This window comes from Salmo salar, chromosome 08 (assembly GCF_965601325.2).
Source record: "Salmo salar chromosome 08, fSalSal1, whole genome shotgun sequence".
Lineage (NCBI taxonomy): Eukaryota > Metazoa > Chordata > Actinopteri > Salmoniformes > Salmonidae > Salmo > Salmo salar.
In genome coordinates, this window is record NC_138298.1 from 29,326,180 (window position 1) to 29,383,380 (window position 57,201).

The 57,201-nt window shown below is 43.5% G+C and overlaps 4 protein-coding genes across 4 annotated transcripts; 2 read left to right on the forward strand and 2 right to left on the reverse strand.

Annotated features, from left to right (window-relative positions):
* Window positions 1–1,151: 1,151 nt before the first annotated feature.
* On the forward strand, window positions 1,152–12,442 carry LOC106610500 (uncharacterized). The gene is made up of 4 exons (XM_014209880.3): window positions 1,152–1,645; window positions 8,414–8,556; window positions 8,919–9,030; window positions 9,229–12,442. Exons 1-4 carry the CDS (start codon window positions 1,369–1,371, stop codon window positions 11,799–11,801), a joined length of 3,105 nt encoding a protein of 1,034 aa, XP_014065355.2. The 5' UTR covers window positions 1,152–1,368; the 3' UTR covers window positions 11,802–12,442.
* A 244-nt stretch (window positions 12,443–12,686) lies between these two features.
* LOC106610498 (uncharacterized) lies at window positions 12,687–30,393 on the reverse strand. Its single transcript, XM_014209878.3, has 4 exons — window positions 29,735–30,393; window positions 16,421–16,557; window positions 16,145–16,241; window positions 12,687–15,953 (listed from the first exon to the last, which is right to left on the reverse strand). Exons 1-4 carry the CDS (start codon window positions 30,015–30,017, stop codon window positions 14,785–14,787), a joined length of 1,686 nt encoding a protein of 561 aa, XP_014065353.1. The 5' UTR covers window positions 30,018–30,393; the 3' UTR covers window positions 12,687–14,784.
* Window positions 30,394–34,520: 4,127 nt separating this feature from the next.
* LOC106610499 (uncharacterized) lies at window positions 34,521–46,936 on the reverse strand. Its single transcript, XM_014209879.3, has 4 exons — window positions 45,847–46,936; window positions 36,568–36,704; window positions 36,130–36,226; window positions 34,521–35,882 (listed from the first exon to the last, which is right to left on the reverse strand). Exons 1-4 carry the CDS (start codon window positions 46,118–46,120, stop codon window positions 34,669–34,671), a joined length of 1,722 nt encoding a protein of 573 aa, XP_014065354.2. The 5' UTR covers window positions 46,121–46,936; the 3' UTR covers window positions 34,521–34,668.
* LOC106610501 (uncharacterized) lies at window positions 46,931–52,788 on the forward strand. The gene is made up of 4 exons (XM_014209881.3): window positions 46,931–47,502; window positions 47,986–48,128; window positions 48,371–48,482; window positions 48,674–52,788. Exons 1-4 carry the CDS (start codon window positions 47,211–47,213, stop codon window positions 51,289–51,291), a joined length of 3,165 nt encoding a protein of 1,054 aa, XP_014065356.3. The 5' UTR covers window positions 46,931–47,210; the 3' UTR covers window positions 51,292–52,788.
* The last annotated feature ends 4,413 nt before the right edge of the window (window positions 52,789–57,201 follow it).

Sequence of the window (57,201 nt, forward strand, 5' to 3'; positions counted from 1 at the left end):
TCTATGTAATATCGACCCATTGTTCCATATAAAACATTTATGAGGTGAAAAGTTGTGTTTATACAACAAAGCCCAGCACATTAAAGCCTGCTTGTGAAAACCCGCCAGTTTCACAGGAAGTTTACCCACAATATATGGACATTGTAGTAAAAAATGAAGCCCTCCGAACTTCTGAAAAACAAAATGAGGTATAATATTCCAGAAACTATGAGGATTTTTTATGTACCTTTTAGTCCAGTTAACCTTTGATATCTGATTAAAGAGAGTGAAATCTAAGACATTTAGACCGCCATCACAAACCCTGTTGGTGATAACATCTCTTTTTATCTTATGTGGCTTGTTTTTCCATATGAAGTTGTACAAAAGCCTATCTAAGGTACAGCAAGTGGATTTGGGAATGTCAATAGATGAAAAAAGATAGGATGCACGAGATAGCCCCTCAGCTTTGGATAAAAGCACCCTTCCTTGAAGACTTAAATCCCTCCCTAACCATGAGGATAATTTTTTGGGGACAGATTCAGTTACAGGGTTCAAATTAAGATCATTCATAGCCTTACGTTTTTTTTGTGATCTTTACACCAAGGTAGGTTACAGTATCTTTTTCAGAGATGTTACAATCTGCTGGATTGACAGCTCCTTTCAAAACAAACATCTCACATTTGGAAAGATTTAAAACCAAACCTGAGATTTTGGAGAATTTCTTCACGATATCCAATGCTAATCTAGCTTGAGACACATTTTTTTTTAAAGTGAGGTGTCATGCGCCAGTTGGGATATTTCATACACAAATCAAAATTTATAAAGAAAAAGCACTTTTTCTTATTTTTTTTTAATCTGATGTGGAAAACTATTTAGAGTCTTTAAAACGTATACAAAACAAAATGTCAAAAAAATGTATTCGCTATATGTCTGTATTTGATATTGGCCGTGTTCGAGAGGATCAAAACTGTAAAGTATCATGGATACATTTCTTGACTAATCTACAAATCATAATTAGTCGTTATTTAAGATGCAAGGTGATTTGTAGATCAGTCAGCCTGCAGTTACTTTGTGGCTCTCGAACACGGCTATCGTAGCTGCTCCCCCTGAGTGCTAGCGCGCATGTGACGTTGGCCCTTATAAACCGGATGCAAACGGCCAACCCGGATATGGACCGTCCATGAGTCGGCGTATGCGAACGTGGGTAGATTACCTAAAACAACGGTCGGCCATCTTGCACTCAGTCTCCATTTAATATCACACCTCAGTGGTCCACAGAGGAAAGACAAACCATGGTGTCACGGACGTAGGCCGCCAATTCTGATCAATCCTGTACATTACATTGGAAATAATAATCGAAAGTGTGGGGTGAAGCTGGTTGCCGCCAACATGTCGAAAGAATGTTTTCAAACCCAGTTCGCCTTTGTTATGGAGAGTGTATTGAAGACCGCAGTCACTGAGACAACGAAACTTTTTGAAACAACTATTGAGGAACTGCGAGCCGAAATATCCAGAATAAAAGAAGAGAACGAGGACCTCAAATCGAGGCTTCGATCCCTAGAAAATGTGAAGATATCGACGGGTGAAAGTGAACGCCAAACCGCAGAGCCTGGAACGAGTCAAAGAACATCACGTATCGGCAAACGTGACATCGGCGTTCAATGCGGTGAGTAGAACACGGGTGTATTCATCCCCCCCACACAATTTATAATGGTTTTACATCAAATTCGTTTTTATTGAACAAATTCAGGTAGTTCCCGCCCCGTTTGTTTCCGAAACATTTTGGAACAGAATCGGCGGAATGAATACGCTCCTGGACCAGTTAGCAAATCTACTTTCAAATGATCAAACATCCTAATAGCCTAGATATTTAGCTGAGCATGAAGGCTCAACGCTGAGAATATTTTCCCAAGCTGCTTAATATATACGTTTAATTTGTATACACCTTTTTTTGGAATTTAACCAGTAAACTCTACATCAGGCTAATGGCTTCCCTGGAGAACTCAACATGTCAGGTGTATGTTACAAGCAGAAATGAAGCCTAGTCAGTGTATGGAGAAGTTGGAGGCGAAAGTCGATAATCACGTAATAATAAGGAATTCCCCTCGACCGCAAATGGGTGGAACCCAACATTCGTCCCTACTGATCACTGCTGTGTTGTTCGATGTACATGTAGCCAGGTCAAAAATCCCGACCTACAGTTCACAAGGGGCGGCAGGTAGCCTAGCGGCTAAGAGCGTTGGACCAGGAACCGAAATGTCGCTGTACAGTTCACAGGGGGCTGCTAAGAGCGTTGGACCAGGGACCGAAATGTCGCTGATTAGAATCCCCAACCCTGCAATGTGTTACAAATCTACCGTTTTTATTTTCTTCTGCCCGTGAGCATGGCGCCGTTGATGTCAATTTAATCTTGCACCTCTGATTCAGAGGGGTTGGGTTAAATGCGGAAGACACATTTCAGTTGAATGCATAAAGTTGCGCAACAGACTCCCTTTTGCTTCCCTTTCATTTTCCCAATGCTCTCACATAGGGAAATAGAGTTTGCGAGAAAGCCCTGTGGCTTCAGGCTAGTCGTTGTGGGGGATGCGGTGTCCAAGCAGGCTACACATAGCTGTGTGTGTGGAAAACATTGAATCACAGGTCAGACGTTTAACTTGTTTAGTACTGTCCGTTTGGAACTCTACTTGCAGCTGTATAGTCCGTTTTGGTGTTGTTGGTCTTGGCTAGCATTATACTTTAAAAAAAATTGACCAGAGCCTGTCATTTCCAATGGGAGCAAATTAATCAGAGTGGGCAGAACAAGCAAGGAGGAGTGCAGAGCCTTGCACCAGCTAGTGAGATCCTATAGAGTCCCACAGTGGAGGTGTCAATGATGGACTGGCCATCTGGAGCACCAGGAGTTTTCCCAGTGGGTCTGCTTGACAATTGGGGCCGATGCAACGTAAAATATAAATAACCCCAGCCCCTGCTTAAATAAAGATAACTAAGTGCTGTGTGTCTGACTGGCCCAGGCGAGTGGGCTGCTGGCCCACTGCCACTGCGGTTGGGTATTACATCTGTCAGCCTCTCTCTCCCAGCCAATTACTCTTGGTCCAGTCCATTGTAACTTTACCTGGGCCCCGCCCCTTTCCCATCTCTGTTAACTGGTGACATTTGGATAAATAGTGCAGTGGAGCAAGATGGCCAAACAGAGAAAAAAACATAAAGGTGGTGCTGAAAAGCAGAGAGAGAAGAGGTTGAAGTCCCTTGAGGCTGATGAAGCCAAATGTTTTAAAGTAACAAATTATTCATTTGGCGCTGTTACCAGTCAATCATCTCAGCCTAGTTAGCCTGAAGGCACTGGCAGCAGAGATGAGAGAGCAGCCCATTGAGCCCAGCGATACCAGTTCAACTGTTAGTCAAGGGTTTGCAGCTGAATCGGTAAGACCGAAGACAATGGGGATAAGAAAAGCAATGTTTGGCTAGCTGGCTATTTAGCTATATCGGGTGCCTTTTGTTGAAACAAGCGCTCGTCAATGTCACTTTTTGTGAACCGACCAATCACAGCCTGGATGGGGCGGGACATTAAAAAAAGGTTGTTGAACTCATTGTTATGCATGAATGGTTATGATTTTTGTCAAGTTAGTACTTAGCATTAACAAATTAGAGACTAACCACCAATGTAGACCATTTTTCTTGCACAAGGATTTAATGACGGAACAAAACCTACAAAAAGTATAAATGTTGGTTGTGTATTTTTTTCAAGCTGCTGTATTGTTCAATTGGAATTAATATTATACTAGTGGTATATAGTATACGATTATATGAAATGATGAATATACTAACATTATGCATTTAATATATTAATATTATACTAACATTGTACTATTATATTAACATTCTACTTTTTAATGTTTTTATATTGTACTAATTACTCATCCAGGTAGAGGATGGTGCATCTGCAGAGGACAGATGTAGATTGAGCCAGGATGCCACTGCCACCCTAATTTGTGATTTATTTTAAGAGGGTGAAGTCAGGGGACCTAAATGTTTTTTAGCTTCCACCCCCAACCAACAAAAGTGTCAAAAGTCTGTGGTGCAGAAGGTTTTCTTTTGTAAAGATGGGACCAACAGGAAGTGGCTGTCATACAGTGAAGAGAACCATGCTTTATTCTGCTTCATTTGTTTGGCATTTGCACAGCCCCACAGAGTACAGCCCTTTCATGAATGGAATGGCTGACTGGGAGCAAATCCATCAGAGAGTGGAAGAGCATTATGCATAGAAGTTATGCTGAGGCCTACTTTCTAAGGTCCTCCAAAGGTAACATTGAGAGCCTGTTCCTCGGCAGTCAGATGTTTGCTCATCGAGAGCAAGTGCGCAGAAGAAGGCTAGAGCGCATTATAGATGTTGTTAAAGGCAAGAGGGATCTGAGCTACAGAGGCATGCAGTCTGAAGCAGGTTATACGCTGGATGACAGCAGCATTGACCATGGCAACTTTTTAGAGATGATCATTCTGCTGGGAAAGTATGACGTGTATGAAAGAGCATCTCACTGCCTGCATAGAGAAAAGCAAAAAACTGCATGAGTCTGGGTCAAGAGGCGGCAGAGGCTCTCTAATCACTATCAAAGACTACCATCGATAACGTCATTACCACCATCCAACACACAATGCAGGCCACCATAGCAAGTGAAACCCAGGAAGCTGGTATGTTTTCAGTCCAGATTGACATTAGGCAGGATATTACAACACAAGATCAATGCTCTGTCATAGTCAGATATGTGACAAACGTCATCCATGGGAGGCTTGTGGCTGTGGTGAAATGCGAGGCATCCCCTGGACAATAATTTGTCCAGGTACTGAGTGAAGTACTGGAAAACATGAAGCTTGACATCAGCAAGTGCATTGGCAATTCCACTGATGGGAGCCTCCAGTATGCAAGGCCAGTATAAAAGCTTCTCTGCCCAGCTCTCTGCAGGTCGACCAATCAAGTGCATGTGTGGTGCTATGCACACATTTTGAACATTGTTTTGGCAGACACAACAAAGTGTCTTGGCAAGTGTGTCAGGTTTCTCTCATTAACAACATAGCTGTGTTCTTCCGTGAATCCTACCAGAGGATGAACATTTGGGAGAAGGAGAGCAAGGACCCAAGACAGAGACGTCTTGCTCCAATTTGAGAGACACGCTGGTGGGCTAAATACAGTGCCTTAAAGAAGGTCTCTGGAGCTTTTGGAAATCCAGATGAGTCTGTACGTTGATGTCCTTCTCACTCTTTCAACCATTCAAGATCAGAAAAACATCAACACTACTGCACGGGTCAAGGCACAAGGATACTTTGAGGGGTTGCGGAAGTATGAAACAATACTTACAGCTCAGATATTCCTCAGAATATTTCAGGTCACCTCACCAGTCTCAAAATATCTTCAAACAAGTGGAATTGACATTCTGTCTGCACATCGTATGATTGTGTCTACAGAGGAGCAGCTGAAAGAAATGGCAAGAGATTTTGAAAAAGTCAAGGCAGCTGCAGACACATTTGTTCAGTGGGCCAACAGGAAGTTGCAGGAACGGGTTGAGAAAACAGAGCTGGAGTTAGAGACCACTCTGCCAACAAAGTGCTCAAAAGAAAACCATGCCTGGAGAGATTGCACAAGATGAGACTTTTACTGGGACAGAGAGTGCATACATACAGGATTGGTGTACATAATGAAATACTGGCTACAGTTATAGATGGCATCCATCGACTATTTCTGAGTAATGGCACTTTGTATGCCGACATGGCTCTTCTGGACCTTAACTTTAGTCAGCTAACATCCAGTGCCAGTGGCCTTCCACAGACAGCCCTTCAAGAACTAAGCAAATGTTTGATCAAATTTGACAGCAGAGCAACGGTGGCCAATTTACAGAGTGCGCTCCATGAGTCTGGCAGAACAGTGGACTAGGTTAAAACAATTGAGATATGAAGAATGCACAACCAGGACTATGGAGGATCATGGACCTGAATGAAATGAAGGCAAGGTGGAGGTGGTGAACAAGAGCTGTTCATCTTGCAAGGACTGTCCAGTGTGTTGCTACTGTATTCTTAGTCTGTACACCCTATTGACTGACGCATACCACATCCTGGGCCTTGCTTACAAATTCTTAGTTACCCTGTCAGTAACCCAGGTAGCTTGTGAGTGGAGCTTCTCTACTCTGAAATTCATCAAGAGTAGGCCCCGGAGCACTCTCTCAACAGCACCTGGAGGCTTTTATGCTCATGGCTACTGAGTGAGATGTTTTAATGACCCTGGACAGTGACCTGGTTGTAGATGGCATTGCTGAGAGAAGTGAGCTGCTGCAGAAATTGATAATTTAAGGCGGTAGGAAATGTTTTATTTTAATTGTATTCTATGACTTGCCTACTCACCAGATGTTTCACCAACAAATGTCTTCCTGTGTTATTTATTTTAATGGTCAGATGGTTCTTGCCACCTTGCTGGCAGTTTCATTATGCCAATATGTGCTCCTTCCAGCCAGCCTCCTCATAAGAGCAACACGTTGCCCTTGTTCTATTTTACATCTATTTTACTGAAGTTATTGTTATAAATATTGTTCAGTAATCTTGTTTACATAACGTTTTGTTCCGGTGGTGGTGTATTGTTGGTGGGATTTTGGTGGGCCGGTCTGAGTCAAAGTCCAGGGCCATTTTTCATTCCCAGTCCATCCCTGGGAGGTGTCATCATACCCATTAAAACCTAGCGGTCAAATACAGAAATGTTTTCAATCATTTTCCACCATTCATTTTTCCCATAGAAGTTTTAATAAAAACTTAAAATAAGGCCTGTGTTTTGTCAGTCTTCGCTTGCTATTATGACATATCGAATTCAACAACCCAAATAATGTTTTGAAATCGACTTTTGCTTTCAACAGCATTTCAAACAAAACGTGTAACTATTAACTATAACAATTGAATTCTACTATGTCAATATACCGTGCATTAGAGGGAAATATACACGCTTTCTAACGCCCTTCAAACCAATCATAAAAGAGTATTCAATAATGCCATGGAGAAATAAGAATTTGTCAAGCAGACAGCGGAACAACTTTTCTGGTAGAAAAAAATACACTTTAGCTTAATTTCTATTTATCTGCTTATAACTTCTGAAATGTGATAGGCCCATGTTTTCATGAGCTGAAATAAAATATCCCAGAAATGTTCCTATACACACAAAAAGCATATTCTAAGCATATTCTTCTCAAATGTTGTGTACAAACTGGTTTACATCCCTGTTAGTGAGCATTTCTCATTCGCCAAGATAATCCATCCACCTGACAGGTGTGGCATATCAAGAAACTGATTAAACAGCATGATCATTACACAGGTGCACCTTGTGCTGGGGACAATAAAGGCCACTCTAAAATGTGCAGTTTTGTCACAATGCCACAGATGTCTCAGGTTTTATGGGAGCTTGCAATTGGCATGCTCACTGCAGGAATGTCCACCAGAGCTGTTGCCAGAGAATTGAATGTTAATTTCTCTACCATAAGCCGCCGCCAACATTGTTTTAGAAAGTTTGGCAGTACGTCCAACCGAAGACCACGTGTACCCATGTTAGCCCAGGACCTCCACATCCGGCTTCTTAACCTGTGGGATTGTCTGAGACCAGCTACCTGGACAGCTGATGAAACAGGAGTATTTCTGTCTGTAATAAAGCTCTTTTATGGGGGGAAAACAAATTCTGATTTGCTGGGCCTGGCTCCCAAGTGGGTGGGCCTACACCCTACCAGGCCCACCCATGGCTGCGACCCTGTCAAGTCGTGTGAAATCCATAGATAAGGGCCTAATGAATTTATTTAAACTGACTGATTTCCTTATGAACTGTAACTCAGTAAGATTGTTGCATGTTGTTTATGTTCAGTGTGTGTGTGTGTGTGTGTGTGTGTATAGATATTCATATACATTTAAATTCAATTTGTCCTTGACCATGTGAGCTAGTCACCTCAAACCTAATTTTGATTGTTCAGAGGGTAGGGACAAACAAAAAAATTCATATATATTTTACCTTCATTTCGTAGTAATTTTTTTTTTCGACTTCTAGTTTCAATGGCTCCTTGAAAACACCCACAGGTGAATTTGTCTCAAGTCAAAACATCCTTTAAGTTTCTCATTCTCATCAATATATATTTATAAACTACTGGACAGATGTGCATGCCACTTTCACGTAGCAGCGCAGTAGTATTGATAGTAGTAGCAGTAGACACATTAGGCTTATGATTATGGGCTTGGATTTCGAGCTAACAGTTGTAGGATTTATTTAATTTTTTATTATTTTTTTTCAAAGGTCTATAGACTACAATATTACACAGAAGAAAATTTGGTTTTGAGGTGTGGTCTATAGGTACGGTGTGTTGCAACACAATGTTCTGTCAGGCTTATGTCCTAACCACTCTCTCCCCTGATCTGGTATTTCCAGTTCTGACAGCGCATGCTTTGCCTCGGGCTGTGGAGCAGCACCTGCAGGAGGAGAACCAGGGGACGGAGCTGCACCGTGGGGCCTACGACGAGGAGGGCAACACACAGACGGCCTTAGTGCTGATCAAACAGGAGGTGGACTGGGTAAGACAGTCCCCACCTAGCCTGAGTCCCCGATCTGTTTGGGTCAGTGCTATCAAGGATCGTTGGGACGTCCGTATCCTAAACCCCTACCGAACCGTTTTACATTTCAACTTCAATGGGGTAGGGAAGTCCTAAAGATCCCGGATAGCACGGACCGATCTGTTTTCTGTCTTGTCAATTCATCCACCTCTCTACTCAACCTATTGTTGTTGACCCCAGAGAAAAGGAAACACCTGTACACTGCACTTGCTGGAATCTTCTTATTTTTATTTAAATGTACGTACATTGGTCTAACAGCCTTTATCAGAGTTTTTGTTGACACTAATATAGCCTGTTGTTGTTGACATTGCCCCCCCCCCCAGGAGGCAGACTATTCTGATGACTACTCCCCCGGGTACATACTGCTGAAGAAGGAGGGGGGAGATCCCCCGACTTTGGTCCGCAGACAACCTCTCAGAGAGTTACCAGGCAGAGGTAGGAACTAGGGAGACCTGCTTCTGAATCACACATCTTATTACAATGTATTAAACAGTATTGGGATGAGAACCAGGCTCTATTAATATCTATAATAATCTCTCCACTGTTATTCTCTCTGTCCTTTGTTCTTTCTGGCTCTCCCTTTCAACTTCCCCTCTACCTTTCTCCGTCCTGTCAATCTCCCTCCCTCTGTAGCCCTGGTCCCACCTGGAGCCGCAAGGGCCCTGGTCAACCGTTACAGCCAGGAAAGGCCTCCCACCACCCAGCCTACCTCAGGAGCTGCAGCGGCCGTCCTCCAGGGAGATCCAGACACACAGGAGCCCCCCCAAGCTCTCAGCCCATCCCAGCCCAGGACCAGAGAGGTTATCAGTGGCAGTGCAGGCCAGGACCAGGCCCCTGGAGCAGAACAGCAGTCACTGGTAATACCAGCAGCAGAGTCTCCATCAACATTACACCTGACAGCATCTCCTCAATCAGCAGCCACTATCCATTCTACATCTGCTGTAATGGCCCAGTCCACGGTAACTACTCTGTCAATAGAAACTGTCCAGTCGACCGTAACGGTGAAGTCTACAGCAGCAGCGTCAGAGCGCCTGCCACCTGTCCTCTCCGGGTTACCCAGAACCCCTCTTCAGGATACACAGCCCAGCCCCGTACCCCCTCGTCCACCCCAATCATCACAGTCCCACACAGACATTCTACCTGTAGCTCGTCCAATAGCAGTGCCCTCAACACAACCAGCTAGGCCTACAGCTGTACCTGATGGACCACCGGCCGCACCACCAACACAACCGCAACCGCCTACAGTTTTGGAGCATTTGGGTATTGTCACGGCAACTCCGCCTGTCCAGTCCGCTCCATCTCCTACTGAGTTGACAGAACCTGCCGGCCCCCCTGAGAAGCAGGCGTTGTTGGTCACTGAGCATGTGCAACCCTCCCCCACTGTGCCACGACCGAAGTCACCTGCTGTCCCAGAGAGGACGTCTGATGAAGCCCCTGTACAGCTGTCAGCCCCTGCTGTAACCACACCCTCTGGCTGCTGTCAGTTGTCTAAGACACAGTTTTTAGCTCAGTTGTCAGTAGTACCCCGAGTATGTGCCCCACCGAGGCTGGAGAAAGACAAGGAGGAGGAAAAAGAGGAGCAGGAAGATGAGGGGGAGAGGCTTTCCCCCCTCCCTGCCACTTCTACGGAAGCTGTGATGACAAGGTCTGTCGCTACGGAGACGACCCCCGCCAGCGAGAATAAGGAGGAGATTGTTGTCCAGGTAGGCGGCAAGCGAAGGTCAAGTCGACGTGAAGCGCTCCTCTCCGGTCTCCGCCTCCGCTTAAGGCCCCGCCCCCAGGACAGCACGCCATCTCCAGTGGTTGCTAAGAAACGCAGAGGAGAGAGAACCGCCCCTCTAGACCATGACTACTCAAAGGTGATGTGGAACAGAGGAGAAAAGTCCAGGGAATCTCACGTTGACCAGGATGTAGAAGAGGACACCGCTAACGGTGAGACGGCTGACGACAAGTCTAGTGGACAAGGAAGTAGTAACCACATCAGTAAGGAAGAGGGAGGAGCTAACACTGATGTGACCTCTCCGACCAGACAGTCACCTATTGTTGGAGGTGTGTCCAAATCCAAGAAGAGAAGCATGACCTGGGTGCAGGCTCAGAGACTATTGGCCCTAGCCCAAGCTAAGAGGAGTAGGTCAAAGGTCACCAAGGCCTCACAGAGAGGTCTGAGGTCAGAGCTTAGAGGTTTGGTCACACAGACACAGTTTCTGCCTTCCAACCCACAGCGGCGCCGGTCATACAGACCCAGCCCTCAAGCTGCCTCCAGCCCACGCCGCACCAGCCCTCGCCAGGCTACAGGGGACAACACAAACCCTCCTCCTGCCACCCCTCCTCACCCAAAGCCTCACCCCTTCAAGGTCACTTCCACCACCCCTCGTCGCGGAAGACCGCGTTCTGCGGCCGTGGAGGCTTTAAATTTGAAACGGTCTCCCTCCACCCCTCAACCTATCCCCTTCATTGTCACCGTCAGCCCTCGCTCCAACTTCAAAAAGTCCCCCCAATGCCCACTGACTTTCCAGCAGGCGCGCCGATACCGCCAATCACAACCGATGTGGTCACCACCGGGACCGTTCCAGCTCCAACAGTCTCCCCAGGCTCCACGGAAACGTCTTGCCAAGAACCAGTGTGCAGACTGCGGTCGTGTCCTGAGCAGCGCCGCTGCTTTAGAGAGTCACGCCTCCCTCCACTCAGGGAAGCGACCGTTTGCCTGCTCTGCCTGCGGCAAGGACTTCCCCGACCTCAAGGGCCTCAACCGCCACGCCCGCGTCCATGGCGACCAGCGGGGCCACCAGTGTCCGCAGTGCAGCAAGACCTTCGTCTACCGCTTTGGCCTGACTAAGCATGAGCAGGTGGTCCACTGTGGCGTGCGTCCGTTCGTCTGCCCAATCTGTGACAAACGCTTAATTACACAGCGTGACCTGGAGGCTCATATCCGCGTTCACACCGGAGAGAAACCATTTGCCTGCTCCCTCTGTGTGAAGCGGTTCAAGAGGCGTGTGGAGCTGAATGTTCACCTGATGTGGCATAACGGGGAGAAGAGACACTGGTGCTCGTACTGCGGGAAGGGATTTCTGGATTACAATAATCTGAAGAACCACAAACTGGTCCACACTGGGGAGAAACCCTACACCTGCTCCGAGTGTGGCAAGCGCTTCAAACAGACTGGCCATCTGAAGAAACACCTGAGGACTGTACACAAAGACCGATAGAGGGCAGGGGACAAATATTCAATGACACCCTATTCCCTATATAGTGCAACTCTTTGGACCAGAAACAGTGGCAGGCCCTTGTAAAGTAGTGCATTAGATAGGGTGTCATAGGAGCTATTGAGGGGGAATAGTTATCTCCATTTGTTGTGAATTCAAAACCCAGCCGTGTTAGTATTAATGAAGCAGGGATCCCAATCTATTCTCACAGTGATTGGGAAGGACTTGTTATTTTATGTATTGATTAATTACAAGTATCAAAGCTTTTGTTTTATAAACATTTTGGCCCGCTTTTGTTGTTTAGAAGAATCATGCTATGAGAGAATGATGTAGCTAAGTGTAAAAAATGTTTTTACAAATGGTTATTTTAGTTGAGACGGAGTTGGTTATTTGTATTTAAAACAGGTTTTCTGGTTATTTGCTATAATTCGTTATTCATTAGAAAAGTTTGAAGCCTAAAAATCAAGTTTAAATGTAGGTGGACTGTGTTCACATCATGGTGTTTATGTTCTGCGGTTTTGAACTACAATGAACAAAAATAAAGGCAACATGTAAAATGTTGGTCCCATGTTTCATGAGCTGAAATAAAAGAACCCACAGAAAGCGTATTTCTCTCAAATATTAAACACACATTTGTTTCCATCCATGTTAGTGAGCATTTCTCCTTTGCCAAGATAATCCATCCACCTGACAGGTGTGGCATATCAAGAGGCATGATCATTACACAAATGCACCTTGTGCTGGGGACAATATGGCCACTCTAAAATGTGCAGTTTTGTCAGACAGAGTGTCCCATGGTGGGGTTACGGTATGGGCAGGCATAAGCTACGGACACAACTGCATTCTATCAATGGCTATTTCAATGCACAGAAAGACCATGACAAGATCCTGAGGCCCATTTTATTTATTTTTTTATCTGTGATGAACACATGCATATCTGTCTTGCCAGTCGTGAAATCCATAGATTAGGGCCCAATGAACTTAAATCAATGAAACTGTTACTTTATAATTTTGTTCAGTATCGTTGCTTGTGTTTTTATACAAAAATCTGGGCTGGACTTGTAACCCTCCAGGTCGTAATTACAAGTGGGAAAGTGACAAAACATTGTTCCCTGAGTTGTGACATTTTACTACTGACCTTTCACCCAAAACGTAACATAAATTTAACCATATTGTCAATGGTAAGCAAGCTTTTTATTGGGCTGACAGAAGCACTTGAACACAATCATGGCACACTTACACCCATAAGCACATGAATGCCTTATATTCAAATGTTTGTTAGGTTGACATGGTCACTATCATTTAAGGCATACAGTGAGGGGAAAAAAGTATTTGATCCCCTGCTTATTTTGTACGTTTGCCCACTGACAAAGAAATGATCAGTCTATAATTTTAATGGTAGGTTTATTTGAACAGTGAGAGACAATAACAAAAAATCCAGAAAAACACATGTCAAAAATGTTATTAAAATGTAAATCTATTTATGAGGGAAATAAGTATTTAACCCCTCTGCAAAACATGACTTATGGCAATCACAGAGGTCAGACGTTTCTTGTAGTTGGCCACCAGGTTTGCACACATCTCAGGAGGGATTTTGTCCCACTCCTCTTTGCAGATCTTCTCCAAGTCATTAAGGTTTCGAGGCTGACATTTGGCAACTCGAACCTTAAACTCCCTCCACAGATTTTCTATGGGATTAAGGTCTGGAGACTGGCAAGGCCACTGCAGGACCTTAATGTGCTTCTTCTTGAGCCACTCCTTTGTTGCCTTGGCCGTGTGTTTTGGGTCATTGTCATGCTGGAATACCCATCCATGACCCATTTTCAATGCCCTGGCTGAGGGAAGGAGGTTCTCACCCAAGATTTGACGGTACATGGCCCCGTCCATCGTCCCTTTGATGCGGTGAAGTTGTCCTGTCCCCTTAGCAGAAAAACACCCCCAAAGCATGTTTCCACCTCCATGTTTGACGGTGGGGATGGTGTTCTTGGGGTCATAGGCAGCATTCCTCCTCCTCCAAACACGTTGAGTTGATGTCAAAGAGCTCCATTTTGGTCTCATCTGACCACAACACTTTCACCCAGTTGTCCTCTGAATCATTCAGATGTTCATTGGCAAACTTCAGACGGGCATGTATATGTGCTTTCTTGAGCAGGGGGAATGATTTCAGTCCTTCACGGTGTAGTGTGTTACCAATTGTTTTCTTGGTGACTATGGTCCCAGCTGCCTTGAGATCATTGACAAGATCCTCCCGTGTAGTTCTGGGCTGATTCCTCACCGTTCTCGTGATCATTGCAACTCCACGAGGTGATATCTTGCATGGAGCACCAGGCTGAGGGAGATTGACAGTTCTTTTGTGTTTCTTCCATTTGCGAATAATTGCATCAACTGTTGTCACCTTCTCACCAAGCTGCTTGGCGATGGTCTTGTAGCCCATTCCAGCCTTATGTCGGTCTACAATCTTGTCCCTGACATCCTTGGAGAGCTCTTTAGTCTTGGCCATGGTGGAGAGTTTGGAATCTGATTGATTGCTTCTGTGGACAGGTGTCTTTTATATAGGTAACAAACTGAGATTAGGAGCACTCCCTTTAAGAGTGTGCTCCTAATCTCAGCTCGTTACCTGTATAAAAGACACCTGGGAGCCAGAAATCTTTCTGATTGAGAGGGGGTCAAATACTTATTTCCCTCATTAAAATGCAAATCAACTCATAACATTTTTGACATGCGTTTTTCTGGATTTTTTTGTTATTCTGTCTCTCACTGTTCAAATAAACCAACCATTAAAATTATAGACTGATCATTTCTTTGTCAGTGGGCAAATGTACAAAATCAGCAGGGGATCAAATACTTTTTTTCCCTCACTGTACATTCTTATTTAACACGGTTAGATTTCCAACAGATCATATTTTCAATGTCCTTATCAAAAAACAATTGATCACCCAAAAAATTGTTCTCAATGTCAAATTAAAACTAAACAAAAAACAGTTTTCTAGACCACCACTCTGCTCAGGAGATCCGGCCTGTGTTTTTGCTGGTGTGACTTCAGATGGTTCAGTTGTTTGAAGCGGAGTCCACACACAGCGCAGCAGTACGGTCTCTCCCCAGTGTGGGTGCGCTTGTGCACTTTCAAAATGTCCGCCCGTGTGAAGCTCTTGTCACACATGGTGCAGCGGTGGGGTTTCTCCTGTGTGTGAATGCGCCGGTGCAGCTTGAGGTTCCAGAGCCGACTGAACTTGTTCCCGCAGAGGGAGCAGCAGTAGGGCTTGTCTGTCGTCTGGCTGCATGTGTGCCTCTTCAGGTCGGAGAAGGAGTTGAAGCCCTTGCCACACTGGCTGCAGACGTGGGGTCCCTCGGCTTGGTGGACCTTGAGGTTGCAGGCCTGGGTGCGGGAGTACGGAGTCCCTGGCCCTGAATTCGAACATCTCCCAGTTTTGTGTTTCTGCTTGTGGGCCTTGAGGGAACCAGAGTCTGGGAAGGTCATTGTACATTGATTGCAGGCATGACGCCTCCCCCCTACTCCTGTTACCTGCTCTTGTGAACGATCTCTGAGGTTTAAAGAGTGTCCAAAGTCGTCAGCAGCACCATACAGGCTCTCTGTGTTGTTGTGGGCTGAGCTTCCAGAGTGGATGGAGGTTAGCCCCCTGTGGCCAGCTCTACTACCCAAGTCCGGAACACCGTGTTCAGGGTACCCCTCCTCGTTGATCAACATGCAGTTCAGGTCTCCCACCTCCGGGTGGGGGGATGGCGTTGGCGACCCCACCTGCTCCCTCTGGCTCCGATGGGGGCCAGGCATGTGGGAACGATGGTGATGGTCTCCCCCCTCAGACCCCCCCAGGTTCACCTGGTAGTGACCCGCAGCTCCATAGCTCAGCGCCCCCAGACGAGACGGAGAACCAGGAAGCCTATCCAGCCCTTCCATGTCTAGAAGATGGTCGCCACTACCACCACTGCCGTAACCAGACTTCTCAAAACCAACCCCAAGTTCCTCCATGCCGTAACGGGAGCGGTAAAGAGGTTGGCTGGGGTCCCCTGAGTCTCCCTCGGGATCCGATGGTTCAGGATCCTGGTCTAGACCAGACCCCCAGTCATCCTGGCACTGCTGCAGCTCCTGCTCACTGAAACTCTTACTGGGCCCCGAGACGTCTGAACCGTCGGCCCCTGAAGAACACAGGAGACATTAGGTATTAGAGGCATTGGCAATAGTAGAAACTGGTAGAATAACTAATGCTAAATTTGAACTTAGTTTCAAGGCGATTTATTATAATACCAATGACAACATATTAGAAGCTACTCCTTTTCATTCTCATCATGAAGATGGCCTGTTGTGTTTGTTGTAAAGTCCAACTCACCGTCCAGGCAGATGCCCCATCTCTCCCGTAACTCAGTGTTGTGGAGAGGCTCCTCTTTCAGCAGACTGTCCAGCTTCTGACCTCCGACGTCTGCGGGCTGCAAAAGGAAATTAATAAGTTGATTCTAACTAAACGATGGATAAACTGGCAGTGAATGAATAAAGCTGGAATGATGGTCCCCTATTCCTCCTGAAAGACAAGTTCTAATCTGTTCTGCACAGTACATTTTTATCTGAAGGTTCTGTAACACTGGTGTTTAGTCAGTCCCCTACTTACCTCAGAGATTCTCCTAGGGCTGGTGGCATCGGCCTCCTCCAGGTCATGCGAGGCTGTTTCCCCAGCCACGCTCCCACAGCTGCTCCACTCCTCCCCTGGTACCTTCTCCTGCTTCAGGCCACGCCCCCTCTCCACACCTGGCCACAGGTAAACAAAGAGAACATTTATCTCAACTAAAAGGAAAGCTGAATTGTGAATAATGGAGTCTCCTCACATCAGTGCAGAGGAAGGAAATAAAGCATCTTACCACCAACTCAACTGTCTGGTCAGTGATCACCAAAGTATGGAAGGTACACATTACAGCAGCCAAACTTCAGAGTGATTCCTCCATACATGAAGGGAACTCTCGTGCGCCAGCTGTGTGGTTAGTGAGAAAGTGCATGTTGCAAATGTACGCTCCCTTACTAGACGTCCGACTACGTCCGAAAAATCCGCGGACGGCGTCGGGCCGCTCACGGGGGCCGGATCTTCCAGGAAGTCATCGAACGTAGTCTCTCGGACCTTCCGTTTCCGTTTAATAAAATGTTCAAAATTTGGTCATTTTTTTGCAGTCCCGGATTATTCCACGAGAGGGCGAACGGAATCATATTGCAAATGTAACATATATCACCAATCACGACACGGCTTTTTCTCCTAAACGGAAAAGAATTCGAAGACGAAACCCGGTCTGCGTGGGTTTGGCATTATGGGCAGTTGGCCCCGAACAGGATGGAGTCGAGGCCTCGACGCTTTTCGAGTTAAGGCTATTTTTCTGGGATTAAAAGTCAAACAGGAAAATAGAGTGCTGATTTGACCGCTTCACATCAAACTACATGAGCCTACGGTGTCAGGAAAAAAGGAACCATGCATTTACCAATGTTCATTTCAGAGAAATTGTACAATGACACATTGGTGATATTCAACAATAGGAGGGTTTTTTTTCTAAAAAGTTACATATCCAGTTGCAGTGTGTTCAGATGAGTCCGTTAAGGCGGGTTTCGGAGCTGTGCGAGATTTCTGTGATTTTCTGAAACAACACACACTTGTTCAACCCTCTGTAAATAAGTCAGTTCTTAACATAAAGACCTAAAACTCAATATTCTATAAGAGCCTAACGTTCAGATTCCTGTGTCAACCAGAAGTGCCTTAAAATGGTGTCATAGGGGCTGTTTTGAAGGGTTAAAAAGGTCAGATCTTTCCACAACTTCATATGTGTGACTAGGCAACCCTCATGAACTGTAATTCAGTCATATATCCCATCAGATGTCAAAGAAAAGCTCTCTTACACACACACACAGCAAGGACGGAGTGACACAGTGCGGTGCTTAAAGACACAAAGAGCCTGCAATGGCATTACCATTATCTCTAGGCTGAGACGAGTTCAACGAGATGCCCCGCTTGACCGTAGGTCGTTCGGTTAGAGCGCAGCGACCGTGAGAAAACTAGGCCCAAAATGATGCCTGCACCAATATGTCAAGTGCTTTTGGGTGACAGTGAGAGAACCGTTAGGGTTAGAAGCACAGTTCAACCTCAGGAGCGTTCCTGAGGTCCTCCCGATCTGTGCAAGACTAACCTTGACCCTGTGGCATTAACCCTTCACAGTAAAAAGAAGGTATTTAGATCAAAAAGTGTGCAATGACTTCTCTCCCGATAGGAATACATTGACAATCCTATGTGGGTTATGAATGCCTTATGAACCTGTCTTCTATAACAATCCATCAGGCTACTGTGAGGTCTACCTGTGTCGATTCTAAGGTTCCTGGAGCAACCGGAAGTTGTTAAAACCACCCTAGAGCTATTGTCATATAAGCAACCTGCACATAGTGAAAATCACGCAACTCAACCATCTGTCATTCAGTCAATTCTTAAGGTAGAGACTTCTTATTCAGGATTCTGTTTATGTCTACCCCAAAGACAACGTGTGTTGAGTAAGAACTTCCTGTGACAACCGGAAGTGGTTAAAAACAGCCAAGAGCTATTGTCATTTAACCTGCACATAGTGAAAATCACGCAACTCAACCATCTGTCATTCAGTCAATTCTTAAGGTAGAGACTTCTTATTCAGGATTCTGTTTATGTCTACCCCAAAGACAACGTGTGTTGAGTAAGAACTTCCTGTGACAACCAGAAGTGGTTAAAAAAAACCAAGAGCTATTGTCATATGGCCAACCAGCAGATAGTGAAAATCACGCAAAAAACTAAAACACACACACACAATTTGTCCATAGGGATATAGTGTGGGGCTTAGAGGCTTATACCGCCTTCAATAGTTATTTTCGTTCAAACGATTCAAGAACCGTCAGACCTAGAACTCCGAAATTTTAGAAACCTGTTCTAGAGCTCAAGTCGATAGTGCACGGTGATTTATGTGGCTCTAGAAGGTTCTCAGACCGAGAAACGGCCTCGTGCATTTGCAATATTTTCAATTCATTTGAAATATCACGGACATGGCGACATGTAGAAATGTCCCAGAGTCGCAAGACTAGGTGCATTGAAACCGCCTCGGCCCATAGAGACGGACCCCAATGTCTCTGTCCGATAGCTCATTCAGGGACCCCGTAGTAACGCCCTGAAAAAGTGGATTTTCAGCACCAATTAAGGCCATTGCTCGGGCACCGAATGACCTATCGAGCCGAAACTTGGGATTCGGGGTCGCCTCACATAGGCCTACACATATTGTCAGAGCTGGACCCGCAGCTATAACGTAACTATGTGTTTTATGTTTTTTTAATGGTTAAAATTGAAAGCACTGTGAATTATGGGCCTTCTCTGACATATGTGATAGTTGGCTTCTATACGAGTTGGAAAAAGTGGATTTAGTGTCAGATGGTATCAGTTTGGTGTCAGAATGACATCTAATTGACTGATGGACGCTGACTGCTGGGTGACGAGCAATGGAGAGGAACCACATTCACTGCCCGGCCATCCCGAGTTCATCGGGCCAGTCAATTATGCATTTCTGCAGTATTTTTGAGCATGCATAAATTCGTGATGCTAAATGCCCATTGAATCATATTGCAAACGTAACGCGCAATATTGCAAATGTAACGTGTATTTGCAATATGATTCAACAGCAAAAAATATCACCAAAGTTGACATGATGAATCATATTGCAAACGTAACGCGCAATATTGCAAACGTAACGCGCGTTTGCAATATGATTCAACAGCAATAAATATCACCAAAGTTGACATGATGAAATCAACACAATGAGCGATAGAGAGGAACCACAGTCACTGCACGGCCATCCCCAGTTCATCGGGACAGTCAATTTTGCATTTCTGCAGTGTTTTTGAGCATGCCAAATTCGTGATGTTGAGATCCATTGAAACATATTGCAAATGCGCATCAGTGCACATGGTGACCCGAAATGGGTTACCAGGATTATTTTTTTAGAATGGTTTTAAAATGCCTTTAGGGTGGTGCAAGGGGTCCACGGTTGGGTAGGGAGCACCTTCCATCAGTGCCCATCCAGTATGGGGCGCCCCTAGTCATTTTGGACATTTTTCAAAAAATTGCTAAAAAACAACAGTCCCACTTCTCTCATGTCACCATCAAGCCATGGAGAGGAACCACAGTCACTGCACGGCCATCCCCAGTTCATCGGGACAGTCGATTATGCATTTCTGCAGTGTTTTTGAGCATGCCAAATACGTGATGTTGAGGCCCATTGAAACATATTGCAAATGCGCATCCGTGCACATGGTGACCCGAAATGGGTTACCAGGATACATTTTTTACAAGGGTTTTAAATGCCTTTAGGGGGGTGCAAGGGGTCCACGGTTGGGTAGGGAGCACCTTCCATCAGTGCCCATCACGGAAGGGGCGCCCCTAGTCATTTTGGACATTTTTCCAAAAAATCATATTGCAAATGCGCATCCGCGTATTTGCAATATGATTCAACAGCAAAAAATATCACCAAAGTTGACATGATGAAATCAACACAACGAGCGATGGAGAGGAACCAGGAGCATTCCTGAGGTCCTCCCGATCTGTGCAAACCTTGACCCTGTGGCATTAACCCTTCACAGTGAAAAGAAGGTTTTTAGATCAAACTGTGTGCAATGACTTCTCTCCCCATAGGAACACATAGACTATTCTCCAAAATTCAACCTGAAGCCTATGTGGGTTATGAATGCCTTATGAACCTGTCTTCTATAACAATCCATCAGGCTACTGTGAGGTCTACCTGTGTCGATTCTAAGGTTCCTGGAGCCACCGGAAGTTGTTAAAAACACCCTAGAGCTATTGTCATATAACCTGCACATAGTGAAAATCACCAACTCAACCATGTGTCATTCAGTCAATTTTTAAGTTAGAGACTTCCTATTCAGGATTCTGTTTATGTCTACCCCAAGGACAACGTGTGTGGAGCAAGAGCTTCCTGTGATAACCGGAAGTTGTTAAAAACAGCCTAGAGCTATTGTCATATAAAACGCACATAGTGAAAATCACGCAACTCAACCATCTGTCATTAAGTCAATTCTTAAGGTAGAGACTTCTTATTCAGGATTCTGTTTATGTCTACCCCAAAGACAACGTGTGTTGAGTAAGAACTTCCTGTGACAACCGGAAGTTGTTAAAAACACCCAAGAGCTATTGTAAAATGGCCAACCAGCAGATAGTGAAAATCACGCAACTCAACCATCTGTCATTCAGTCAATTCTTAAGGTAGAGACTTCTTATTCAGGATTCTGTTTATGTCTACCCCAAAGACAACGTGTGTTGAGTAAGAACTTCCTGTGACAACCGGAAGTGGTTAAAAACAGCCAAGAGCTATTGTCATTTAACCTGCACATAGTGAAAATCACGTAACTCAACCATCTGTCATTCAGTCAATTCTTAAGGTAGAGACTTCTTATTCATGATTCTGTTTATGTCTACCCCAAAGACAACGTGTGTTGAGTAAGAACTTCCTGTGACAACCGGAAGTTGTTAAAAACACCCAAGAGCTATTGTAAAATGGCCAACCAGCAGATAGTGAAAATCACGCAACTCAACCATCTGTCATTCAGTCAATTCTTAAGGTAGAGACTTCTTATTCAGGATTCTGTTTATGTCTACCCCAAAGACAACGTGTGTTGAGTAAGAACTTCCTGTGACAACCGGAAGTGGTTAAAAACAGCCAAGAGCTATTGTCATTTAACCTGCACATAGTGAAAATCACGTAACTCAACCATCTGTCATTCAGTCAATTCTTAAGGTAGAGACTTCTTATTCAGGATTCTGTTTATGTCTACCCCAAAGACAACGTGTGTCTATTCTTTTTGCAAAAAAAACAAAAACACACACACACAATTTGTCCATACGGACATAGTGTGGGGCTTAGAGGCTTATACCGCCTTCAATAGTTATTTTCGTTCAAACAATTCAAGAACCGTCAGACCTAGAGCTCCGAAATTTTAGAAACCTGTTCTAGAGCTCAAGTCGATAGTGCACGGTGATTTATGTAGCTCTAGACGGTTCTCAGACCGAGAAACCGCCTCGTGCATTTGCAATATGTTCAATTCATTTTGAATACCACGGACATGGCGTCATGTAGAAATGTCCCAGAGTCGCAAGACTAGGTGCATTGAAACCGCCTCGGCCCATAGAGACGGACCCCAATGTCTCTGTCCGATAGTTCATTCAGGGACCCCGTAGTAACGCCCTGAAAAAGTGGATTTTCAGCACCAATTAAGGCCATTGCTCGGGCACCGAATGACCTATCGAGCCGAAACTTGGGATTCGGGGTCGCCTCACATAGGCCTACACATATTGTCAGAGCTGGACCCGCAGCTATAACGTAACTATGTGTTTTATGTTTTTTTTATGGTTAAAATTGAAAGCACTGTGAATTATGGGCCTTCTCTGACATATGTGATAGTTGGCTTCTATACGAGTTGGAAAAAGTGGATTTGGTGTCAGATGGTATCAGTTTGGTGTCAGAATGACATCTAATTGACTGAAGGACGCTGACTGCTGGGTGACGAGCAATGGAGAGGAACCACATTCACTGCCCGGCCATCCCGAGTTCATCGGGCCAGTCAATTATGCATTTCTGCAGTATTTTTGAGCATGCATAAATTCGTGATGCTAAATGCCCATTGAATCATATTGCAAACGTAACGCACAATATTGCAAATGTAACGTGCATTTGCAATATGATTCAACAGCAAAAAATATCACCAAAGTTGACATGATGAATCATATTGCAAACGTAACGCGCAATATTGCAAACGTAACGCGCGTTTGCAATATGATTCAACAGCAATAAATATCACCAAAGTTGACATGATGAATCATATTGCAAACGTAACGCACAATATTGCAAACGTAACGTGCATTTGCAACATGATTCAACATCAAAAAACATCACCAAAGTTGACATGATGAAATCAACACAATGAGCGATAGAGAGGAACCACAGTCACTGCACGGCCATCCCCAGTTCATTGGGACAGTCAATTATGCATTTCTGCAGGGTTTTTGAGCATGCCAAATTCGTGATGTTGAGGCCCATTGAAACATATCGGTAATGCGCATCCGTGCACATGGTGACCCGAAATGGGTTACCAGGATACATTTTTTAGAAGGGTTTTAAATGCCTTTAGGCGGGTGCAAGGGGTCCATGGTTGGGTAGGGAGTACCTTCCATCAGTGCCCATCCAATATGGGGGGCCCCTAGTCATTTTGGACATTTTTCAACAAAAAAAAATAAAAGCGGTAAAAAACGAGAGTTCCACTTCTCACATGTCACCATCAAGCCATGGACAGGAACCACAGTCACTGTCCGGCCATACCGAGATCATCGGGACAGTCAATTATGCATTTCTGCAGTATTTTTGAGCATGCCTAAATTCGTGATGCTAAATGCCCATTGAATCATATTGCAAACGTAACGCGCTATATTGCAAATGTAACGCGCATTTGCAATATGATTCAACAGCAAAAAATATCACCAAAGTTTACATGATGAAATCAACACAACGAGCGATGGAGAGGAACCACAGTCACTGCACGGCCATCCCGAGATCATCGGGCCAGTCAATTATGCATTCTGAGCATGTGAAATTCGTTAAAAATGTTTAAAGCAGCAGAGTCCCTCTTCTCCCTCATCATACATGACAAGTAGACTGCATTGATTCATGGCTTAACATAGGGCTATATATCATTTGGGCAGTATAAATGCCATTTGGACTATGGTTCACTGACTTTTGGGTTTGGAAACCGACTTCCTATGATCGTACATGGCAAACGGACAAACATCCTGATTTGGCACCTTCAATACTTTCATACACGTATAATTGACAAATAAAGATTTGGACATTTCATTTGCACATTTCTAATGGCATTTGGCAAAAAAAAGAAAAAAATATGTCACTTTTGACTTCCTATGAAATCATATTCCAAATGCACAAATCATTTGCCTTATGCACAAGCAAATATGTCACTTTTGACTTCCTATGAAATCATATTGCAAATGCACAAAACATATGCCTTATGCACAAGCAAAAACAACCCAAAAAATTATGTCAATAAAATATGTCAAATGTATGTCCATACAGCTCTTATACATGTGTAATTGACATAAAAATTGAAAAAAAAAATTGAAAAACGGTCCAGAAACCACTCTTTAAGGGGTTGAAAAGTTTTCCAAAAATATGTCATTTTTTCAAAATTTGACTCTTGGGTCTTGAATTGTGTTACATTTGCAATATGAAAATTCACAGCGGAGAGCTCTAGCCATCTATTGAAAATTTGCTGTGATTTGGCACATTCAATACTTTCATAATTGACAAAAAAAAAGCATTGGACATGTCATTTTGCAAAAAAAAAGAAAAAAAAGTCACTTTTTTCCTATGAAATCATATTCCAAATGCACAAAACATATGCCTTGTGCACAAGCAAAAGCAACCCAAAAAACGACGTCAATAAAAAACGTCATTAGCATGTTCATACAGCTCTTATACATGTGTAATTGACATAACAATCGAAAAAAAATTGAAAAACGGTCCAGAAACCACTTTTTAAGAGTTGATAAGTTTTCAAAAAAAATATCATATTATCAAAATCTGAACCTTGGGTGTAGACTTGGGTATCATTTGCTGTATGAAAAACCACGGTGGAGCGCGCTCGCCATCTAAAGGAAATTTGGGGTGTTACAATTGGCAATTGCCATCGGAAAATTGCCATATGATTGGCCCGGAGATGGACTGCTTTCGGTGGTATTTACAATCGTGTGTATGATTCGTGCTATGCCAATATGTTCCCATGTTATTTTGTCCAAATTAGGGGGGTTTTCCCTTACATATATACAGTGCATTCGGAAAGTATTCAGACCCCTTGACTTTTTCCACAATTTGTTATACTACAGCCTTATTTTAAAATTGATTGAATTGTTTTTTCCCCCTCATCAATCTACACACAATACCCCACAATGACAAAGCAAAACAAGGTTTTTAGAAAAGTTTGCAAATGTATTAAAAATAAACTGATATCACATTTACATAAGTATTCAGACCCTTTACTCTGTACTTTGTTGAAGCAGCGATTACAGCCTCAAGTCTTCTTGGGTATGACGCTACAAGCTTGGTACACCTGGATTTGGGGAGTTTCCCCCATTCTTCTCTGCAGATCCTCTCAAGTTCTGTAAGGTGTGACGGGGAGAGTCGCAGCACAGCTATTTTCAGGTCTCTCCAGAGATGTTCGATCGAGTTCAAGTCCGGGCTCTGGCTGGGCCACTCAAGGACATTCAGGGACTTGTCCCAAAGCAACTGCATTGTCTTGGCTGTGTGCTTAGGGTTGTTGTCCTGTTGGAAGGTGAACCTTCGCCCCCAGTCTGAGGTCCTGAGCGCTCTGGAGCAGGTTTTCATCAAGGATCTCTCTGTACTTTGCTCCGTTCATCTTTCCCTTGAACCTGGCTAGTCTCCCAGATACTGCCGCTGAAAAACATCTCCACAGCATGATGCTGCCACCACCATGGTTCACCGTAGGGATGGTGCCGAGTTTCCTCCAAACGTGACACTTGGCATTCGGGCCAAAGAGTTCAATCTTGGTTTCATCAGACCAAAGAATCTTGGTTTTTAGGTGCCTTTTGGCAAACGCCAAGTGGGCTGTCATGTGCCTTTTACTGAGAAGTTACTTCCGTCTGGCCACTCTACGATTGGTGGAGTGCTGCAGAGACGGTTGTCCTTCTGGAAGGTTCTCCCATCTCCACAGAGGAACTGTCAGAGTGACCATCGGGTTCTTGGTCACTTCCCTGACCAAGACCCTTCTCCCACGATTGCTCAGTTTGGCCAGGCGGCCAGCTCTAGGAAGAGTATTGGTGCTTCCAAACTTATTCCATTTAAGATGGAGGCCACTGTGTTCTTGGGGACCTTCAATGCAGCAGAAATGTTTTGGTACCCTTCCCCAGATCTGTGCCTCGACACAATCCTGTCTCGGAGCTCTACAAACAATTCTTTCAACCTCATGGCTAGTTTTTGCTATGACATGCACTGTCAACTGTGAGAGCTTATATAGACAGGTGTCTTTCCAAATCATGTCCAATCAATTGAATTTACCACAGGTGGAATCCAATGAAGTTGTAGAAACATCTCAAGGATGATCAATGGAAACAGGATGCACCTGAGCTCAACTTCAAACCTCACAGCAAAGGGTCAGAATACTTATGTAAATAAGGTATTGCTGTTTGTTTTAATAAATTTGCAAACATTTCTAGAAACTTGTTTTTGTCATTATGGGATATTGTGTGTAGATTGTTGAGGAAAAAATGTATTTAATCAATTTTAGAATACGGCTGTAACATAGCAAAATGTGGAAAAAGTCAAGGGGTCTGAATACTTTCCGAATGCACTGTACAGTTGTGGCCAAAAGTTTTGAGAATGACACAAATATTAATTTCCACAAAGTTTGCTGCTTCAGTGTCTTTAGATATTTTTGTCAGATGTTACTATGGAATACTGAAGTATAATTACAAGCATTTCATAAGTGTCAAAGGCTTTTATTGACAATTACATGAAGTTGATGCAAAGAGTCAATATTTGCCGTGTTGACCCTTTTTTTTCAAGACCTCTGCAATCCGCCCTGGCATGCTGTCAATTAACTTCTGGGCCACATCCTGACTGATGGCAGCCCATTCTTACATAATCAATGCTTGGAGTTTGTCAGAATTTGTGGGGTTTTGTTTGTCCACCCACCTTTTGAGGATTGACCACAAATTCTCAATGGGATTAAGGTCCTGGCCATGGACCCAAAATATTGATGTTTTGTTCCCCGAGCCACTTAGTTAAAAAAAAAAAAATCTTCCCCCCACAGTCCCCCCCCCCCCCCCCAGAATAAAAAAAGTACAATTAATTCCATTCCCCCAAGAACCCACCAACAACCAAGAGAATGAACTAAAGACAAAAAAGAAAAAGGCATTAGAAAACAGCAAACAACAATGCAAAAAAATAAAACAAAATAATACATTTAAAACAAAGGACATCAAAGACAACTGAAATCATAACAGCAATGCCTACTTTATATGTTTGTGTGCATGTCTGGCACTATTGCATGTATGTGTGTGTTCTTGTATGTGTTTATTTGAATGAGAGTGTGTGTGTATATGCATGTGTACAAACACCTGCATGGCATTAGCCTCAGGCAAACCGGAAATAGTTGTAAAAACAAAAAAAATACAAAATTGTGAGTGAGCCCACTCCCTTGGCTGAGAAGCAACCCCACACATGAATGGTCTCAGGATGCTTTACTGTTGGCATGACACATGACTGATGGTAGCGCTTACCTTGTCTTCTCCGGACAAGCTTTTTTCCGAATGCCCCAAACAATCGGAAAGGGGATTCATCAGAGAAAATGACTTTACCCCAGTCCTCAGCAGTCCAATCCCTGTACCTTTTGCAGAATATCAGCCATCCTCCAAATGTCTTTGCCTCACTGTGCGTGCAGATGCACTCACACCTGCCTGCTGCCATTCCTGAGCAAGCTTTGTACTGGTGGTGCCCCGATCCCGCAGCTGAATCAACTTTAGGAGAGGGTCCTGGCGCTTGCTGGACTTTCTTGGGCGCCCTGAAGCCTTCTTCACAACAATTGAACCGCTCTCCTTGAAGTTCTTGATGATCCGATAATGTTCGATTTAGGTGCAATCTTACTGGCAGTAACATCCTTGCCTGTCTGTGCCCTTTTTGTGCAAAGCAATGATGATGGCACGTGTTTCCTTGCAGGTAACCATGGTTGACAGAGGAAGAACAATGATTCCAAGCACCACCCTCCCTTTGAAGCTTCCAGTCTATTATTCAAACTCAATCAGCATGACAGAGTGATCTCCAGCCTTGTCCTCGTCAACACTCACAAATGTGTTAACGAGAGAATCACTGACATGATGTCAGTTGGTCCTTTTGTGGCAGGGGTTAAATGCAGTGGAATTTTTTGGGGGGGATTCAGTTCATTTGCATGGCAAAGAGGGACTTTGCAATTAATTGCAATTTATCTGATCACTCTTCATAACATTCTGGAGTATATGCAAATTGCCATCATACAAACTGAGGCAGCAGACTTTGTGAAAATTTATATTTGTGTCATTCTCAAAACTTTTGGCCACGACAGACAGACAAAACAGACAGACACTCATTCAAGAGTTTCTTTATTTGTACTATTTTCTACATTGTAGAATAACAGTGAAGACATCAAAACTATGAAATAACACATATGGAATCATGTAGTAACCAAAAAAGTGGCCACCCTTTGACAGATTTGCACACTCTTGGCATTCTCTCAGCTTCTGAGGTAGAGAGTGCATTTCGATTAACAGGTGTGCCTTGTTAATTTGTGGATTTCTTTTTCCTTAATGCGTTTGAGGCAATCAGTTGCATTGACACAAGGTAGGGGGGTATACAGAAGATAGCCCTGTTTACTTTAAGACATGAAGATCAGTCAATGGAGAATTTCAAGAACTTTGAAAGTTTCTTCAAGTGCAGTTGCAAAAACCATCAAGTGCTATGATGAAACTGGCTCTCATGAGGACCACCACAGGAAAGGAAGACCCAGAGTTACCTCTGCTGCAGAGGATAAGATCATTCGTTTTACCAGCCTCAGAAATTCCTGCTCAAATAAATACTTCAGAGTTCAAATAACAGACATCTCAACATCAACTGTTCAGAGGAGACTGTGTGAATAAGGCCTTCATGGTCAAATTGCTGCAAAGAAACCACTACTAAAGGACACAGATAAGAAGACTTGCTTGGGCCAAGAAACAGGAGCAATGGACATTAGACCGGTGGAAATTTGTCCTTTGGTCTGATGAGTCCAAGTTTGAGAGTTTTGGTTCTAACTGCCGTGTCTTTGTGAGACGCAGAGTAGGTGAACGGATGATCTCTGCATGTGTGGTTCCCACCATGAAGCATGGAGGAGGAGGTGTGATGGTGCTTTGCTGGTGACACTGTGTGATTTATTTAGAATTCAAGGCACACTTAACCAGCATGGCTACCACAGTATTCTGCAGCGATACGCCATCCCATCTGGTTTGCGCTTAGTGGGACTTTCATTTGTTTTTCAACAGGACAAACACCCAACACACCTCCAGGCTGTGTAAGTGTAACAATTTTGCTTCCGTCCCTCTCCTCGCCCCTACCTGGGCTCGAACCAGGCACCCTCTGCACACATCAACAACAGTCACCCACGAAGCACCGTTACCCATTGCTCCACAAAAGCTGCGGCCCTTGCAGAGCAAGGGGAACAACGACTTCAAGGTCTCAGAGCGAGTGATGTCACTGATTGAAACGCTATTAACACGCACCCCGATAACTAGCTGGCCATTTCACACCGGTTACATAAGGGCTATTTGACCTAGAATGAGAGTGACTGAGTGCTGCATCAGATGACCTGGCCTCCACAATCAAATCAAAGTTTATTTGTCACGTGCGCCGAATACAACAGTTGTAGACCTTACAGTGAAATGCTTACTTACAGGCTCTAACCAATAGTGCAAAAAAAGGTGTTAGGTGAACAATAGGCAAGTAAAGAAATAAAACAACAGTAAAAAGACAGGCTATATACAGTAGTGAGGCTACATACAGACACCGGTTAATCAGGCTGATCACCCAACCTCAACCCAAATGAAATGGTTTTGGATGAGTTGGACCACAGAGTGAAGGAAATGCAGCCAACAAGTGCTCAGCATGTGGAACTCCTTCAAGATTGTTGGAAAAGCATTCCAGGTGAAGCTGGTTGAGAAAATGCCAAGAGTGTGCAAAGCTGCCATCAAGGTGGCAACTTTGAAGAATCTAAAATATTTAGATTTATTTAACACTTATATATATATGAGAGAGAGACCCTCTTTAGATGTCTCTCTCTATACCTGTCTGTGAGGCTCCAGAGCTTCTCTCCTTGGCTTCGTCGTTAGCTCTTCCACAGTCCGCACACTTCCCGATACGGCCTCCCTCTCTGTCCCTCTCCCTGCGTCTGTTCTCCGACCACTGCAGCCTCTTCTTCAGCGACTCGACATGCTCCCGGCTCCGGGACACTTCCTTCATGAAGCTATCGTCCACCAGCCTTGTGATCTCGTACATGGCAGCCTTGAATACCGTCTCCATGACTCCGGAGAGCTGAGACTGGAAGGTTACGATGCCTTCGGACATCATGGCAAACTGTCTATGTGTAACTAGATACAGTTACGAATTCGTAACGTTTAGCAACTTTTGTACAGGCGAATCAGTCCGCGGATCGAGTCAAAAAAAAAAAGATAGGAAGCTAACGTTTGCAGCAAATATACTGGAAACTAAACCTTTCTGTCTGTGTTAGCAGGCTAGCAAATCTAGCTACTCTTGGATGTTGTTGTCTGACTCAGTGACTGTCCTAGTAATACTTGTTTTTATCATTTCGAGGGATAAGATGCAGCAGTTAATATATATGAGGCTATTCTTATAAATAACAGAGATAATGAGAGATGGCAGTTAGCTTGATAGCTAGTTAGAGCCAACACAAAAAGCATACACAAAAACAATACAATTTCCGGAAACAAACCTACGGATCGAGTAGTAGGACAATCTACATTGGAACGATGAGAGAAAATACGACTTTTCTTTGAACAAAACATCTGTACGTTTACTGTAAATAAGATTCGAAATTTAATTCGGCTATTATTATACGATTCGAATACTGATCAGTACCGTAGTAGGCTATTTATTGTGTAAATTATTTACAGGAAATATACACCGAAGCGATTTATCCCGCACCCCACTCAGCCCTATGCGGGCCCTGGTCCAAAGTAGTGGAGTGGACTTGGAATAGGGTGTCCAAAGCTAGGTTTCTATCCAATTGGCGACATAACTGTTAGGTTATATCAGTTATCCTGTTAGAGATTTTGTGCAGAATCCACTGCACTGTTTCAGATGCAATGTTTATGGTCATGTTGCAGCAGTGCCCTTACGAAAAAAGATTGCAGTCAGAGTACAGTATAGCTGCAGTATGCAGCAAATACTGCGTTCAAAATAACAGTTTTTTTAATGTCAGATTTGCCTTGTAATTTAAGCTTTAAGCTGAATCCATTAATTAAATACATGTATATTTATAATTCCATTCTCAGTCCTTTCTTCATTGTCTATTACTGTAACTTAACCATAGTCCTGTGTATATATTAATTATCTTTATGGAGTCAGATAAACATTTTAATAGGCTAACTGCTTAGTCTCATGTCATGTATATATAATATACTGTATGTTCACATATTAAATATTACTGCCCACTATAGTGCTCCCTCTCTCTTAGCTGTGAATTCAAAACCCAGCCGTGTTAGTTTTAATTAAACAGGGATCCCCATCTAGTCTCACAGGGATTGGGAAAGACTTGTTCTTTTATGTTTTTATGGATTGATTGATTACACGTATCAAAGCTTTTGTTGATTAACATTTACAGTCGCTTTTGTTGTTTGGAAGAATCATGCCATGACAGAAAGATGTAGTAAAAGTGTAGAAAATAAATAGTTGATTTTGAAATAGCATAATAATAATCTGGTTTCTTGTCATTTGTTATTCATTAGGTAAATTAGATGCCTAAAATCAAGTTTAAATTTAGGTCTACTGACTTCACGTCTCACGTCATGGTTTTTATGTTCTGCAGGTTTGAACTAGTTACTTGAAAGACTGGGAAGTTTCACTTGAATGACCCTCTAAGTCATAATTAAGAGTGGGGGGGGGGGGGGGGGAAATTTAGTGATCCGAGTTGCACGTTTCACCACTGACCCTTCACCTTTTCAACCAAAAGATGAGAACAAATACATGTTTGACATCTACGAAATGTATCAATTTGGATAATGTATACTGAACAACAATATAAACGCAACATGCAACAATTTCAAAGATGTTACAGAGTTACATTTCATTTGATGAAATCAGTCAATTGAAATACATTAATTTGGCCCTAATCTATGGATTTCACATTATTTGGAATACAGCTATGCATCTGTTGGTCAGATACCTTAAAAAAAAGGGGCCTCACAATGGGCCTCAGGATCTTGTCACGGTATTTTTTTGCATTCAAATTGCCATCCATAAAATGCAATAATTGTGTTCGTTGTTCGTAGTTTATGCCTCCCCATACCATAACCCTCTATGGGGCAATCTGTTCGCAACGTTGACATCAGCAAACTGCTAGCCCACACAACGCCATACACATCGTCTTCGGTTGTGAGGTCGGTTGGATGTACAGCTAAATTCTCTAAAACAATGTTAGATGCGGCTTATGGTAGAAAAATGAACATTCAATTCTCAGGCAACAGCTCTGATTGACATTTCTGCAGTCACCATGCCAATTGCATGCTCCCTCAAAACTTGAAACATCTGTGGCATTGTGTTGTGAGACAAAACTGCACATTTTAGAGTGGCCTTTTATTTTCCCCAGCACATGGTGCACCTGTGTAATGATCATGCTGTTAAATCAGCTTCTTCATATGCCACACCTGTCAGGTGGATGGATTATCTTGGCAAAAGGAGAAAAGCTCACTAACAAGGATGTAAACAAATGTTAAAGTAAGCTTTTTGTGCATATGGAACATTTCTGGGATCTTTTATTTGAGCTCATTAAACTTTACATGTTGCATTCATATTTTTGTTCAGTGTACTGTAGGTAGTTTGACCATATTGGCAAAGTTAAGCAAGCTAGCTTATAACATGCTTTACCAAGAAAGAATAATGTGAAAGTGAAATGAAACATTGCCCCTAAAATCAATTAAAAATAATGTGTTGCTGTATGTCCATGTTAACACACTGTGTTGGGAATATAATTGCCTATTATGCAGTCGGCCTTTAAGGTTGCAGATATGGGTGTGGTGGGGAGGCGTGTCCAACCCACAGGTGCCATCTTGAATTGACTGCAAGCCCATTGTGAGAGAGAGCTAGCATTGTTTGCTGTGTGCTAAGAGGAATTTGTAGGCCTCTTTCCTATCACAGTCCACTGTTTTGGTTAAAATTAGAGGCCTGGATGACACCAGTGTCGTGATAAGGAAACAAAACACTAAAGTGGAGTTAACTTCTTTAGGAAAATAGTCCTTAAAAAACATTATGTTGTCATCCAGAGTCCCATGTATTTCTTTTCCAAGCTATAGTACAGTATTTTACATACAGCAGGTTTTTAAAGGACTAAAGAGTTAAGTCTGCTTCATGTTTTCATTTTTGTCATGTAAAAAAATATCTCGATACTGGTGTTGTCCTGGCACTAGTGAAAATATCTAGACATTGAATAGTGCAGGGGAATATGTAATGGAAATTATATGATTAAAGGTTTGACTAAATGATTTCACGCTGAAAATGTATAACCGAGTGATTATAAGGTTAATGTACTAATGTGTGTGCATGGGACAAGCTGAGACTTTAATATGTAGCAATGTAAGTGAGACGTTCAAGGAGAAGGGGAACTATTAACAGACAGCAGACAACTTGTGACCACAGAGGAACTGATAACAGGGAGAAGGTCTCCCTGTCCCGGGGATGGGAGAAACATTGAGGCTACAGTAGATTGGGTACCAGGTGCAAGATATGAGAAACAATGTATGTGTACTGTGGAAAAATACAGCCGCCTAAAGCGGGGTGGAGTTCTCTACTGATGTAAGTTCATTTGTATGACGAAATGTATAATATAAAAGGCTGTGTGCATTGTATGGATTTTAGAGCTCTCGTAAATAAACGTTCTGATCATTGTAGGCTGGGTCTCAGTCTGTTTCTTTCAACCGGAACCTTACACCTTCTGGTATACAAACTGAGTAGTTAAATTGAAGTTCGGTTTAAGAACATTGATAACTTAATTCCCGTAACAGAATATGGCCCATTGTGTCTTTTCCTTTGGGTTACAAACATTTATTTGGATGAGGACTTCCATTTAAGGACTCACACTCTCAACCAAAGGTTCTGGTAGGACTAAGGTTTCAAACTGAGACCGTTGGCTCTGACAGGACTATATTATATTATTGTTGATTGGTTAAGTATTCTTTTGTTGTTTATGTTGAACCATCCTATCAACACGTCACAAGCTAACTGTATTATTAGCAATGTTAGCTCGCAATCCAGCTAGCTAAAATCTTATTGGTTGAATAATTGGTTAGACTTTAAATGCACTTGAACACAATCATGGCAGACTTACGACTTCCCACGAGCACATGAATGCCCCATATTCAAATGTTTGTTCGGTTGGCATGATCATTTTGACAGACAATTCATAAACAGTCCATGTATGGCGCTGAATTCTTAACCAACACACAGATGTCCTACCATTCATATTTTCATCAAAAAGAAAGGAGGACCAAGGCACTCTGAATATAATTAATTGAAATGCCTTTATTTGTACGGCATGTTAAATGATAAGAAAGATTACAAACTCCGACGTGTTTCGGCTGCATGGCCGTCGTCAGGGAGTACAAAGATATAATAATGCATGTCCTCTTTAAAACAGCATTTTCCAATCAAACCTGATTTGAAGAGGGTTACAGGAGTCATTGGACAACACCTAGGAAATACTATACATATTAAAAAGTGAAATACTGTATATGTTATAAAAATGAAAATCAAGGCCAGAAGGATCAGAACTCATAGAAAAGTAGTTCCAACCTTGAATATGACTGGGCAAAGTGGTAAGAATAGATCACAGAAAACATGTTCATATTTTCAAAGTCTTTATTAATAAACAACTGATCACATCAATGTTCTCAATGTCAAATAAAATAATAAAACTAGCTGTCCGAAGAATAATGTAGCAATTGTAAGAGTGTCTGCTTTATAACAAAAAAATGTATCAATAAAAAATTCAGTCCAGGAGACTCGGCCTGTGTTTGCGCTGGTGTGATTTCAGATGTGCCAGTCGTTTGAAGCTGAGTCCACACACAGAACAGCAGTACGGTCTCTCCCCAGTGTGGGTGCGCAGGTGCACTTTCAAAATGTCTGCCCGCGTGAAGCTCTTGTCACACATAGTGCAGCAGTGGGGTTTCTCCTGCGTGTGAATACGCTGATGCACCTTCAGGTTCCAGAGCCGACTGAACTTGTTCCCACAGATGGAGCAGCAGTAGGGCTTGTCTGTCGTCTGGCTGCACTTGTGCCTCTTCAGGTCGGAGAAGGAGGTGAAGCCCTTGCCGCAATGGCTGCAGAGGTGGAGTCCCTTGGCCTGGTGGACCCGCTGGTGGACCTTGAGGTTGCAGGCCTGGGTGAAGGTCTTACCGCACTGGGTGCAGGAGTACAGAGGCCCAGACCCTAACCCTGTACTCGACCCTCTCCCCATTTTGTGTTTCTGCTTGTGGGCCTTGAGGGAACTAGAGTCTGGGAAGGTCATTGTACATTGATTGCAGGCATGATGCCTCCCCACTCCTCCTGTAACCTGCTCTTGTGAACGATCTCTGAGGTTTAAAGAGTGTCCAAAGTCTTCAGCGGCACCATACAGGCTCTCTGTGTTGTTGTTGTGGGCTGAGCTTCCAGAGTGTATGAAGGTTAGCCCCCTGTGGCCAGCTCTGTTACCCGACTCTGCGACACCGTGTTCAGGGTACAAGACACTGGAGTCCTGCAGGTACCCCTCCTCGTTAATCAACAGGCAGTTCCGGTCTCCCACCTCCGGGTGGGGGGATGGCGTTGGCGACCCCACCTGCTCCCTCCGGCTCCGATGGGGGCCAGGCATGTGGGAGCGATGGTGATGGTCTCCCCCCTCAGACCCTCCCAGGTTCACCTGGTAGTGACCCACAGCTCCATAGCTCAGCGCCCCCAGACGAGACGGAGAACCAGGAAGCCTATCCAGCCCTTCCATGTCTAGAAGATGGCCTCCACTATCACCACTGCCGTAACCAGACTTCTCAAAGCCGACCCCCAGTTCCTCCATGCCGTAACGGGAGCGGTAAAGAGGTTGGCTGGGGTCTCCTGAGTCTCCCTCGGGACCCGATGGTTCAGGATCCTGGTCTAGACCAGACCCCCAGTCACCCTGGCATTGCTGCAGCTCCTGCTCACTGAAACTCCCCGAGGCGTCTGAACCATCGGCCCCTGAAAACACAGGGGACATGAGTTATTAGTAGCATTAATATTTAAGACATTAGAATTACTAGAAACAGTAGTAGAGTAACTGTAATGTTAAATGTCTACTTACAGCTTCAAGTTGACTTTACATGTGTAATAATGAATACATTTGAAATGACACAGCATACTATAAGTTACTCTTGTTATCATTCTCATCATCATAAAAAAGTAGGCAATTGTCTGTGTTATATTTGTGGTAAACTCCTCAACTCACCATCCAGGCAGACGCCCCATCTCTCCCGCAGCTCAGTGTTGTGGAGAGGCTCCTCTTTCAGCAGGATATCCAGCTTCTGACCTGCGACCTCTGTGGACTGGAATAGCAAATGATTGACTAAATAATGGATAAACTGACAGTGACTGAATAGAGCTGACATGATGGTTTTCTATTCAGAATTCTCCTCGGGGACCCCCAGACATCTCACAACTTTGTCGTAGCCCTGAACTAGCATACTTGATTCAAGTAGTGAAGGGCTTGAGGATTCGTTGACAAGTTGAATCAAGTGGGCTAGTTCTGGAACAGTTCAAATATGAGGAGGAGGTTTGAAAATGGCTGCCCTATTCTTTGTGACAATCTGTTATATACAATATATTTCCACCTGAACATTCTATAACACCACACCCACCGCAGGTGATTAGTCAATCCCCTACCTACCTCAGAGGTTCTCCTAGGGCTGGTGGCCTCAGCCTCCTCCAGATCATTGAAGGTTGTTTCCCTGGCCACGCCCCCACAGCTGCTCCACTCCTCCCCTGGTACCTTCTCCTGCTTCAGGCCACGCCCCCTCTCCACACCTGGCCACAGGTAAACAAAGAGAACATTTCATTTGGAGTAAAAGGAATGTAACATTGTGGATAATGGAGTCTCCTCACATAAGATGAAGGAAAGGAAACATCTTATTAAGATGCCACCACCACCCATGACTTTGACTATTTTCTTAAACCAATACTGTCTGATCACTAAAGTATGGAAGGTACACATTACAGTAGCCCCACTTCAGAGTGATTCTGTATTTATCACAGGAGGTTGGTGGCACCTTAATTGGGGAGGACGGGCTCATATTAATGGCTGGAGCAGAATCAATGGAATGGTATCAAATACTTCAAACACATGGTTTCCATGAGTTTGATGTCATATCATTTGCTCCGATCCAGCCATTATTATGAGCCTTCCATCCCTCAGCAGCCTCCACTGATTGTATGTATGTATGTATGTATGTATGTATGTATGTATGTATGTATGTATGTATGTATGTATGTACAGTACCAGTCAAAAGTTTAGACACATCTACTCATTTAAGGGTTTTTCTTTATTTTTGATTTTTTAATATTTTCTACATTGTAGAATAATAGTGAATACATCAAAACTATGAAACAACACATATGGAATCATGTAACCCCCATAAAAGTGTTAAACAAATCAAAATATATTTTATATTTGAGATTATTCAAAGTAGCCACCCTTTGCCTTGATGACAGCTTTGCACACTCTTGGCATTCTCTCAACCAGCTTCACCTGGAATGCTTTTCCAACAGTCTTGAAGGAGTTCCCACATATGCTGAGCACTTGTTGGCTTCTTTTCGTTCACTCTGCGGACCAACTCATCCCAAACCATCTCAATTAGGTTGAGGTCGGGTGATTGTGGAGTCCAGGCCATCTGATGCAGCACTCCATCACTCTCCTTGGTCAAATAGCCCTTACACAGGCTGGAGGTGCATTGGGTCATTGTCCTGTTGAAAAACAAATGACAGTCCCACTAAGCGCAAACCAGATGGGATGGCATATCGCTGCAGGATGCGGCGGTAGCCACCCTGGTTAAGTGTGCCTTGAATTCTAAATAAATCCCAGACTCACCAGTAACGCACCCCCACACATCACAACACCTCTACCATGCATAGAACCACATATGCGGAGATCATCCGTTCACCAACACTGCGGTTGGAACTAAAAATCTAACATTTGGACTCATCAGACCAAAGGACAGATTTCCATGTCCATTACTTGTGTTTCTTGGCCCAAGCAAGTCTTCTTATTATTGGTGTCCTTTAGTAGTGGTTCCTTTGCGGCAATTCGACCATGAATTCGCCGACGAGTAGGTAAACTACCACAACTCCGTCAGGAAGTCCAGGATCCTGTTGCAGGGGGAGGTGTTTAGTCCCAGGGTCCTTAGATTAGTGATGAGCTTTGTGGGCAGTATGGCATTGAACGCTGAGCTGTAGTCAATGAACAGCATTCTCACGTAGGTGTTCCTTTTGTCCAGGTGGGAAAAGGCAGTGTGGAGTGTGACTGCATCATCTGTGGATCTGCTGGGGTGGTATGCAAAATTGGAGTGGGTCTAGGGTTTCAGGCATGATGGTGTTGATGTGAGCCATGACCAGCCTTTCAAAGCACTTCATGGCTACAGACTTGAGTGCTACGGGACGATAATCATTTATGCAAGTTACCTTCCCTTTGTTGGGCACAGGGACTATGGTGGTCTGTTTGAAACATGTAGGTATTACAGACTCAGTCAGGGAGAGGTTGAAAGTGTCAGTCAAGATACTTGCCAGTTGGTCGGCGCATGCTTTGAGTACACGTCCTGGTAATCCGTCTGGCCCAGCGAGTTTGTGAATGTTGACCTGTTTAAAGGTCTTGCTCACATCAGCTACAGAGAGCGTGATCACACAGTCGTCCGGAACAGCTGGTGCTCTCATAAATGCTTCAGTGTTGCTTGCCTCGAAGCGAGCAAAAAGGCATTTAGCTCACGGCTGGGTTTCCCTTTGTAGTCCGTAATATTTTTCAAGCCTTGCCACATCCGACGAGCGTCAGAGCCGGTGTAGTAGGATTCAATCATAGTTCTGTATTGACGCTTTGCCTGTTTCATGGTTTGTCTGAGGGCATAGCGGGATTTCTTATAAGCATCCGGATTAGTGTCCCACTCCTTGAAAGAGGCAGCTCTTGCCTTAAGCTTGGTGCGGATGTTTCCTGTAATCTGGTTGGGGAGTGTATGTACGGTTACTGTGGGGACGACGTCGTCGATGCACTTATTGATGAAGCCAGTGACTGAGGTGGTATACTCCTCAATGCCATTGGATGAATCCTGGAACATATTCCAGTCTTTGCTAGCAAAACAGTCCTGTAGCTTAGCATCCTTGTCATCTGACCATTTCGTATTGAGCAAGTCACTGGTACTTCCTGCTTTCGTTTTTGCTTGTAAGCAGGAATCAGGAGGATAAAATTATGGTCAGATTTGCCAAATGGAGGGAGAGCTTTGTATGTGTCTCTGTGTGTGGAGTAAAGGTGGTCTAGAGTTTATTTCCCTCTGCTTGCACATGTGACATGCTGGTAGAAATGATGTAAAACAGATTTAAGTTTGCCTGCATTAAAGTCCCCGGCCACTAGGAGCGCTGCTTCTGGGTGAGCATTGTCTTGTTTGCTTATGGCCTTATACAGCTAAATAGATGGCAACAAATAATATAGATCAGAACTTTCTTGGTAGATAATGTGGTATACAGCTTATCATGAGGTATTCTACCTATGTCGAGAAATACCTCGAGACTTCTTTAACCTCTCTAGGGTATGTGGGACGAAATCGTCCCACCTACTCAACAGCCAGTGGAATCCCGTGGTGCGATATTCAAATACCTTAGAAATGCTATTACTTCAATTTCTCAAACATATAACTATTTTACACCATTTTAAAGACAAGACTCTCGTTAATCTAACCACACTGTCCAATTTCAAAAAGGCTTTACAACGAAAGAAAAACATTAGATTATGTCAGCAGAGTACCCAGCCACAAATAATCAGACACCCATTTTTCAAGCTAGCATATAATGTCACATAAACCCAAACCACAGCTAAATGCAGCACTAACCTTTGATGATCTTCATCAGATGACACTACTAGGACATTATGTTATACAATACATGCATGTTTTGTTCAATCAAGTTCATATTTATATCAAAAACCAGCTTTTTACATTAGCATGTGACGTTCAGAACTAGCATATCCACCGCAAACTTCCGGTGAATTTACTAAATTACTCACGATAAACGTTCACAAAAAAACATAAATTATTTTAAGAATTATAGATACAGAACTCCTTTATGCAATCGCTATGTCTGATTTTAAAATAGCTTTTCGGCAAAAGCACATTTTGCAATATTCTGAGTAGATAGCTCGCCATCACGGGCTAGCTATTTTGACACCCACCAAGTTTGGCACTCACCAAACTCAGATTTACTATAAGAAAAATTGGATTACCTTTGCTGTTCTTTGTCAGAATGCACTCCCAGGACTTCTACTTCAATAACAAATGTTGGTTTGGTTCAAAATAATCCATAGTTATGTTCAAATATCCTCTGTTTTGTTCGTGCGTTCAAGACACTATCCGAAGGGTGACGCGCCCGGCGCGTTTCGTGACCAAAAAATTCTAAATATTCCATTACCGTACTTCGAAGCATGTCAACCGCTGTTTAAAATCAATTTTTATGCGATTTTTCTCGTAAAAAAGCGATAATATTCCGACCGGGAAACCCTGTTTTCGTTGAAAGACTAAAAATCTAAAATGGACTCTTCTCGTGCACGCGCGCACCAGTCTCATTGTTCTCTGATCGACCACTTACCAAATGCGCTACTGTTTTTCAGCAATGGGCTGCAAAGTCATCATTCAACGTTCTGCCGCCTTCTGAGAGCCTATGGGAGCCGTAGGAAGTGTCACGTTACAGCAGAGATCCTCAGTTTTCTATAAAGAGAGTGTAGAAGGCCAAGAAATGGTCAGAGAGAGCACTTCCTGTAAGGAATCTTCTCAGGTTTTTGCCTGCCTTATGAGTTCTGTTATACTCACAGACACCATTCAAACAGTTTTAGAAACTTTAGGGTGATTTCTATCCAAATCAAACAATTATATGCATATTCTAGTTTCTGGGCAGTAGTAATAACCAGATTAAATCGGGTACATTTTTTATCCGGCCGTGCAAATACTGCCCACTACCCTAGAGAGGTTAAAATTAGACATCGCGCACCAGCAGTTGACAAATAGACACACACCCCCCGCCCCTCATCTTACCAGACGTAGCTGCTCCGTCCTGCCGATGCACGGAGAAGCCAGTCAGCTCTAAATTATCTGTGTCGTCGTTCAGCCATGTCTCCTTGAAACATAAGATATTACAGTTTTTAATGTCCCGTTGGTAGGATAGTCTTAATCGTAGATCGTCCAGTTTGTTTTCAAATGATTGCATGTTGGCCAATAATACGGAGGGTAGCGGTGGTTTACCTATTCGTCTGCGAATTCATGGTCAAATTGCAACAAAATAAACAGTACTAAAGGCCACCAATAATAAGAAGAGACTTGCTTGGGCAAAGAAACACGAGCAATGGACATTAGACCGGTGGAAATCTGTCCTTCGGTCCGATGAATCCAAATTTGAGAGTTTTGGTTCCAACCGCAGTGTCTTTGTGAGATGCAGTGTAGGTGAACGGATGATCTCCGCATGTGTGCTTCCCACCGTGAAGCACAGAGGTGGTGGTATGATGGTGCTTTGCTGGTGACACTGTCTGTGATTTATTTAGAAAGGGCTATTTGACCGAGAAGGAGAGTGATGGAGTGCTGCATCTGATAACCTGGACTACACAATCACCCGACCTCAACCCAATTTCGATGGTTTGGGATGAGTTGGACCGTAGTGAAGGTAAAGCAGCCAACAAGTGCTCACCACACGTGGGAACTCCTTCAAGACTGTTGGAAAAGCATTCCAGGAGAAGCTGGTTGAGAGAATGCCAAGAGTGTGCATAGCTGTCATCAAGGCATAGGGTGACTACATTGAAGAATCTCAAATATAAAATATTTTTAGATTTGTTTAACACTTTTTTGGTTACTACATGATTCCATATGTATTATTTCATAGTTTTGATGTCTTCACTATCATTCTAAAATGTTGAAAATTTGATTTGGATCTCTTTTAGTCCCCATTTGGACTAATCTTCCAAGAGTCCTTAAATATTAAAATACAATTTATATACGAACACATTTTCACATATAACACACTATTACAAACATACATAATATACTAACGTAATAAACCAATAAATAATCAATCTAAAAAATATGGATTCTTCATCTACTGTAATCCCACAACATTTCTGTGTATTATATTTAAAATGTTTTAAAATAATGTTTACATTTGTATATTGAAAGGTTTCTGGTTTGCTCAGTTAATTTATTCCATTTCTTTATTGCTCTAAATCGAAATGTTCTTTTGCCTATTTCTCTTTTCTGTCTGGATAACGCATAGATGGTGGACAATCTATTCCTAGTATTTACGGAATGTCTGTCTCTTACCAACTGATTACCGTTGTGAATTGTACTTGGCCGTTTTAAATGATGTATATTATGAAATAAAATAAGCATGTTTTTTTTCAATTATCTTGACGATTGATGACCAACCAAGAACATTGCGTATGACTGCAACAGAAAAACCATATCTCCACCGTAAAACAATCCTTGCTGCTTTGTTCTATGCAATCTGCAGCCTCCTAACTTCACTTGATGATGCATTTCCCCAGACCACAGAACAGTAGTTCACTTGACTCTCAATTAAAGCTTGTGTTATTTGCTTAAGAATTTTTCCTGGTAAATATTTAGCTATCCTTCTGATTATACATGATGTTTTAATCATTTTTTTACATAGATTAGTTATTTGAGATGACCATGATAAGCAGTTGTCTAGCTGCACTCCTAATAGTTTGGTTTCTGCCACTTCTTCAATTTGTACTCCTCCCATACTTAATTGTATCCCATGCTGTTTTGGCCTTCTCCTACTGGAACAGACAAACATAACTTTGGTTTTCTTGGTGTTTAAAACAACTTTATTCTGGCAAACCCACTCCCTAATATTCTCCAAATCTCCTTGTAAAGCTTGCTGTACCTGTTGAACCGATTGTCCTGCTGCATAAATTGTAGTATCATCTGCAAATATAGTAGCTTGAGCTTCAGCTAGGGCATAGGAAAGGTCGTTGGTATATATTAAATAAAGAAGTGGCCCAAGGCAGCTGCCCTGCGGTATTCCACAGTTTAAAGCATGAGGGGAAGAAAATGAACCATTGATATAGGTGGACTGTTTCCTGTCAGTTAGATATGACTGTATCCAATTCAATGCTACCTCCTTAAAACCATAATGCATTAATTTTGTCAAAATTATTTCATGATCCACTAAATCAAATGCTGCACTGAAATCTAAAAATAGTACCCCCACAAACTTGCCATTATCCATAGCATTGAGCCACTGGTCAGTCATGTCAACCAATGCAGTGGTAGTGGAATGATTTTTGCGATAAGCATGCTGATTGGCTGTAATTAGATCATTATTTTCCATGTACTCCCATATTTGTCTAATATCTTACTGAGTGTAGGGAGTAGACTAATTGGTCGACTATTGGCAGGAGTAGCGGGTTCTTTGCAGTCTTTCAGAATAGGACACAGTTTAGCATGCTTCCATACATTTGCAAACATCCCCTTTTCCAGTGACCAATTAAATATGTATCTCAGTGGAACTGCAATCTGGGGAGCAGCACAGCGAAGCAAAAAATTGTCCATTAGATCATAACCTGTAGATTTCCCATCAGGTAATGACTTCAAAAGGTTTAACACCTCCTCTACTGACACCGTTTGCAGACTAAAAGAGCAGATCTTGTTGCTCATAATATGATCATCAATCCATTGGACAATAGCTTGTTTGGAAGAATGTATGTTTACATTGTTGCTCAGTAAATTAATTTTCTTTGTGAAAAATTCTGCAAAATGATTGGCAATATCAACTAGTTTTGTTATTATTCTCCTGTCAACCTCCACACTAGATGGGCATGATGAGATAGATGTACCAAGTAAACCCTTAACTGTATTCCATACCTTTTTAGAATCATTTTTACAATCAATAAAAGCATTGTTGAAAAATGTTTTTTTCCCCCTTCGATTCAATTTAACTACATAATTACGCAATGTTCTATAATTCTGTTCATCAATTTCTGATTTTGATTTGGCTGCTAAGACTTTTAACATATTTCTTTGAGAAAAAGCCTCACCCAGTTCATCATCAATCCATGGAGATGGAAGAGTACCAACTGTACTCTTTCTTACTGGGGCATGATGGTCCATTACCTCAGTGAGCAAATCAATAAAACATTCTGTAGCGTGATTTAAATCATCCTCTACATAAATCATCTCCCAGGGTACAGCAGCCAAATCATTTAGAAATAGCTCATAATTAAATGTTTTAAAATTTCTCTTGACCACAATCCTAGGGGGTTTCTTTGGAACCTTGGTGTTCATGGTTATGGTCACAATATTATGGTCTGTCCAGCCCACTGGCATTGATCTGGCTTTTAAGCATTGCGATGGTATATTACAGAAAATCAGATCAATGCATGTGTCTGAACGATGACCCAACTTAATTGATGATCTAGTAGTATCATTAACCATTTGTTTCAAACCCCAGTTCTCAGCATATCTCATCAATTTTGTTCTATTCGAATTATTGTGATCCTTCCAATTTATATTAAAATCACCCAAGATAAATCCATCTCTGTTGCTATCTGTGGCCTTGTCAAACCCAGTACATAAGTCATCCAAATAGGACACCTTAGAGCTAGGAGGTCTATACACACATCCCACCAATATAGCTGCCTGGTGAGGCAGATGTACCTGAGCCCATAGTGCCTCTACTTGACATACATTAAGGTCATCCCTCCTCTTAAAAGGTATATGATTCTGAATGTACAGTGCTACACCCCCACCATTCCTATTCCTGTCCCTTCTAAGTAGACTATATCCATGAATATTAATTTGCCCATCATTTACAGATGCATCTAAATGCATTTCAGTCAAGGCCAAAATATGAATATTATTTATCTTGACCAAGTTAAAAACCTCATGTATTTTGTTAGGAAGGCTACATACATTAACCTGAGCTATATGCAACCCTTCCCTTGTCAAGTGAAGATCAATAGAGCATGTATTCGTTATAGTTGAAGTTGTCATGATACACTACAACAAACAGACTCAAATTTGAACATAAAATTTAAAAGAGCCAGGGAGTTACTCTAGAGTCCCGATACAATTGCCCGTTGATATAAAGTTTATCCATCACCATGGAGACTCGTTGATTCAGGCAACGTTTTTCCTTGATGGGATATAGTTTTTTTCCTCCTTTTATTGATCTCGGTGGGGAAGTGATCATTCATTCCAAAATCAGTGTTTCTGAGTTCTCTGCTTATGTTCTTCGTCATTTCCTTTTGCTTAATTTTGTCAAAACATGCAATAATAGCCCATGGCCTATTTCCAGAGGCCTTACCTATTCTATGGACTCTGGAGAAAGTGACATAGTAAAATAAATAAAGAAAACCCTTAAATGAGTAGGTGTGTCCAAACTTTTGACTGGTACTGTGTGTTATATATATTATATATAAATAAAATAGTGTACAAAACATTAGGAACACCTTGCTAATATTGATTTGCAACCCCCTTTCGCCCATAGAACAGCATTCATTTGTCGGGGCATGGACTCTACAAGGTGTTGAAAGCGTTCCACAGGGATGCTGGTCCATGTTGACTGCTTCCCACAGTTGTGTGAAGTGAGCTGGATATCCTTTGGGGGGTGGACCATTCTTGATACACACGGGAAACTGTTTAGCATGAAAAACCCAGAGTGCCTAGCACCGACTACCATACCCATCAAAGGCACTTAAATATTTTGTCCTACACAATCCATGTCTCAAGGCTTACAAATCCATATTTAACCTGTCTCACCCCCTTCATCTACACTTATTAAAGTGGATTTAACAAGTGACATTAATTTGGGGAAATAGCTTTCACCTGCTTAGTCTATCATGGAAAGAGCAGGTGTTCCTAATGTTTTGTACACTCATTGTAGGTATGTGTTTTGATGTCTCTCATTTCACCTGTCTGTGAGGTTCCAGAGCTTCTCTCCTCGGCAGCTCTCCCACAGTCGGCACACTTCCCCCTCCGGCCTCTCTCTTTGTCCCTATCCCTGCGTCTGCTCTCCGAACACTGCAGCCGTTTCTTCAGTGACTCGACCTGCTCCCGGCTCCGGGACACCTCCTTGAGGAAGCTATCCTCCACCAGCCTGGTGATCTCGTACATAGCAGCCTTGAATACCGTCTCCATGACCCCGGAGAGCTGAGACTGGAAGGTTACGATGGCTTCAGACATCATGGCAAACTGTCTATGTGTAGCTAGCTACAGTTAAGAGTTCGTAACATTTAGTTACTGTTGTTCAGGTGGATCAGTGTTACGATCCAGCACAGAAAAATGCTAGGAAGCTAGCTAGCTAACGTTAGCAGGCTAGCTACTGTTGGACGTTGTCTCTCTCTCAATGACGGTCCTAATAACAATTGTAATACTTTCTAGATATAAGAAGTAGCATTTACTGTATGAGGATATTCGAACAAAGAAATACCATAGGCATTGAGAGAACGCAAGCTTATGGCAGTTAGGTAATTAACGTTTGATAGTTACAGAACCAACACTAAAATCACAGACAGAACAATGAGACATATATTTCACCGGATGTATAAAATGTAAGCATCCGCTTAGCCTTTCCACGCACTACCAAATATGGTAGTGACAGGAAGTCTACTGGCCGGCAGTGGGAAAATATGGAACGACATTTTGCTCGTCGATTAAACATTTGATCTCAAAACAGTTTTCTGTTCCCCAAACGATTATCTGTTATGAACAGAGTGTACCATGTGCGAAAGATTTTAAAAATCACGTTGTGTAGAAGGAGCGTCAGGGCGAGGAGGGGGAAATAACGGAAATATGCAGATGAATGCTAGAACGCGCCAATAGGATCTCGCTAGTTCGTGATTGACTCTGCCCACCTCTTTCCTTGTTCTGACCACTATGACTAATTTGTTCCCATTGGAAACAACAGGCTGTGTCTATCTTGGTCTAGTTATAACAGATCTTTGCTAAAGTCATTCGCAAAAAACAATAGCACTTCCGGAAACAAACCTACGGATCTGGTAGTGGGACAATCTACACTACGCTCCTCTCTGGAGATAAAATGTATTTATTTGAACAAAACCTTTGCATGTTCTCACGTTGACTGTAAATAAGGTTGAAAATATAATACGGCTATTTTTATAAAATTGTGTAAAATATTTACAGGAAATCTACACACCTCTCAGTGTGTCACACAAAGCACTGTGTGCCGTGTCCATAGAATAAGAAGCCATGTTCTGATCAATCCTGTACGTTATATTCGAAATAATAATTACAAGTATATGAGTGTTGGTTGAAGATGGCTGCCACCAACATGTCGAACGACGGGTTTCAAATTCAGTTCGCCTCTGTTATGGAGAGTGTATTGAAGACGGCAGTCACCGAGACAACGAAACTTTTCGAAACAACTATTGGGGATCTGCGAGCCGAAATATCCAGAATAAAAGAAGAGAACGAGGACCTCAAATCAAGGCTTCGATCCCATGAAATAACGAAGAGATGGACCGGTGAAAGTGAACGCCAAACCGCAGAACCTAGACCGAGTCAAAGTACAACACGTATTGGAAAATGTGACATCGGTGTTCAATGCGGTGAGGTGAAAACGTTAGCTGCTATCGCTAGCTATCTCTCTATCTACGTTCAAATTACTCACCCATGATCACACATCCTGATAACTAGTTAGCTGAGCGTGTAGGCTCACAGCTAATATTTTCCAAAACTACTTCATGTAGCTACGTTTAATTTGTATAGACTACAATATTAGGCAGAACATATCGTTTTGAGAGTTGTCGTCTATATTATTATGCATTCATAAATGACTGATAAGAGATCCTTCATAACCTAGGGATTGAAATGTCACCCAAAATGATAGGTATGTTGCAACCATAGAAATAGATAACATAGAATGTACCTGGAACCTCAAACACTGGCAATTTGACTGGATTCTATTTGTATGGTTGCAACACAGGATGTTGAAATGTTCTGTCACTTCAGTTGGTTTCTAATCTTTAACTCAGAGTTTTTTGTGTGCCTTTTATCCTAAGTACAACTGTCTCCTGGTCTGGTGTTTTCAGTTCTGACAAAGCAGGCTTTACCTCGGGCTGGGGAGCAGCACCTGCAGGAGGAGGACCAGGGGACTGAGCTGCACTGTGGAGCGTATGACGAGGAGGGCAACCCACAGATGGCCTTTGTTCTGATCAAACAGGAGGTGGATTGGGTAAGACAGGCTTCTAGTCTAAGTCCCAGATCTGTTTCTGCTGTCTTGTCAAGTCATCCACCTCTCTATACTCAACCTGTTGTTGGTGAACCCAGAAAAAAGAAAAACCTTCACACTGCGCTTGCTAGTATCACTTGTTCATTTAAGCTTATGTACATCGGGCTCACCGTCTTTGTCAGAGCTTTCGATGACCCTATGCTTTTGTGGTTGATTGTGCCATTGTCCCCCCACCCCCCCATCAGGAGGCAGACTATTCTGATGACTACTCCCCCGGGTACATACTGCTGAAGAAGGAGGGGGGAGATCCCCCGACTCTGGTCCGTAGACAACCTCTCAGAGAGTTACCAGGCAGAGGTAGGAACTAGGGAGACCTGCTTCTGAATCACACATCTTATTACAATGTATTAAACAGTATTGGGATGAGAACCAGGCTCTAATAATATCTATAATAATCTCTCCACTGTTATTCTCTCTGTCTTTTGTTCTTTCTCTGTCTCTCTTTGCGTCTCTCGCTTTCCACCTTTCTCCGTCCTGTCCATCTGTAGCCCTGGTCCCTCCTGGAGCCGTCAGGGCCCTGATCAACCGTTACACCCAGGAAAGGCCTCCCACCACCCAGTCTACCTCAGGAGCTGCAGCGGCCGTCCTCCAGGGAGATCCAGACACCCAAGAGCCCCCCAAGGCTCTCAGCCCATCCCAGCCCAGGACCAGAGAGGTTACCAGGGGCAGTACAGGCCAGGACCAGGCTCCTGGAGCAGAACAGCAGTCATTGGTAATACCAGCAGCAGAGTCTCCATCAACATTACACCTGACAGAATCTCCTCAATCAGCAGCCACTATCCAGTCTATATCAACTGTCCTGTCTGCTGTAATGGCCCAGTCCACTGTAACTACTCTGTCAATAGAAACTGTCCAGTCGACCGTAACGGTGAAGTCGACAGCAGCAGCGTCAGAGCGCATGCCACCTGTCCTCTCCGGGTTACCCAGAACCCCTCTTCAGGATACACAGCCCAGCCCCGTACCCCCTCGTCCACCCCGATCATCACCATCACAGTCCCACACAGACGTTCTACCTGTAGCTCGTCCAATAGCAGTGCCCTCAACACAACCAGCTAGGCCTACAGCTGTACCTGATGGACCACCGGCCGCACCACCAACACAACCGCAACCGCCTACAGTTTTGGAGCAGTTGGGTGTTGCCAGGGCAACATCGCTAACACCACTGGTCCAGTCCACTCCTTCTCCAACTGTGTTGACAGAACCTGCCGGCCCCCCTGAGAAGCAGGTCTCGTTGGTCACTGAGCATGTGCAACCCTCCCCCACTGTGCCACGACCGAAGTCACCTGCTGTCCCAGAGAGGACGTCTGATGAAGCCCCTGTACAGCTGTCAGCCCCTGCTGTATATACACCCTCACCCTCTGGCCGCTTTCAAATGTCTAAGACACCGTTTTTAGCTCAGTTGTCAGTAGTACCCCTAGTACGCTCCCTGCCGAGGTTGAAGGAAGACGAGGAGGAAGAAGGGGGGGAGGAAGATGAAGGGCAGGAAGATGAAGAAGGGCTTTCTTCCCTCCCTGCCACTTCTACGGAAGCTGTGACAACCAGGTCTGTCGCTACGGAGACGACCCCCGCCGGCGAGAAAAAGGAGGAGATTGTTGTCCAGGTTGGCGGCAGCCGAAAGACAAGTCGACGTGAATCGATCCTCTCTGGTCTCCGCCTCCGCTTAAGGCCTCGCCCCCGGGACAGTACTCCATCTCCCGTGGTTGCTAAGAAACCCAGAGGAGAGAGAATCGCCCCTCTAGACCATGACTACTCAAAGGTGATGCAGAACAGAGGAGAAAAGTCCAGGGAATCTCACGTTGACCAGGATGTAGTAGAGGACACCGCTAACGGTGAGACGGCTGACGACAAGTCTAGTGGACAAGGAAGTAGTAACCAAGTCATGATTGTGGGAGAGGGAGGAGCTAACACTGATATGACCTCTCCGACCAGAAAGTCACCTTTTGGTGGAGGTGTGTCCAAATCCAAGAAGAGAAGCATGACCTGGGTGCAGGCTCAGAGAGGTTTGGCTCTAGCCCAGGCTAAGAGGAGTAGGTCAAAGGTCACCAAGGCCTCACAGAGAGGTCTGAGGTCAGAGCTTAGAGGTCTGGTCACACAGACACAGTTTCTGCCTTCTAACCCACAGCGCCGCCTGTCATACAGCCCTAGCCCTCGCGCTGCCTCCACATCCAGCCCACGCCGCACCAGCCCTCGCCAAGCTACGGGAGCGAACGTGAACCCTTCCCCTACCACCCCTTCTCACCCACAGCCTCACCCGTTCAAGGTCACTTCCACCACCCCTCGCCGCTTAACACCTAGTTTGGTGGCTGCGGCGGCTTTACATTTGAAACGGTGTCCCTCCACCCGTCAACCTATTCCGTTCACCGGCAGCCTTCGCTCTGGCTTCAAAAAGTCCCCCCAGAGCCCACTGATGTTCCAGCGGGCACGGCGTTACCTGCAATCAGAACCGATGTGGTCGCCACCGGTACCATACCAGCTCCAACAGTCTCCCCAGGCTCCACGGAAACGTCTCGCCAAGAACCAGTGTGCAGACTGCGGTCGTGTCCTGAGCAGCGCTGCTGCTTTAGAGAGTCACGCCTCCCTCCACACAGGGAAGCGCCCATTCGTCTGCTCTGCCTGCGGCAAGGACTTCCCCAACCTCAAAGGCCTCAACCGCCACGACCGTGTCCATGGCGACCAGCGGGGCCATCAGTGTCCGCAGTGCAGCAAGACCTTCGTCTACCGCTTCGGCCTGACTAAGCACAAGCAGATGGTCCACAGTGGTGTGCGCCCGTTCGCCTGCCCGATCTGTGGCAAACGCTTCGCCATTCGGCGCGACATGGAGACGCATCTCCGCGTTCACACTGGAGAGAAACCATTTGCCTGCTCCCTCTGTGTGAAGCGGTTCAAGAGGCGTGTGGAACTGAATGTTCACCTGAGGTGGCACAACGGGGAGAAGAGACACTGGTGCTCGTACTGCGGGAAGGGCTTTCTGGATTACAATAATCTAAAGAGGCACAAACTGGTCCACACCGGAGAGAAACCCTACACCTGCTCTGAGTGTGGCAAGCACTTCAAACAGACTGGCCATCTGAAGAAACACCTGAAGACAATACACAAAGACAGATAGAGAGGACAGGGGATGAGTCTTTAATGGCACCCTATTCCCTATATAGTGCACTATGCAGGCTCTGGTCAAAAGTAGTGCACTATATAAGAATAGGGTGTATAGATGGGAATAATAGACATTCTCCATTTTGTCAGTTCAAAACCCAGCCATATAGGTTTTAATGGTATACTGTGTGTAGTTTGGTGAGGAAAAAAATACATTGAATCCTTTTTTTAATTCAATCTTGAATTCTCACAGTGATTAATGACGCAGGGATCTCAGTCTGTTCTCACAGTGACCGGGAAGGACTTGTTATTTTATGTTTTTCTGTACTGATTGATTACAAGAGTCAACACTTTGGTTGTGTAAACATTTGGGGCTACTTTTGTTGTTTGGAAGGTTCACACTGCGAGAGAATGACGTACCTAAGTGATGGCGTAGTGTAAAAAAAGAATGACGTGGCTAAGTGATGACGTAGTGTAAAAAAAGAATGACGTAGCTAAGTGATGACGTAGTGTAAAAAAAGAATGACGTAGCTAAGTGATGACGTAGTGTAAAAAAAGAATGACGTAGCTAAGTGATGACGTAGTGTAAAAAAAGAATGACGTAGCTAAGTGATGACGTAGTGTAAAAAAAGAATGACGTAGCTAAGTGATGACGTAGTGTAAAAAAAGAATGACGTAGCTAAGTGATGACGTAGTGTAAAAAAAGAATGACGTAGCTAAGTGATGACGTAGTGTAAAAAAAGAATGACGTAGCTAAGTGATGACGTAGTGTAAAAAAAGAATGACGTAGCTAAGTGATGACGTAGTGTAAAAAAAGAATGACGTAGCTAAGTGATGACGTAGTGTAAAAAAAGAATGATGTAGCTAAGTGATGACGTAGTGTAAAAAAAGAATGACGTAGCTAAGTGATGACATAGTGTAAAAAAAGGAGAAAATTTTTGAATTTACATTTATTGTATTTAAAACAAAATCTGATTATTTGTACATTTTGTTTATTAAGAAGATGTTAAGCTGAAAGCAAGGTTAAATTTAGTTTTATCGCGGTCACGCACATTATGGTTTTATGTTCAACAGGTTTGAACTAGTTTCATTTAAATTTGTTTTATGTTATCTGTGCTTTCATTGCACTTTTGATCAATGATGTTCCTCATGGTTGGTTTAATGGATCATTTATAGAATGGTGTGGGCTGATAGATTTAGGCCTAGCCGTAGAAGATAGCTTTAAGTTTATTCTAGGGTTTAACCTATTCAGTGCTGTTGAACGTTTAAAACCAGACATGACTTGTTTTAATAATTTTTCAGCGCTATTAGATATGCTTGGGAGGGTGCACTGTCTCAGCGTCCAGGCACATGTTGGGCCCAACACTATCAGTCATTTGAAAGTTTAAACTGTCTAGGATGGGCGCTCTATGACATTGCAATATCAGATTTGCTACTTACACTGAAAATAAATCTGTCTCATCTCTCTGGGTCAGTTAGCAAGAACCAATTAAAGTTCATATTTTGGTTTGGCTATTGTGCTTCTATGTTGGAAATGTATTATTTCTCATATCAACTAATGGCAGTTGGACATCTACAGTGTTTTCAGAAAGTATTCATACCCCTTGACTTATTCCACGTTTTGTTGCGTTAAAGCCTGAATTCAAAATGGCTTAAATGTTGATTGTTTTTTCACCCATCTACACACAATACCCCATAATGACAAAGTGATAACATGTTTTTAGATTGTTAGGCAAATTTTGTGAAAATCAAATACATAAATATCTCATTTACATAAATATTCACACCCCTAAGTCAATACATTATTATAATCACCTTTGGCAGGGATTACAACTGTGAGTCTTTCTGGGTAAGTCTCTAAGAGCTTTGCACAGCTGGATTGTACAATATTTGCACATTTATTATTTTCTAAATTCTTCAAGCTCTGTCAAGTTGGTTGTTGATCATTGCTAGACAGCCGTTTTCAAGTCTTGCCATAGATTTTCATGCAGATTTAAGTCAAAACTGTAACTAGGCCACTCTGGAACATTCAATGTCGTCTTGGTAAGCAACTCCGGTGTGTTTTAGGTTATTGTCCTGCTGAAAGCAGAATTTGTCTCGCAGTGTCTATTGGAAAGCAGAAAACTAGGTTTTCCTCTAGGATTTTGCCTGTGTTTAGCTCTATTCCATTTCTTTTTATCCTAAAAAACTCCCTAGTCCTTACCGATGACGAGCATACCCATAACGTGATGAAGCCAACACCATGCTTGAAAATATGAGGAGTGGTACTCGGTGATGAGTTGTTTCTGGATTTGCCCCAAACATAGGGCTTTGTATTCAGGACAAATACAGTTTTGGGGAAAAAAAAATATTTACAGGTTTCCTTTTCACTCTGTCATTTAGGTTAGTATTGTGGAGTAACTACAACGTTGTTGATCCATCCTCAGTTTTCTCCTATCACAGCCATTAAACTCTGTAACTGTTTTAAAGTCACAATTGGCCTGAGCTGTTTCCTTCCTCTCCAGCAACTGAGTTAGGAAGGATGCCTGTATCTTACCAGGGTCTAGCCCGTGCATGTTATTCTTGTTCATATATGGTGACAAATAAGATACAAAAAAATAATGCCAAACAAAAAGTATTCAAACATTGAAAAACCCGGGTAGTATTATGAGGGATTATAAGAACGCTCAAGAAATTGTGTTTTAACCCATATTTGATGTCGCGTTCACGTGCTAGTCGGAACTAGGAAATTCTGAAATGTTCTAACTGGTTGCAGTTAATCACGGGCTGCGATCAACGAATTAGCAAGTCTCAAATGTCGGAGTTTCCTAGTTTTGAGAATGACACAAATATTAATTTTCACAAAGTTTGCTGCTTCAGTGTCTTTAGATATTTTTGTCAGATGTTACTATGGAATGCTGAAGTATAATTACAAGCATTTCATAAGGGTCAAAGGCTTTTATTGACAATTACATGAATTTGATGCAAAGAGTCAATATTTGCAGTATTGACCCCTCTTTTTCAAGACCTCTGCAATCCGCCCTGGCATGCTGTCAATTAACTTCTGGGCCACATCCTGACTGATGGCAGCCCATTCTTGCATAATCAATGCTTGGAGTTTGTCAGAATTTGTGGGGTTTTGTTTGTACACCCGCCCCTTGAGGCTTGACCACAAGTTCTCAAAGGGATTAAGGTCTGGGGAGATTCCTGGCCATGGACCCAAAATATCTATGTTTTGTTCTCCGAGCCACTTAGTTATCACTTTTGCCTAATAGCAAGGTGCTCCATCATGCTGGAAAAGGCATTGTTCGTCACCAAACTGTTCCTGGATGGTTGGGAGAAGTTGCTCTCGGAGGATGTGTTGGTACCATTCTTTATTCATGGCTGTGTTCTTAGGCAAAATTGTGATTGAGCCCACTCCCTTGGCTGAGAAGCAACCCCACACATGAATGGTCTCAGGATGCTTTACTGTTGGCATGACACAGGACTGATGGTAGCGCTCACCTTGTCTTCTCCGGACAAGCTTTTTTCCGGTTGCCCCAAACAATCGGAAAGGGGATTCATCAGAGAAAATTACTTTACCCGTCCTCAGCAGTCCAATCCCTGTACCTTTTGCAGAATGTCAGTCTGTCCCTGGTGTTTTTCCTGGAGAGAAGTGGCTTCTTTGCTGCCCTTCTTGACACCAGGCCATCCTCCAAAAGTCTTCGCCTCACTGTGCGTCCAGATGCACTCACACCTGCCTGCTGTCATTCCTGAGCAAGCTCTGTACTGGTGGTGCCCCGATCCCGCAGCTGAATCAACTTTAGGAGACGGTCCTGGCGCTTGCTGGACTTTCTTGGGCGCCCTGAAGCCTTCTTCACAACATTTGAACCGCTCTTCTTGAAGTTCCTGATGATCCGATAAATGGTTGATTTAGGTGCAATCTTATCTTATTGCAATCTTAGCAATCTTACTGGCAGCAAGTCATTTGCATGGCAAAGAGGGACTTTGCAATTAATTGAAATTCATATGATCACTCTTCATAGCATTCTGGAGTATATGCAAATTGCCATCATAGAAACTGAGGCAGCAGACTTTGAGAAAATGTATATTTGTGTCATTCTCAAAACTTTTGGCCACGACTGTAGTAGCCTAAACCTATCGCTGTTACATTGAACTGGGTGAATGAAATATGAATGACAGTTATCAAATATGCTGTAATAGAAATAAGTCCATCCTCATCTTAAACGCCATTGACCGCCATTGGTTTGTAGCCCAAACTGTTTGGACGCTACTAACGTTTTCGTGAGAGGACCGATATTTGGGATGTCTGCTGGTCTGACAAACACCGCTGTAGATGTTACCTTCCATCGCACATGAGGAATGCCGACATCGGCGGATTGAGACGCAGACCATGCAAAAACACATCTTTAGTTTAAACAGATGGATTTTGATGGGGATTTCTTTATTATGCCAATTATGCTGCTGCTCCCTAGGGGTGGGATGTGTGCAGTCAAAGCATTATTTTCTCTAAACTGTGTCCTAAGCACTAAACTACTAGCCTAGTCAAGCAGACTGACCACTATTTAGTTTCACTGATATGTGAAGTAAAACAGAATGTGAGATCAGACCGGTTTCACATTGCAACTAAACTACCTCAGGTTATTTGTTTTGTTATAATACAGAATCAGTAGGAAAGCAGAGATTTTTATTCATGACAGATGTAAACTAAAGACTTATATTATGCTACAAAAATGAAAACATCTTACAGTGCAAATAACATGTTGAGAAAGTGCCTAGAGAGAGTACTGTTGGTACTTTTTTACAAAAGGGACATTCATTTTCATGGTGGCTTTGACCATGTTTCAGGCTGACTACTTTGCAGACGCCTGCCAGATTTCACACGTGGATAGGTGTTTAACATTTCAGCTTTCCACATCATATAGCAATCTGATGCATAATTTTGCTGACAATGATGTATCACGCAAAGCATTTGTCGATGCAATGCAATGTCTGCGATATAGTCGGCCTGGAACGTAACCGTTAACATTAAGAGGCAGTGTCAGGAAGGCAGTCAATACATACCCTATTATCATTACCAAGTGGGAAGGTGGCATTTACCACATAGCAAAATCCACATGAACGCCCCTCCAACTGGTAATTACTAGTCTTTCACCCCTGAGCTACAACTTCTCCCAAATGCTGACCTCTGATGTCATCTGCTAAGGAAATTAACTCGATAACAGCATTTTCAGCAGTTAAATGAAACAAAACCTTATTAAAAGCAATCTATTAATATGGTTTTTGTAAACTATAATTAGTTGGCAAGCATGATGGCTGTACTTTGAGTTCATGGTTGTCGCAGCTGGTTGGCCATTAGCCAAATCAGTATTTCCCAACAACTTCTAAGCATGTGAATGCACTTCACAACGTTTAAATTACAGATTCCCAACTGGTTATGAACGCAGCATTAGATCAAATAAGTAGGTGTCTGAGGGACGTAGTGAAGAGGGCAGAGACCAGCAGACACACCAACAGCGGGATGGACAGGGCGCGGGATGGACAGGGCAACGGAGGGCGGTCCCGCGTTGCGGCCGATGGAAAACCGACAGGTGCCGACGTTCCTGGCTTTGTCCACCGCCTCCAGCTCCACTGTCAGAGTGCAGCACGAAGCGTTGAACGCTGCTGCAACTACCGTCTGCTTTCGGTCCGTGTGGGTGAGGCTGCCTACGCCCTGGAGGTGTGTGAGGCTGGTGATGCCCGTGCCGTTGACGCCGTCGGTCAGGTTGGCAGAGAGCTGCCAGAAGGCAGAGCTGCAGGCTGCTGGGTCAGCCGGGCAGTCGACCGCCGAGACGCTAACCACCTCGCACTGGGGAGGGGTGAAATCTGTCACCTGCAATGGTGGGGAGAGATTAATTGATGAGGAGAAAGAGAGACGTGGGTTCTATAAGTCTAATTCTGGCCAAGA

Coding starts and splice junctions, on each gene's coding strand:
- LOC106610500 (XM_014209880.3), top strand. CDS start 1,369: ATGTCGAAAGAATGTTTTCAAACCCAGTTCGCCTTTGTTATGGAGAGT. Junction 1,646..8,413: donor TGACATCGGCGTTCAATGCG/GTGAGTAGAACA, acceptor TGGTATTTCCAG/TTCTGACAGCGCATGCTTTG. Junction 9,031..9,228: donor CAGAGAGTTACCAGGCAGAG/GTAGGAACTAGG, acceptor CTCCCTCTGTAG/CCCTGGTCCCACCTGGAGCC.
- LOC106610498 (XM_014209878.3), bottom strand. CDS start 30,017: ATGATGTCCGAAGGCATCGTAACCTTCCAGTCTCAGCTCTCCGGAGTC. Junction 16,558..29,734: donor CTCTGGAGCCTCACAGACAG/GTATAGAGAGAG, acceptor ACCTGTGGCCAG/GTGTGGAGAGGGGGCGTGGC. Junction 15,954..16,144: donor ATGGGGCATCTGCCTGGACG/GTGAGTTGGACT, acceptor TGTGTTCTTCAG/GGGCCGACGGTTCAGACGTC.
- LOC106610499 (XM_014209879.3), bottom strand. CDS start 46,120: ATGATGTCTGAAGCCATCGTAACCTTCCAGTCTCAGCTCTCCGGGGTC. Junction 36,227..36,567: donor GCCCTAGGAGAACCTCTGAG/GTAGGTAGGGGA, acceptor TTGCTATTCCAG/TCCACAGAGGTCGCAGGTCA. Junction 35,883..36,129: donor ATGGGGCGTCTGCCTGGATG/GTGAGTTGAGGA, acceptor CTGTGTTTTCAG/GGGCCGATGGTTCAGACGCC.
- LOC106610501 (XM_014209881.3), top strand. CDS start 47,211: ATGGCTGCCACCAACATGTCGAACGACGGGTTTCAAATTCAGTTCGCC. Junction 47,503..47,985: donor TGACATCGGTGTTCAATGCG/GTGAGGTGAAAA, acceptor TGGTGTTTTCAG/TTCTGACAAAGCAGGCTTTA. Junction 48,483..48,673: donor CAGAGAGTTACCAGGCAGAG/GTAGGAACTAGG, acceptor GTCCATCTGTAG/CCCTGGTCCCTCCTGGAGCC.